The sequence below is a fragment of the Talpa occidentalis genome, unplaced genomic scaffold, assembly GCF_014898055.3.
Source record: "Talpa occidentalis isolate TD23 unplaced genomic scaffold, MPIMG_talOcc4v2.1 talOcc4.6, whole genome shotgun sequence".
NCBI classification, from domain to species: domain Eukaryota; kingdom Metazoa; phylum Chordata; class Mammalia; order Eulipotyphla; family Talpidae; genus Talpa; species Talpa occidentalis.
The window spans coordinates 123,552,023-123,612,970 of NW_023604972.1; the positions used below are offsets into that span (position 1 = coordinate 123,552,023).

At 41.0% G+C, this 60,948-nt stretch overlaps 1 long non-coding RNA gene across 4 annotated transcripts; it reads right to left on the reverse strand.

Moving 5' to 3' along the window:
* Positions 1-11,604: 11,604 nt before the first annotated feature.
* On the reverse strand, positions 11,605-60,193 carry LOC129144677 (uncharacterized). Of its 4 annotated transcripts, none has more exons than XR_008549093.1 (4): positions 59,907-60,193; positions 54,945-55,112; positions 38,388-38,473; positions 11,605-12,316 (listed from the first exon to the last, which is right to left on the reverse strand). It is a non-coding gene; the product is annotated as an uncharacterized LOC129144677 (long non-coding RNA). The 4 variants fall into 4 exon arrangements; XR_008549096.1 differs by lacking the exon at positions 11,605-12,316 and adding an exon at positions 21,296-21,477; XR_008549095.1 differs by lacking the exon at positions 11,605-12,316 and adding an exon at positions 37,192-37,438.
* Positions 60,194-60,948: the final 755 nt, after the last annotated feature.

Genomic DNA, 60,948 nt, shown 5'->3' on the forward strand with positions numbered 1-60,948 from the left:
ATTTTTTTTTTTCTTGTGAAATTATTATCTCTGAATTATTTATTTATTTATTTATTTATTTATTTTTTAATAATAAATTTTATTTTTATATTCCCCATACAATTGCAGCCCCCCATTCTGACCCCAATCCCTCCCCTCCCACCCCCGCCCCCCTAAAAGTGTCTCTGGTTCGTAGTTTTTTGTTGATTTTGATTTTCACTTTCTTATAGTTATTCGTTTTCCTGGTCCCTTATTTAAGTTTTCTAGATTCCTGCTATGAGTGAGACCATCCAGTATTTTTCTTTTTCTTTCTGGCTTATTTCGCTGAGCATGATCCCTTCTAGCTCCATCCATGTTGCTGGAAACTGCATGTGTTTATCTTTTTGAATGCTGAATAATATTCCATGGTATATATGTACCACATCTTCTTGATCCAGTCATCTATTTTTGGGCATTTGGGTTGTGAAACCAGATCTATTTAGGAGAGAGGGGTCCTTTCATGATTCCTCTGTAGTTTCCGGTGTTCTTCAAATATTCCACTCACAGAAAAGGGATTATAATGATGGTGTCCTTTGGAAGTGTAAACATCTGGGAGCGCCTTGTCCAAACAGACTCTTGTCACATCATCCTCTCCTCTAACACCTCTGTCTTTCTATTGCCTAGAATATAAAGCTCATGTTTTTTAGCTCAATATTCAAAGCTTCCATTCTAAACTTAAGTCTTCCTCTCCACCACATAAACTCTCTGTTCCAGCCAAGCTCATGCCGAGAGCTCTCATCCCCATTCATGCCTTTGTTCGTCAGCCCCGACATCTGAAATGCTCCCTTCCCTCCCCATCCACCTAATCTCTCCCTGGTCTCCTTCCACAGCCCATCAAGAATCATCTTCTTCATGAAGCTTCCCAGGTCAGCACAAGCCCGCTCTCCCTCCTCTGTGGTCTCATAGCACCAGCCACTCCGCATAGTACGTGAACCAGCTCACCTGGGAGCAGGCTAGTCATGCAGAAAGCCATGCAGTTGAAAGCTGCATTTTATCAAGTTGTCTGGGAGCTGCATGTGAGAAGCCCTGCTGCCTGCCAGCCCCCTCTTGACCCTTCCACTTCACCTTGCCTTTGTTGGCACCCCTTACTTTACTATATTGAATTGTTTGATTTGCAAATGTAATACTGCACTTTATATGTATTTTCAGTTCTTTGGCCTCTTTCAAAACAAATTTGCGTGTCAATTTACAAATATAACTTAAACATCTATATGCTAGAGAACCGACTCCTGAGAACTTAAAATCTGCCACCAATTTTCTCCTGCTGGATAACATGGATTTCAAAGCTGCTACCTAAAGAGAGAAGCAGATGGGCCTCTCCCCACTCCACCCCTTCTCTAGGCCATTAGCAGAGACACCTGGGCTGGGCACGGAGGCCACAGCAGGACCCTGAGAGTTTTAGGTGTGAGCACAAAGAGGTCAAAGGGGTCAAATCCTCAGTGAAGCTTGGACAAATAGCAATTCAACAGCTGAGTTCTGCGGCCTCAGAGGGTGGCCTCTGCCCCCCATATTTACTTCCTCTGAAGTATAGGAGTCACAGCCTTGGAGGAAGGAAGCAGGAGTGACAAGGAAAAGCTGATATTCCTTAATGCCTCAGAGAAAGTGGGTCATTTCAAAGATGCCAAAGATGTTCTTGAGATGGTGAGGCGTGGGGGGGGGGTGGTCGGGGGGTAATGATGTGAAGCAACATGGCTCAGGTAGCAACACTCATAATTAATGTCCCTTTGTTGTCTGCAGCTGTGTGTGTGTGTGCTGTGTGTGATTTTTTTCACACTGGATATGGAAACAATTTTGAACATTTGGAAAAGCTGCAGGAATGCTACCGTCGACTAACACGTAACCCCCATTTACTTTATCAGTAACATGTTTGTCTCTCTCCCTCCCTTTCTTTCTCCCTCCTCCTCGCTCTCCCTCTCTATGTATAGGTATGTATATGTATGGGTGTGTGTGAATATACATATATACACATGTTGTTATATTTGGATGCATTCGAGAATGATTTGCATACATATTCCGTTTTACCCTTAAATAATTCAGTTAGTATTTTTAAGAATATGAACATCTTACATAATGACAGTTGCGGTCGCTTTGCACTTCCTAATTTCAACAGTTTTTACCCTGACTGCACCCGTCTTGGCATTGTTTCACCATCAAGATGGCCACTTCCTCCTTGATGACTGTCTTTGGAGTTGTTCTCCTATTCTGACTCAAACGTTTTTCAGTTTGGTTTACTGTTGTGAGCAAAAACTCTTCAACGTACATCAAGTTTTTCATACAAGTTCTTATTCTGCCGGGTTTCCATTATCCCAGCTACCAGACGACTTCTAATAAGTGGTAGGACAGAGTGTGGAGGTGGTCGAACTAAAAGTTTTTACTTCATGGTCCCAGTTGAAGTATTTGGTCAAAATGCATTATCCTTAGAGAAAAATGAGATAATATATTTGAGAAAAAAGTCAGTCTTTTTTATTATGGGCTTTTGGTTGCAGTTTTAGATTATTGTCCCTTAAGAAGTACAAGAGATGAAGAACTGGGTCACCAATAGAAGTCGAGCTCTGCAATATGCAGGCAGCTAGATTGATTTCATAAATTAAAATGCTCAGCTTTCCATATTGAGAAAATAGATTTCTCATCTAGGTGTTTTTTTTTTTTTAATATAGTTCAACTGAGCCATAATATGCCCTTCCAAATGAGAAAATTTCTAGTACTCTGATCAAATTGTGCATATGACTAATAGGCTATCTCTTTAAAAATTAGTCTGAAGACAACTTCATGAAGTTCTTTAGCATTTGTGCCATTTTACAAACCCCAATTATATGAGTAAATCTCTGATTTACTTTTTTTGTGTATGTATCCCTATGAATAACAAAACAGGTTTTACCAAAATGTCTTCTACAGTAGATATATTAAAGTGGTCCCAGTTTGGTTTTCAGTATTTTGGAATGCTGAAATTAAATTCTAAACATGGATACATACATGTATGGAGACCTAGACCAAGATCAAATACCTGAGAAGCATGTAGTATATAAATGCACATAAAAGTTCATGAATTCTCAATGAATTGGGATTCTTCCCATCATCATTACCCATTTGACTGCTTCTAAGATGACTTTTGTTAAATTAAATTAGCCTTTATAAAGGTATAGCTAAGTATAAATATCTCTACTTTCTTCGACTTGATTATTTTTCACAGATTTCTACTTGTTGACTATATCAAGTTTCATGGCTCAAAATACATTATACAGTCTCATGATTCCCAAGTTTGTAGCACCAATCCTGTTTCCTGAACTCCTGAACCATATATATACAATGTTATTGACTTGTACACTTTGATGTCTAATATGCATCTCAAATTAATTGCTTCAAATGATGCTCCCAGTACTTCCCTCAAACTATCATCTCTTATAGTCTTCACATCTAATAAGTAGAAACTTGATTAATCCAGTAACATAAGCTAAAATCCTTTGTACTATCATGAACACCACTATTTCTCTTACCTCTTTTTTCAGATCCATCAGAAAATCCTGTCTCCTTTATCTACAAAATACATTTCAAATTTGACCATTTCTCACCACATCCCTGCTAACACTGACAAGGTACTATCATCTCACCTGTATTTTTGCAACAGTCACCTGACTTACCTCACTGATTCTTTTGTCAGCCTTCCAGTCTGTTCTCAAGAAAGATGTCAGATAATGCCCAGTACTCAAGTCAGGACTTCTTATTCTAGCTATGATAAGTAACTAGTTTTGAATTTATTCTCCTGCTCAAATAAAAAAAAGAAACTGAATAAAATATAGAAAATTATAGTTTGCAGTAAGTAATTTGGTAGAAATCAACACATGGCTACTAACCTTGAGAAAAAGGAACTGCTTAAAGTTTTTTCCCTGAGTGTACTTTTCAAATAATGGCAGTTTGGTGGACAGAAGAAACAAAGATGAAAGTTAAATATTGCTAAAATGCCTGAGATTTGGGAACTCAGGTAGTCAGTGTATCTGATATAACAAATTACAGAATGAGCCCCAAAGAGCAGCATGGAAATTCTCTTTGGGATCCTGGCCAAGTGTTGAACTGTGTATGTGCAGAGGAAGACTCCATGAGGCCTATCAGAGAATAGCTTCAGGATGTTTAGAATTGAACTAAAGTTTCCAAAGTCCTACAATGCATGGACAGTAGAATATGGCTCAGCCAGAGAGGAAAGCCCATGTTAAGATCCCAAAAAGATCACCAGCAAAACATAAGAACCATGTTATAGAAGTAAGCAAAACACTGAAATTGATCTGCCACAAAAAGCTTAAAAGCAAACTTTGGCAGGACTAACTTGATACGCCAGTAATTTTGAAAATTTTTGAACATTAGCCAAAACATCTGCAATGTCTAACATACAAGCAAAAGTGCCTAGATATGTAAAAAACTCAGGAGCTTCACTTTATTGTATGGAATTTATGCTTCGCTAAATCTGATTTTAAAAGGAAAAAAACACAAGCATAAAAAAAAATATATTTATCTTCCTTAAAAGAACAAATGCAAGAATATAATTGCTTTCTCAACTGAAACAATGGAAACCAGAAAACAATGGAATGACTTAAGCACTGGGTTTTTAATCTGAAAAGTAATAATAATAATAACACCAATATCACAGAATTGTGAGGATTAAATAATTTTTTAAAGCATTCAGTAGAGTGGTTGCATACAGTAAATGCTTAGTAAATGTTAACTGCTACGATGTAATCATTGTCATCTTCAAAGACCATTTGAGTTTCTTTCTCTTTTCCAGACCATTTAATTCCTTTGTCCTCCTTCTTTGAGGCTTGCATCCCATTTCTGTAAGCGTAAGGCAGCATGCAGCACACTCCGCATGCTGATAGGGTACCATCAGCACCACTGAAAATCTTCTTAGCTTTGATTTAGCCTTACTTTCTACAGCTGGTGTTATGAAATTATTTATAGTTTTATTCCTCAGGGCTCTTTTCCCATAATACCCCATCCATTGTGCATCCCCCACAGCACCTGCATCCTCCTGTCGCTGTCTAATTTCCTGTCCTTAAGGAGTTCACTAGGGGTGACAAAGAAACCAGTAATGTCAGTAGACATTTTAGTATTTTTCAAGCACCTGCAATGGGTGAATAATGGAGGATGCCACTGATTCAAGTTGGGATGGACAGCAGGTGTCCTCCCATGCAATCCTTGTGCCTTCTAACTGCCCCCACGACCTTAGAAAACTAACTCTCACTGGTCAGTCTTCCCACTCACTTGAAAAGTATCTTTTGTTCCCCATTCATTACCATCCCTGCCTTGATCCTCCACATTATCCCCTCTCTCCATTAAAATTTGTATTAGCTTAGAAGTAGGATTTCAATGAATTTCATTGAGTAAAGAAAGAGTAGATCAGGCCAGTTCACTCTAAAAGGAATAAATGATTGCTGCTTTAAAGTACTAGCTCTTTCAATTTTCACCTCTTTATATTAAAACCAGCCCCCTTAGTTTGGTGGTAAAATATGAAGAAAGAATATCAAGAAATGCCAGTGTCCTCCCCGGGGATTTACATTAAAATCTTGAGCTAGTTATCCCTAAGGGCTACATTCCCAAAGGTGGAATTTCAGTGTGACTGGCCATGTGTGTGTGCATCTGGAGTGGGGGAAGTGGGGGGGGGTTGCCTGGAGGTGAACAAATGCTCCTTACATAGCTCTTTGGGAAGTAAGAATTTTTTGCATATTAAGTGGTCTTAGAGTAGTCCTATCTATGAAGAGAAAATTTCAAACCTGATACACGTATTACGGAGGCATATAAATGGTCCTTTGCAAATGTATAAGTATCCTTTTTAGAGTCGGTAGCTTATATAGGGGAAAGACATAATTTGAAATGAAATGTAGAAGTATGGCATGATTATGAAGTTTCAGAGTAGATTCTCATGCTGTTGGCATCTGAGGAATAAAGCTTAATCCAAGATGAATCAGAGGTTAAAGAACACTACAAATACTTTTGCTGTCTAAAGCTAAATTGCTTTTGGGCATTCCTCCATCTATAAAGAGGTGGGAGACAAGATTAATGTTTGTTTGACATTCTAGCCATTAGGTATAAAGTTTAGTCTTCAGTGGGGAAAGGGAATCATTTGTAGTTTCTAAAAAAAATGGGAGACAAACAGCCTTCAGGTAAGGAAGGAAAAGTTTAGACTAGATATTAGGGAAAAGAATGTTCTTGTGAACAAGAGCCACAAATACCAGAGTAAGTTCCCAAATTAAATCAAAGGAGCTTCTGTACCAAAAAAAAAAAAAAAAAAAAAAAGAATGGTTTCATGAAGATGTTATAGAATGGCTTGGAAAATGTAGGGGAAGGCAAGGCCTTTTTCTGATTCTATGCCTAATAGTTCAGGGGACTGGACCACTCACTAGCAAGGTATATGCAGGCACATAAGCAAAAATGATAAGCCCTACAAGAATGACACTCTACTAATGAAAACTATGGAAACCAAAAAATTTCTTCCTTCATACTGATATTCAAAAGTCATTCAAAAATCCACTAAAGTAAAAATCAAAATCAACAAGCAACTATAAAACAGAGACATACTACGGGGCAGGAGTGGTCGGGGAGGGGGGATTAGGATCAAAGAAAGGGGGGTGGGAATTGTATGGGGACTATAACCAAGATGAAAATGCATACATTGTGCAAAAATGAAAAATGATGTAAAAAATATATAAAATAAAAAAAAATCCACTAAGATAAGCATGTCAGGTTAGAGAGGAAAGAGTCAATGGTGAGAATGGAAACCCCAGAACCTTGGAGAATTTTAAAGAGATAAGCACATACATTTTTAATTCCCTGAAGTCTGGGAGTAGAACAACATTTTATGAACTGGCAGATCACTTTCATAGGAAGGCCAAGACAGGTATTTTGTACATATATCATAAGTCAGCTTTTCCTGTGATAGGAAAATCTTCAAGAAAGACATCTGAAGTCCCAGTTTACCATTCATAAGTGAATAGTGTTTCCATTACCACATCTGTAATCACGTGTCATATTAAAATCAGCAGAACTTATTCCAAACTACTACACGTCTAACAAACCACACTAAACTATAAAACTCAGATTCCCCTTCCCAGGACAGAAAAATCTAGCTTCTGTATTTGAGCTTTAAAATTTGAGTACAAGAATTTCCTGCATGTTGGCCAATAACCAATTTTAGTTGATTCTAGAATGAAAAATTCAATCAGCCAGTTGTGTTGATATAGCTCCTAACATTTAATTTATTTGATGTTATTTACTGAATTATTACTATTGCTGTAGCGTTATGTTTACAGTTGTTTGCAAGGCCACAAATAAAAGGGTACATGATAGGGCAATGGTGAGGAATCTGTCCACTAATGGGCTGAATTGATTTGGTTCGTCTGACTGGCTCACCTTGTGACTGTTCTATCCCTCACATCTGTGTTTCTCGCCCATTCTCATTTCTGAGAGTAGAAAATGCTTGGAAATTTGAAAAAATATCAAAGTTCTAGTTATTATGGCTGTGTCATAACTCACTCTAAAATTTAGTGGCTTAAAGCAATAATGAATCATTTCTTTTCTCTCACAGTTTTTATAGCTCAGAAATTCAGAATCTTCTTAGTTGAGCAATTCTGGTTCAGATTCTCTCACAAAGTTTCTGTGATCTGAAAGCTTGCCTAGGATTGGAGGATCACTTTTACAATATTTTACTCAGTTTTCTGTTAAATCAGTTCCTTTTCATGTGGACCTCTCCTCAGAGCTCAGAGTCCCATGGAATGGGAAGCTAACTCATGAAAGCAAGGCTTCGTCTGGAATGCCTCTAATGAAGTAGCTTCAGAGTTAAACACCATTACTGTTGTACAGTAGTCACCCTTACCGGGGAGATACATTTCTAGACCCTTCTATCCCCTACAAATAATGCCAGCACTGTATATAGTGTCTTTTCCTATTCAATGATACTTATATGATAATTTAAATAAGATACAAAGTGGTTACAAGATGGGAGGAAGGTAGGGGCAGGGTGGAAGGAACAGGTCGAGGGGTCGGTTAGACAGTGGTGAAGCTGTATTCCTGAAATTTTGCACACAAATGTTGTAAACCAATGGTACATCCAATTTTTTTAATAATTAATAAGACACAGTAAAAGACTAATAACAACTTATAATAAAATAGAATAATCATAACAATATATATACCAAAATGATAATAATATGCTATAGTAAAAGTTAAATGAATATTTTGTCTCTTGCTTGCCTTCTCTCTTTCTCAAAATATCTTATTGTATGTAATATTTACAGAATGCAGTTGGCATTCATGAGTAACTGAACTTATGGATAAGGAGGGCCTACTGTGTCCCATTGGTCACGCCACTCAGTACTGATTCATGTGAAAGCATCACACAGGTAATATAACAGGAGACAAGGATTAACAAGGGTTAATCTCAATATCTGGCTGTTACACTCAGTGTAAGCAGTATACTGATAAGACATTTATGAATGCGTAGATTATTCATTGAATCCAATTTGTCTCAGCTGCCTGATCTTTTATAATGGATCTTTTATAAATATTATTTGCCATTTCACACCCAAACTGGGTAGTCTTTCTTCTCCATCTTTGGAATACCATGTCTTCTCTTCCGTAAAACCAGTATAATGTATCAGTCTCATGTTTAAGTTGCCTATTTTTACAGGCACTAGAGCTTCATTGGTGATTCTGGCCTCCATAGGATTCTGTACAACTCCTGAATTTATTCAAAATGTGATTTGTTAATGATTTAATGCCTACTGTATGCGAAGTATACAATGCTGAAAAGGCAAACAAGCAATGTCCTTAATCTCTTAAAACATAATCTAGTGGAGAAAAATAATAAAAGACAAATATTCTGCACCTGAAGCTTATGTAATATTATAAACACATGCTGCAAAATGAAAACCAGAAAAAAGAGGGACACACAATATGAAAGTATGAGATAATTTCAAATGTTACTTCAATAAAAATAAAATAAAATACAGTAAAAAAGGGAAAAGACTTCTCTGAGGAGATAATAGCACAATCCTGGATGACAAAAATGCAAACATTTGTGGGAAGAACATTCCAGACAGAAGGAACAGTCAATGCATTGGTCTCTGAGTTAAGAGTAAGCTTGATGTATAAGAGAAACAAAACAAGTTCCTAAGGTTATAACAGAGCAGGCAAGCATGAGAGAAGGGTGACAGGAGGTTATGTGAGTGGCCAGGAACTACATCCTGTACACCAGGATGAGGGGAGGGGTCTGGAGCTTATTATCCCAAAGGTGACTACAAGGCATCCTCTTTCCAAGGTCCTCTCTTTTGCAATAAATCCTTATTTTCTTTATTACTCCCTTCCTTGCTACAATGGAGTTTTTCTTCATCAAGCTCTGCTTCCCTTTCAGTCACACAGGAGATTTAGATTTCTCCATTCTCTCACAGCTATGTGGGGCTGCATGACTAGAACTAACCAATGGATAATGATTAGAAGTCACGTGTCACTTCTAGGTAGAAGCCTTTATTTGTCAATGAAAGACCTGCAATTCTCTCTGCTGTTGTAGCAACCCAAAAGGTGACATGCCTACATGATAAGATGGTGGCGCCTCTGCCAGAGTGAATCCTTGAGTGAATCTTTAATTCAGAGTTCCTTCTTACCCACATTGACATCAGTGGGTATATCTTATACCACAGAGTCTCAGAGGTTGTTACAGAACAGAGCCTACATTAGTCTGGTGAGTGTTCTGCAATACAAAATAAGTTCTAAACTAAGTTGTTGCCAGTCAGCCCAAATCATTCTTTTATAGCTGCTGCTGATTATTCCCTCATTATAAACTAAATCATTCTTTCTGATCTTCAGTTTCTCTGAACACATCCTTCTACTCTCCATTGCTACCCCCACCTTTACTCAGTAGGAGGCATAACACAAGGTATTGTCACACTTGTTAATAAATCATGAAATTAACATTTATAAAGCCCAGATTTTGTTGTAGTTGTTCAAAGAAGGGATTGTGGTTCATTATTTAAGTTTGGGGAGGAGCAGATATATCTTGTTCCCAAGCTTCTGCCATCCAGATGTTGGGAAGAATTTCAGAAGGGAGCATAGGGCATAAAGATGGCAAGTTCCACTTCTGTACTTGACACAGTACATAGCACCCAAGGGGAAATAAAGTTGCTTATCTTTCCTATTTTCCCTCTCAAAACCATCCATAAGAACCCACATTTCATTTTCGCTAACTCCCCAAAGGTTTGTTACATTCATTCCATTTGTTTAGAAAGTTCCTATCAGTAAAGAAAATCTTCTTCATCTAGTTACAGGGCAGCTTGATACTTCTGCCAGGGGCATATTGTAAATGGGAATTCCAAGAACACAAATAAGCTTAGAAAAACTTAATTTCTTTCAAATGTCCTTCTTGGCTCACATGCTTCATCAAGGGACTGCATTCTTTAAACTATTTCCAATTCCTCTGATCAAACAAACTGGACTAATATTACCTGGAGATTTTGGCTCCGTCCAAGAGATCTGCTTTAGTAAACCATCTGTTAAAGCTCCTGAATTCCTTCTATTTAGTGAGGCTCACACATCATATGGTATACATTTTCACCCTCTGAACCATGTCCTAGACATCTTATTGGAGCAGCTTGCCTCAATCACACATAATCTTTTCAAAGACAATTTCTTATTTTAAAAACTCAAAGAAAATCTCATTTTTTGATAGCAGTTTGCATCCATAAAGTACACATGATACAAGGGTGACTTCTTTTCTTCCCCATGCATCTTGGATTTCATGTCCTAGGACTAGAGGATATTGAGGAGATGGTGGGGGACCACAAAATATACCCATTAGTAAATGTCAGATAAAGCTAACCTAGAATCATTCAAAAATAAATCACAAGTGTCAAGTGCACAAGGGGCTTTTAATGTACCTGATTAGCCGTATGCTTGTGGGGAAAATATCTCAGAGTTCTAAAATGTCTTCTCTATTCATCAGAATGAACCATCAATCATCGCAGTTTGTGAGAGCAGTGGTAATGGAGCTAACACCAGAGTCCTAATCTCTGATTAAGCTCGGTAATTGTCCTGGATTTCATGACCAAAAACAGGAACACTGACCCCTCATCAATCATGTACAATATAATAGTTCTTTAGCACAATTTTTATGTACAACATAGGTGTTTTGCATGCTTGCTTTTAGCCCCAAAATGAGAGAATAAATGAAAAGGTGAAATAAACATATAATATTAACTTGCTAAACCTCTCAAAACCATCCCTATCTTTTTGAGAGCATTCTGGATAAAGCAGTTTTTGTTTCTCCCCATTTAGCATATAAGAAAAACTGAAGCTCAGAATTATAAAATGACCTGCTCAGCTGAGATCACGTAGATCTGAGATCACATCATTCCCTACCTGACCTTCCCCGCCCACCTCCCAGTTTGCTAATTCCGTTATGTCTTAAATCTCATCTTAAATGCAACATTTATTTGAAATCCCACTCATCTTAAAAAGTTAATTGACTTTATTCTGAATCCCCAAAGCCACCAATATATCTTACACAAGCATTTATTTCCACAATTGTTATATCCTTATGCCTAACAGAATGTTCACCATATTGGTACACATTTAGTAAGTATCCATTAAATTAAGGAGTAAATAATTGAGTGGCTGAATGGTTGAACTGATGTGTTTGTACCCATGACATAGAATGATTGCTTGTAAATATTTTAATTATAGCAGTAAAATTTTTCAACCACCATAAAAAAGGGGCAACCATATATAAACATTGTTATGGACTGACGGTGCCCCTCCCCAAAATTCACACACGGAAGCTCTAACCCCATTTTTTTTTTTTTACATTGTGTGACAAGCTATTCCAAAGTTTAATGACTTAAAACAACAGTCATTTTATCATCTCTCTTGAGATGGTTGGTTGATTGGACACAGCTGGGGACCTTCTACTCCATGTGATATTGACTGGGATTTTGACCATCTGAGGGCTCACAAGATTTGGAGTGTCCCAAATAGCCTACTCGGGTGGCTGGCAGTGGTGCTGGCTGTTGACTGGAAACACAGCAGAGACTGTTAGCCAGAGCATCCAGTTCTCCTCCATTGGCTTTTTCATGTGGCTGAAGCGTCTCACAGATGACAGTCAGTTTCCAAGAGGGAGTATCCCAAGAGTGAGCGTTCCAAAAGGAAGGAAGCAGAGATTTCCAGACATGATTCTCCATCCTTCTAAATGTTCAAAGCAGTTACAGTATCAGTGCAGACTGAAGGGAAGGAAATAAGCTCACTCTCCGGAGGTGAGAAGCAGTCTCTGTGCAACGCAGAAGGGTGAGATTGGTGAGGACCATTTGGAAACTATTCTAACCCCATTTTGAAGGCTTTGGAGATGGGGCCTTCTCAGAATAATTAGGAATTAGGTTTGGATGCCGTATGAGGGCATCCAAATTATGTTTATTTCACCTTTTCATTTATTCTCTCATTTTGGGGCCAAAAACAAGCATGCAAAACACCTATGTTGTACAGAAAAACTGTGCTGTCCCCTTGTGATGGGACCGGCATCCTTATAAGAAGAGATACCAGAAAGCTGTCTTTCATTTTCTCTCTGCCATGTGAGGGTGGGTGAAGCTTAGGAAGAGAGTTTTCACCACAAACTAATGATGCTGCCATTTTGATCTTGGGATCCCCTGTCTCCAGAATTATGAGAAATAAATGCTATTTGTGTCACTTAGTCTGTACTTTGTTTTCAACAGAAGCCTGAGAAGACTAATATAAATATTAACTCAAAATTTTTCAAAAGACTCACGATAAATTTTCCAACTATATAATTCATAGACGAGATCATAGACCATCCTGGCCTCGAGTTTTGCAGTGTTTTCTTACATAAGAAAACAAAGTACAAGGGGCGGGGGGAAACAGATAAATTGAACTTCACCCAAATTAAAAACTTTTGCCCATCAGTTGCCGGCAGGACCCATCTGCTGCTGCTGCTGCTGCTGCTGCTGCTGGTACCGGGTGTCATCGCCCACCCTAAGCACGATGCCCCCCAAAAAGGGAGGTGATGGAATTAAACCACCCCCCATCACTGGAAGATTTGGAACCTCATTGAAAATTGGCATTGTTGGATTGCCAAATGTTGGGAAGTCTACCTTCTTCAATGTATTAACCAATAGTCAGGCTTCAGCAGAAAACGTCCCGTTCTGCACTATTGATCCTAATGAGAGCAGAGTACCTGTGCCAGATGAAAGATTTGATTTTCTTTGTCAGTACCACAAACCAGCAAGCAAAATTCCTGCCTTTCTAAATGTAATGGATATTGCAGGCCTTGTCAAAGGCGCTCATAGTGGGCACGGCTTGGGAAATGCCTTTTTATCTCATATTAGTGCCTGTGATGGAATCTTTCATCTAACTCGTGGAGCACATCTCCATTCAGAGTAGCCATCTTTCAAGTATTTAATAGTCACATGTGGGGCCTCCCTGGTGGCGCAAGGGGTTGGGATGCAACCTACGAAGCTATCAGCAGCCACCCCAGCACGAGTTCGATCCCCAGCCAGGGAGCTACCTACATGGTGCAACAGACCTCTCCTGTCTGTCTGGCTGCTCCCCTCAGCAGTGTATTTCAGTCAGTCTGCCTGTTCTGCTCCCCGCTCTGTCTCTGGTGAATCCTCTCACCCTCCTGCGCATCTGACCTGTACCCCAGTTCTTTTATGTATAAATAAATAAATCTTTAAAAAAACTCTATCAAGAAAGTAAAAAAAAAAAACCCACAGAATGAGAAAAAATGTTTGCAAATCATGTATTTGACGATTCTAGTGTTCAGCATATATAAAGTATGCATTCCCTATTGGAATCTTACAGTTTTCCTGAATATATCATCCTACTACATCATCTGCAATATCTACTTTTAGCTTCTTTAAAATGGGAATGAGTGCAGATTTCTACTATATTTTATAGTCTTTTCCAATCCTTTGTAAGTTGTCCCGCCCACACTGATTTAACGGCATTTGTTGTACAAGTGTATCTTCATCAGGGTTTTTCAGAGTATCCCATTTAGTAATTTTCTTTCACCCTCTTCTTCATCAATTTATAAAATATTTAACTTGTGTGAGTTCAATTGACCTACACAGGCTGCTGGTGGGTATGAGTTCAGCTGGTGAGAGGAGCTACATGCACACAGGCACAGCCTGACAGGCATGAGCATCCCAAGCTATGGCATCAGGCACTGTGCTTTCCCCAGGGAATGCAGTGCGATGATACATGAAAGTGGTTGACGGGGCTTCTGTTACATTTTTATAAACATAAAAATATGTTTTTTAATTTCTGATGAATGTTTCAAGAAATTTCTGATTATATAACTTTTGCCAAATTAAGCATACTTCCTAATCATCGCGGGAGCAGCTTAAACTGACATGATTTGGCAAACTGGCATTAAATGATTCAGAATGTCTAGGACATGAGAAGTAGTCATGGGAAACAGAAGACTTTGGTACTAGTTTGGGGGTGTCTGAAGAACCAGCAGTATCAAGTTGGGGAGCATCAGAGGCAAATTTCAGCAGAGTAGGGGTCGGAGGTAGGTTTATGGCTCAGAGGCAGAAGGGCATATTTTGCAGCTTGAAAGAAGCAGCAGGGATCAATTTGGTGAGTCAAGTTGCCCAGGCTCAGTGGAGAACACTTGGTAATGCACTTCAGAGGCTGTTTTGAAAAGAGGAATTTTGCAGTCCAAGAAGAGACGATCTAAGTCCGGCAGTGGCCTTAGTAGTTTTGACTCCAGAGATGTTGCATCTGAACCTACGGTCCTCTCCCGGTTTAATTTGTCCCAACATAAGGGCTTCTTGGGCTGTCTTCTCTCAGATGGGAATTAGCAGGCCTCTTTCTCACTTGTGGCACAGAAAAAAAAATACAGGCATTCCCAACAGGAAAACCATGGGGTAACATGGGGACTCCGATAGTGTCACCCTCTGGTTTTCAGAGCTTCCCACAAAGGATTTCTAATTTTGTGGACAAACATCATCTCTCAGGCCTAAATATCTGGTGGTACAATATACATGATTTAGCATTTTATTATAAAAATTTATCTTCTCCCACTTCCAGAACATGTAGTACAGCAAAAATTTAGGGGTTTTCTTTCCCCCTTGAATCATCTGCTACAGAGATATCAAGTCTCAACTTACGTAATTAGAACAATCTAGGTACATGCAAATGGTCATAGCTTCAGAGGTCATCCTTTTTCCTTTTACAGATGAGAAAACTGAAATATTGAGGATCACACAACTGGAAAGTGGATTTCTTCCCTTTCCACTAAATGATACTTTGTCTACTCCCAGGGTCATTTTATTGCCAAGTCAAAAAAATACATCATCAAATTCCAAATGCAAGATCCATAGGTGAGCTTTAGGGCCTCCTTAATCTCCTTAAACTGCCAGAAATTATCAGCAAAATGTCATATATTTATGTGTATCTTTCCAAAAAAATATATTCTCGAAGGGGGTCCATTACCCTAGAGAGGATAAAACATACTGCAAACTACTTATGTTGTTGGGGGAAATGATCTAATTTTTCCAGTTGATCGTTTTTCTCTTCTCCTACTTCTTTTAATGTAAATTTTTACTTGAGTAATTTTACTCCACATCTTCCAAGAGCGGAGATGTGAATTGAACTATATATTTGGTCACATTTAGCATCCAGGGTCAGACAGCTTTTAATGTATTTAGGAAAGTATTTCCATGTTCATATAAAACACAAGGCATCATATATCTCGGGGGGAAATTATATCACCCTCTTGATCCCATTGTACAGAGACATTGTGTTAACAGTGAGTCCTATCTATGAGAAGCAGATGCTATTTAATTTCATTAGTGTCCAAAATGCAGATGACCACTAAATAACCAGAGATTTGTCACTTCGTACTCAGGGGGAGAAATTTTTTAGCAATCTCCTTAAGTAAGAAAGACCCCTAAACCATATTGACGAAGCAGTGTAATCTTATGAAAGACCTCGAGAATTGGGTCTGAAAACCTGGGCCCAGTCTCAGATCTGGCTGTGTAATTTTAGATGTGTTTCTTAGTTCTGAGTTTTGGTTTTTCTATCTGTATAATAAACATAAAATTACTATCTTTCTTCCTGATACACCATGTTGTTTTGATGATAGATATGTCTGTTATTGGTTGAATTGTACCTCCCCCCTCAAATTCGTCTGTTGAAACCCTACCGCCTCTGCCTCAAAATCTGAGTGTATTTGGAGACAGGGGATTTTAAAGAGTGGTTACATTAAAATAGAGTCATTAGCATGAGTCCTAATCCAAACTGACTGAGGTCCTTATAAGAAGAAATTGGAACATGCCAGAGATACAGAAAGGCATGTACACAGAGGAAAGACCATGTGAGGACACAGAGGCCATGTAGGAGGCAAAGGGAGGGGCTCGGGGGAGAGCAAACCTGAAAACATCCTGATCTGAGACTTCCAGTCTCCAGACTGGGAGAAAATTAATTTCTGTCTTTTAAGCCCCCATCTATAGTGTTTTCTTCTGGCAGCCCAAGTAGACTAATACAGTGCCAGAGCGCTCTGTTAAAACTGTTAACCACTAAGTACATAACAAGGAATTGCTTTTGAGAGCATGGTAGAGTTTACCTACTGTAAGGACAATGGAGTGGCCCAGGCTCTTTTTCACCTCCCATCACCTGCCTCTACTACCACTACCTGCAGCTTTGCTTTCCTTCCAGGTTTCATTGCCCACATGTGAAAACATGTTGTTGAGGAGGGTGCTTAAGAGCGTGAACCCGGGGCACGTGCACCTGTCATTGTGCACACCTGGGCCTAGAAGACAGGGAGCATGGGGTGTGCACATTTGAAAATGCAGACACCTGGGCTGAGAAGCAAGGGCTAAAAGAGGCTCCTCCACTCTCGCATTCATGCTGTCACTCTGAGGCTAGGGGGCTCAGTTGCTGCCTCTCTGCCTGGTGGTCTGACTGCATCTGTTCCCCTGTTTCAGCATTAAAGGCAGGTTAGAAATATTGAGGGCTCCAAAATTCTCTTTTTGTCTGCCCGAATCAACAATGAACCTACCCAACCTGGGATGGTTGCACAACATCTATAATTTGGAAAATGGTTTCAAGTTATTTTGATCACTCTTTTTACCTCCAATTGATTCTTTCCTGCTTCCAGAAAATAATTTGTTTTTATTCTTCTAAACCTAACACCCAGCTAAATATCAGAGTTAAAACTTTTTTTAATTATGTACACCAATCTTCAAGAGCAGGGAGGATAACCTTACCTTACCTTACCTTACAAGGGGGGCGAGGATAACCAAGTACCTTCATCATTGGGGTACTGCAAAGAAAAACTTGGGAAATAAAAGTACAATGCTGGTACAATGCCTGGTAGGTAACAAGTATTCAGTATAAAGGAACTCTATCATTAAAAAAGGGCCAACACTTGGGCCTGGTCTTGGTCTCATGCAAATTGTTCCTAAACCCAGGCTTCCAAAAATGCTTCAGGAATTGAAATTCTTAGATTTCTCCCAAATCCAAGTCCAGTAAAATTTCTCAATAGCGATAAACCTGATCTGATTTACAGTAAACTTGTTAGGAGCTTGGTGTGTTCTTCAGTGGGAATTCTTCAGTAGAAACCACAAGAACTTGGGGAGTTGAAGGGTGCAGACCTGCTCGCAGACTTTCACTTGGTACTGAATTCAGTCAAAACTAGGCTAAACTGTTGAGCTTACATAGTAATAACCCAACCCGGGGACCCCTTCCCTTGGAAGGAAAGCAGAAAGACAAAAGGAAGTCCAGAGAAGGCTAGCTGGCCCATCAGTTCCATCCGTGAGGCCATCACTGGTGTTAGTCAGTAGCCTGGGTCCAGGGTAAGCCCACCCCCACCCCAGACTTGGTCTGCTCCTAATTGTTTAAAAAAATCTAGCCTGGGTTTCCCTTTGACCCTGTCCTTGGCTATCTACGTGGATTGCTTCAGCTGTATTGAATCATTCCTTTCTACCTTTTTATCTTTGCTTTCCCAGCATTTCCACAGGCAGATGCCCAAACTCGAGACATTTCCCAACTTTCCATCTGCATTTCAGTGGAATACTCTTTCATGTCAAGCTTTGAAGGCTATGGTAAAGATTGCATTAGGGACAGTTACCTGCCAGCTATTAACCATTGCCTCTGGTCTGACCTGAATTCACAGAGGGCATGGTCACCCAACAACTTAATCAATGAGCCCCTTTGGCATTAGGGTGGCAGGGGCCAAGAGCTCCATCAAAGAAGTCTATGTGCTTTCAGCAACTCAGAAGATTCCAGTTGTTTTCAGCAGACCTGAGAGGTTAAAATAAACAAATATGAAAATGCCAGATTGCCTCTCATTTCTTCTCATACCTAGTGCCAATCAGAAGGGCCAGGGCCCGACAGGCTGCCCCCAAAAAGACTGCAGTGGTGCCCATTAGGCCAGGCCATACAATCAGGGCTATAACTGCTCTGAGAGCCTGCCTTGCTCTCCTCTCCCTACTCTCCTTTCTAAAGATGTATGAAATACCCACTGCTGTATAATATATACCAAATGACTGAAAGATCCTCCAACCCTCTCTCTCATGGCACAGATTTCACCCAGGGAAGACTGCAATTCACAGCCTTTGGGTCCACGAACACTTTCAGCAGTGTTTGAACATAAAGCCTTGTGCAGAAAAGCCCAGTAATGGTTTGTGTTTGCAACTGCCATTGATTGGGAGTTTCCTGTCCCAGGGTAGCACGGCCTTGGACATCAGTGAGATCTCCAGGATGGCATTACAGGGTAATCACACATCCTCCCTGTATGCACTCGGTCTTGTTGCCTTGCAGCTCTTTGTTAAAAGCTTATAAGTGTGTTTGCCAGACAGCTCCTGGAAAAGAGGCTGCACTCTGAGCAATTTTTCATGCTGAGGACCCTACTTTCTAGCGCAGATTCTTCCCAGCAGTTTGGGTCCATGGGAATGGAGCCAAGACTCTTTAACTGTTTCTTGGTTAAAGTTTTATTTTTTTTTTTAATAGAGGCATGTTTTTTATTTTATTTATTTATTTGTTTGTTTGTTTGTTTTGTTTATACAAGCACTGGGTACAGTCAGAAGCGCGGGAGGATGAGAGAATTCACCAGAGCCAGAGCGGGGAGCAGAGCAGGCAGAAGGACCGAAGTACACTGCTGAGGGGAGCAGCGGGCGGCAGGAGAGGTCTGCGCGCCATGCGGGACCCTCCTCCGGTGGCCGGGAAGCAGCCGGGCATCGAACTGGCGCCGCAGAAGCCGCGCGCAGTTTCGCAACCCAGCGCTCAACCGCTGCGCCACCAGGGAGGCCCTTGGTTAAAGTTTTATCTTTTTTTTTTTTTTTCTTTTATAGAGGCATGTTTTATTTATTTATTTGTTTGTTTGTTTGTTCGTTTGTTTCGTTTATACATGCACTGGGTACAGTCAGAAGCGCGGGAGGGTGAGAGAATTCACCAGAGCCAGAGCGGGGAGCAGAGCAGGCAGAAGGACCGAAGTACACTGCTGAGGGGAGCAGCGGGCGGCAGGAGAGGTCTGCGCGCCATGTGGGACCCTCCTCCGGTGGCCGGGGAGCAGCCGGGGATCGAACCGGCGCTGCAGAGGCTGCGGGCAGCTTCGCAACCCAGCGCTCAACCGCTGCGCCACCGGGGAGGCCCCGGTTAAAGTTTTAAATGCTAGCATTCAGACTGTAGACTCTGAATTCAAGGAACTGTGTGTTCCTCTTGCCTAGGATGAGAAGAAAAGTTGTATGAAACATTTGCAAATGCTGACCACAGCATTGATACTGAATTTGTCATGTGCATGCACTGGACTTGTTACATGAATGCATGTGTATATGCCCATGAAGGTGGGAGGTGGTTAAAGCAGGATAGCCCTGTAATTTAGGGAAAATAATGCAACTCAGCCTCTGCTGGTAATTCTCTCAAAAGTTATCAATAATTTCCTAATTGCCCAAACAATGGCCCCTTAGTCTCCTTAACTTCCCGGTGACATTTGATACCTTTGATAACCTGGCCCCTTTTGAAATTCATTTTTGCTTATAAAACTCTGTACCACCGTGATTCTATCAGGCCTCATTCTCTTTTGCTCTCTACAGAACTCCCTGGTCAGTAGAGAGTACAGCCATGTCTTCAGCCATCTTCTATTTCTATCAGCCATCTTCTATTTCTCTATCCTCTCTTGGGGTACACTGTTCCCTTGCATGATAGCAAAAGTTGCCCTTATGTTAACGATTACAAAGTATATATCTCTAGTTTGTCTCTGCTCTCAAATCTTACTTCCTTCTCAGCACAATCTAAATATCAAACTAGTACTTTAAACTCAGAATGTGCACAACAGAATTTAACATGTCCACCCAACTTCTCCTAACCCTAGCTTCCAGGCCTGCTCCTGCTCTTGACTTTGATGTTTCTTTGGATCACCTGCATCCACCTATCCACACAAGCTTAAAAACATAGAATCATCTTTGATTTTTTTGTCCTGTTACTCCCTCATATGGAACAGTTAATGAATCTGTCTTGTGTAATTTTTCTTTCTCCATTCCCTCTGCCACTGCAACAGTCAAGCTTTTAATATTCTCATCAAGAGTATTACTAGGCTCCCTAACAATTACAGAACTTTCTTTTTCCCCTGTTTTACATTCCATTAAATGCATTACACTCAGCTTAATCATCCCACACACACTGTTTTTATTGTATTACTCTTTACCCAAAAAAAATCAACAGCTCTACAGCCGATACAATCTAATTCAAACTCCTTAGCCTAAAATTAAGATCACATCAGGGTCTGGCCACTGGCCATCCTATATTCAGCCAAAAAAAACTTACCAATGTTCCCTGTAAATTTTTCCCATTAACATTTATGTCTTTGTTCATGCTGTTCCCACTGTCTGGAATCCCCTGTCCATCTTTTTGTATTCAGATTTACAGACTTTTTGAGACTTAACATAAAAACCTTCTCCTTGAGTACTTTTCAGACATCCTTCCTTCCCCAAACCCAGCACAGCACAGAGATTGTTCACCTGGATACTCAATGGTGTTAGGGAAAGTTTAGGAAAGATTCAAATGCACACAAAAATATAATCTTCCTATCTAGAATAAACATCCCTATAGATTAGAGTTCACATCTGTTGTGCAACCATCCCAGACAGGGCAGGTTCATGGCTGATTCAGGCAAACAGAAAAGGAATCTTGGAGCTGTAGGTATATCTGACATGCCTTTAATGCTGAAACGGGACTGGACACATAGGCAGACCGGCAGGCAGGAAGGCAGGCAGGCAGGCAGGCAGGCAAGCAAGCAAGCAGCAACCAAGCCTCCTAGACCCATGCTCATCACAGTCTCTGCCATCTCCATGAGCTCCTGCTTCTCAGCCCTGGTGATGCTTTGGGCTCATGCTCCCCAGCGCTTTTTGCAACAATATGATATCACATGCAGGTAATGAAACCTGGGAGGAAAAACAAAGTTGCAGGTGGCAGCTGCAAGGGGTGGGTTACAAAAAAAACCTGAGTTACTCCATGTTTCTTGCACTATTTTATTCATTATTTTACACTGAATGTTTGTAAACCTTAAAATTTCCACTTAAAACCCCTAAGCTCCCAGTGTGATAGTATTTGAAGATGAAGCCTTTGGGGTAATCAGGGTAACATGAGGTCATGAGGATGAGAGACTCATGATGGGATTAGTGCCCTTATAAGAGATATTAAAGAACTCTCTTGCCACCCATCCCCCTTTTGTTTACAGAAAGTAGAGGTCACAGAGCAAGAAAGCAGCCAGACAAAGGGCCCTCACCAGAATCCAGACAGAATGGCAATCCATTCTTGGATTTCCAACTTCCAGACTATGAGAAAACAATTATTTAAGACATCCTGTGTATACACTTCATTATGGTAGTCTAAGCAGACTAAGATACTCATTGTACATCCCCAGTGTCTGGCATGTCATATAAACTTCTAAATGTTTGTCCAGTGAGTGAATATATGTGTAGAATAAGTGTCCAAAATTGTCTTTGATCAAATAGAGTTAGTGGGGTCTCGGATGTCAAGGATCTGCAACTCACAATCCTCTATTCTCTACTGCCCCTGCCGTACCTGCCCTACCTTAACTTCAGCCCAACAGTACAAACTTATCCCTCCTGTAAGCCAAAGATGATAAACTGAAAACCCAGATGCTACCCACAAATTTGTTTTTGCCCAGCATCTTAGTGTTTTTCCAATTTTGACTTAGTTGTCTGTATTTAAAAATCAAGGGAATTCTTATGAAAATTGGATTTGAGACCCTCAGTGATAATTGGCTCCCATTTCTAAATAGGATCTGTGCGCGTCTGGTCACAGCCCAGGTGATTTATATTACTTAACTCTTGTATAATGATTTGAGTTTGAAAATTCTGTTCTACATCTTTTGCTGGTCTCAGTAGCTGTAAGTAAAATACTTATTTTCTATATTTTTGTGTTTTTTTTTATACCCAAAGGAATTCACCAACTAATTGCCTCTGAATACCCAGAGGCAATTCACCAATTGCTTCTCCATCCCCACCTCTTTGTACACCTGTAGCACAACAGAGTTAGCAAGTCTCCTGGAAATGAAGATATATCAACAATGTATTTTCTCACTTTCTCATTTATTCAGGTAACTACTCCAGAAAAGTAGTTAACAGTGTTAATTCTCACAATTGGTGATTGCCAGGCTGTTAGACAAAGCCAAGACTCATAAACTCAAGTTTTGTTCTTTATCAGTTTGCACTATCTTCTACAATTCAATCCAATCCAGCTTAATTCAGCAAATATTTATTCAGTACTAAATATGTTAAAGAAACTCATTGCACTCTATTCTGGTTTCAATAAACATTCTCATTCTGATAGTTAAGAATTCTCAATCTTTGACTGGATACCCTGTTCACACAGAAGACACTGGACATATGTTCTCTTCCTCACTTAACACATATTGAGCATCTACTTAGCGTAAGCACTGTGCTAGATCCTAGGCATAAAGTAGTAAATAAACCCAGTATTTCTTTGCTCTCATCAGGCTTAAAATATATTTGTCCTTAAATATAGATTCTATTTTTCTGTCAAATTGCAGGTTCCTGCATGGAAGAACTGAATCTTAACTCTCTTTGACTAATACAATGAACTGAATTATTCAGTAGCTGCTTAATATTTGTTATTGATCAAGTTCTTTTTAATCCCACATGGAAGCAATGACTGTCATTGCCTTCTCTGATGCCCCTCAAACCACTCTCTCACTCCCAGTAGCTTTTCCTAATCCTAAGGACAGAGGTTGGACCAGCTTCATGGGCATGTGAGCAGTGCCGCCACACAGGGCCCTGTGCTTGGTTGATGCTCTGCTTGAAATTCTTAATAACTTTTTTAGCAAGGAGTCCCACCTGTCTTGATAAAAGAGTTGAGGATGGCAGCCAATACAATATTAATGTCAACACTATGAGTTTGCCAATAGGCTCTTTTGGGGCATGTCTTTAGTTCTGTTCAAATGCAGAAAAACAATAGGGACATAATTTGAAAGTTCTCTCGATATGTGAAGTTGTTTCTATTCCATGATACCTAATAGAGGGTTATATTTTAAGACCCAATCGAATTAACAATGACTCTAAGATGATATCATATCTGTTCACCCAGATTGCTGGCCCTTTAGGCTCAATATGGTGATGTTTCCTAAAGCTGAGCCCCACACTAACAACTTCAGCATCACCTAGGAACTTGTTAGAAATGCAAATTCTTGACCCCACCCTTATACTTATTGAATCTGAAATTCTAAAGGCAGGACCCCAGATGTGTTTGAACAAGTCCTTCACATAATCGTGGTATATGTTGAAAATTTATAACCAGTTGAAAATTTATAAATGTTGAAAATTTATAATATGTTGAAAATTTATAACTAGTTTATAGCTTCGTCAGTCTCTTAAGAGCACACGCTGTTTTCTGCTACTGGTTCTTGGCCAGGTGTGGATTATTTAATATAGACCCATTGAAGGATGACTGGGAGATGGTCAGGCTTATAGAACTTTGCTTTAATGATTTTTTTGTATGATAGAGGGAAAAACAGCAGAACCCACTTTTTTCTTGGGCAATGAATTTGTTTATCCTACTGCTTTTAAGTCAGAGCCAATGTGTAGAAGGTATTGGTGCCTACAGCTTGACATTTGGTGTAACAGAGAAGCCGTCCTCTGAATTGCTTCCTTGCACATATACATTTTGGAGATAACACCATAGAGTCCTGTTGCTGTGACCTTAGATCATAAGACCCACTCCTACATTTTACACATGAAATAATCAGGTCCCAGCAAGAACTAGCTTGCCAGAGGTCACCCAATTTTCCAAAAGAAAAATAAAAATTCACTGAAAGGTACAAGTCAAAATCGCCTCACTGAAAGGTACAAGTGCCTCTTGACTGGGCACTTAGGGAAGCAGGTACCTTCTCCAAAAGCTCTTATTAATTGCATTGCCACTGAGAATTAATACCCTCCCTTCCTGCTTTTTGGTGGCATGATTTCATAACACATACAGATTTTTAAAGAGACAGACTTCATGTTCTCCTCCACTTTTGAGTGTTCAGCTTTTCCTTTGTAGTTGGACATTTCATCTCAGGAAGATGAGGTGGTAACCAGGCTGTGTAGCTGATGTGAGGAAGATGAGTCCTTGTAGGTGGCCACGCTCAGCTCCAAGCTGCTTTTCTCCACACCTGGTTCTCGTTTGTAACACTGAAAGCATTTCATGCTTATTAAGCATCATCTGGTCCCAATTTTTAAACCACAAGTTTGGCTTGGTTTGTTTTTAATAAGTGGTTACAACAGAGTCCACCTTTTCAGTGTGGTGATGTCTCTTAAACCCAGCTATTGGCATCTTGGAGATTTAGATTAATCTAGCTGTTATAGGAGGTTAAAATCCTGAAATTTCTTACTCTCTCCTGCCTGGATAAGATTTATTTTCAACACATGTATTTGAAGAAAATAATGCTCATGTTTAAAGAAAATTGTGTAGTGGTCATTATTTTGCATAGTAGTCGATATCTCCAATTTTTCTTTTTCTTAATTTTATATATTTTTTACATTATTCTTCTTTTTTTTTGCAATGTATGCTTTCTCATCTCAGTTATAGTCCCTGTGAAATTCCCATCACCAATTCACCCATGTACCATCACCATGGTCTCTTTTCTCCATTTTTCTTTTTCAACTTTTAAAGAATTCCCAGATTTTATGCAAAGTCATCCTTGCTCAATTTCTATTTCCTAGTATTTTGTAATTGGTGTCACTTAGATTTTTGACAGTCAATGGTTCTTTGTGAGGTAATCGTTCTTTTGTCTATTCAATGGGCCAGCATAAGAGAGAAGAATTTAGACATTCTTTTTTTAAGGAGAAAGAATTAGGAGCCTGCTCATTCCAAATTCTATGTAATTGTGAAGTCACAAGTTTTAAAAAGGATATGTAACTGATAGTTAAATTTTAACAGGATTTTTCAGTTTTCTTTTTATTGCATTTTTAATGCCCATTGCCTATTATTAAATGCCCTAACCATTCATGCATTGAACAGGATTTCTTAATTCTAGTATGTTCAATTTCTTGATGTTGGGTTAGTGTCACAGGTTTGGGCTAGCATGGCACCAATCTGCAGCCATTTCAAATCTCTTTTTTTGAATCAAAAGCCAACTTGGATTAGTGGAAATGCTGTTTCTGTTAAAATAAGTACAGTTAGGGCTCCCTGGTGGTGTGGGATTAAGTCTCAGAGCTATCATCGCTGTGTCCTCAGTTCTATCCCTGGCCAGGGAGCTGACCCACATGGTGCAGCAGACCTCTTCTTTCTTGCCCACTGCTTCCCTCAGCAGTGTATTTCAGTAAATCCACCTGTTCTGCTACCCCCTCTATCTCTGGTACCCCCTCTATCTCTCGCCCTCCCCCACCCCCAACCTCTGGCCTACACCCAAGTTCTTCTATGCCAAAAAAAAATAAGAAAAAATCTTTAAAAAAAAAGTACAATGGATGTTTTCAAGTTCTCCTACCTTCAGAAGAAATAGCCCTTTGTATGAATGACCACTAACCTGAGTCTAAATCTGTTTCTATATGATTTCAAAGCATAATCCCCTCCACAAGAATGTGTAAGAAACCCCAAGATATGCTTGTATGTTTCATAGATCTCTCCAATAATTACCTTTATTCTATCCTATTCTGATTTAATCACCTAATGCACCCTATTCTGATTTAATCATCATCAACTGTAAGTTAGAATAGGTCAGAATCCTTTTCTACCTCCTCAACATTACATCTTTGATGCCTAAAACAGTGCCTGGTACTGAGAGAGGCTAGATTAATCTAGGTAATGGCTTGAATGAGTAAATGAGTGACTAAATGAATGAATGAATACATTGGAAATCTATCTATTATGGTGATCCATCCTCAAGGTTCAAAACTTAAATTTTACTAAAAAATGAGGTAAAAGGTAAATTTTACTAAAAAATGAGGTAAAAGGTAAAAATGAAGTAAAAAATCACATGAATCCAATCTAAATGTCTGTGTTATTCTTAAGAGATATCTCTAAATTAATATTACCCCTCAGTAATGATAAGTTAATTGAAAGTAGTCACTGGACTATACGCTCTGTCATTGCAGTACTTATTGCAGATAGGGAACTTAAAATTGTTCTTATGAAGTAGCATTGGCTTATGAAATATATAGGTTTGCAAGTGAAGTGTTTGATAAGGTGTTAATATCCAAAATATAAAGAACTCATATTGCTCAATAGAAAAAAAGTCAAATTTTCAAATGAGCAAAGTATCAGAACAGATATTTTTCCAAAGGAGACGTGCAGAGAGACAATAACTATGTGAAAAGAGGCTCAATATAACTAATCATCAGGGAAGTGCGAATCCAGATGACAATGAGATATCACGTCACATGTGTTAGAATGACTATTATCAAGAAGATAAAAAATAGCAAGTGTTAGTAAGGATGTGAAGAGGGAACCCTGTACACTGTTGGTGGGAATGGAAATTAGGGCAGCCGTGAGGGAAAACAGTATGGAGGTTCCTCAAAATATCAAAAATAGAACTACCATATAAGCCACCAATTCCACTGCTGGGTATTTATCTGCAAGGAATGGAAACACCAACTCAAAAAGATGCATGTACCCTCTGTCTATCCTATACAATGTTGTAAATCATGTAATGTGGCACAGTGAAGTGGCTCCTCAGAAAGATGTGAAAAGCTCCTTACTATAGTATAGATAATGTAATAGAAATTATACAGTGTTGTAATTGTTACCTCAATTAAAAAAATTAATGGTTAAGATGATAAATTCCATGTTGTGTGGAATGAAATGAAAAATAGTTTTCATATTGTTGCCAAGCTAATAGGAAACTTTTGTTTCTTTTAGTTTTTTGATCACTAGTGAATCTAATCTTTTTATATGCTTATTGTCATGGCCCAGTAGCCTCCAGATTATATATTTTTCCTTAGTGTAAGTTTTTAAATGTATCCTGGAAGGGATATTACATGGTGAAATGTCCATGCAAACAGCATATGCTAGAGCCAATTCACGCAGGCTTAAGAGGCTGTTAAATCACTAATAACTTGAAATCAGTGAGCATGAGAGTATTTACACCATGAACATTGGCCAGTGCTACAGCAGCTTTCACTTTTCTTTCTTTTTTTCTTTTTACCTTTAGGAGAGCTCCTTTAGGAACACACCACTTACCTACAAATGGAAGTGATTATCGCAACTGTTGTCATTGCCATGCCCTCCTTGATATTCCCAGGACCTCAGGCATAGTCAATTGATCATATTTTAACATTCTATAATAGACTGTGAACTCCTTGGACATGGGATTGTGGCTTTTTCATGATGACATGTCTTCCTATGTCCTGCAGTCCCTAACATATAGACTAGCACTGAGTTGATATTTAATCCATATTTGTCTTTATGAGTTGGAGACAAGCATAGGGAGAAGAAAATTGAGGGAAAGGCTTAGGAAAGGCGTAATACATGAAACACTTTGAAAGAATATCCCAAATAACTGTCCTTAATAGGGAATATCCTATGAGACAGGCCTCCTTCTAGAGGCTAGTTTCTTATATAATCCTCACGATAACTTTTGAGATAGGTGTTATTATCCCCATTTCTCAATGAGAAGTCATTAAGTAATGGTTCCTCTAGCACACAGACTATGGTTCAAATCTGATCACTAGTGAATCTAATCTTTTTATATGCTTATTGTCATGGCCCAGTAGCCTCCAGATTATATATTTTTCCTTAGTGTAAGTTTTTTAAATGTATCCTGTGCTTAAGCATATGCCTGCACTGGGGAAAAGTAAACCACAATCCCTGGAGGTCTGCATCTTCTTCTTTTGATTGAGTGAAATAAGCCTGTTTAAAGTAAGAGAGAAGGTTGAGGACAGTAACAAACTCAAGAACCCAGCCCCCATGGAAAGGAGATAGCTTTATAACATGAGGAAATGTGGTCTCTTCAGCCTAAAACATCGGATATTTTTCATGAGAAACTGAGAATCTATAATTTTCCCTCCTGAATGTTGGTAATTTGTCCTAATTAAATTTTTTTAAAACTTGAGATAAAATATCTATAAACAGGCTATATCAGTTTGCAAATTTAAATATACTACCTTCCCCAAAAATAGGTTTTGAGCAGCCAGAAAGCAGCATGAGGGAATAAAGTGTCTGTGGAGAGGAAATGGATAAGTTGAAAGGCAAATCTAGTCCACTCCTCAGTTTTGTCCAGGGTGCAGCCTCAGAGAACAGGAGGGTCCAGCTATCACGTAGTGAAGCAAAGGCCCACAGAGAATGGTGGGGGCCCTACTGCTGGTGCACATTCCGACTTCTCCAGGCATCCCCCGGGAGGGCACATTCCTCGTGGTCAAGCAGCAGAGCTGTTGATTTAAAAGATTCTTAGAATATTCTGTTCAGTACCCCAGCAGGTTGTTCTTGCCTTAGAAACAATACTTCTAGGCCATGCCTTGGACCATGGGACTTCCATAAAAGTGAGTGGAAAGCCTGTCCTGATTCCAGGCCAGAGGCAGAGTTTCCAGGTGCCTGGCAAGTCATTCAGGCCCCCCAGGCCTTAATTTCTTTTTCCTTCTGGCCCTGCCGCCATGTCACAAAATAATTCTCCATCCTCCTGTATGTCAGTTTGGAGAGGTGTTGGATTCAGAGAACAGGGTCCTTGGGTTACCTCTGAGAAGGTTTCACCTGAGCTCTCCTTTCAGTGGCACACAGCGAGTTTCCCCATGAAGCAGAAACTTTTACTTATACCCAAAAGGGCAGGTTTATTATAACAAGGGAGAGGAAAGGAAAGGACATTTGCACAGACGCAGGCACTCAGAAAGAGCTGTGTGGAGAGGGCACAGCCTTGTTCTTCTATAATCTTTCTGTGGGGTGGGGGCCATTTCTTTGTGGAATTGTTAACTGTTGTTAATTACTTCTGGGTGTGACTGGGTAGATTTGAGAGGATGTTGATTCTCTACAATGGCCTTCCATCCCCACCTCTGGTCTGTGCCTCAGGGTACTTTCTATGCGGTCTGATACTTGCTACAGCAATTGGCGCCCAAGAATTTTCATCTCTGTAGATGGTTTAATGACTATGTCAGCGCTTCTCCCCAACTGCAGTGATGCCTGGAGGTCTAGTCCTGTGATGCCTCCATCCTAAATTTTCTATTCTTATTCTCCATCATTTCCCATAAATTCTAGCTTCTGTAAGAAATTAGAAAACGGACCATTGTCATCTAGTGAATGCACCTTCTCCTTCAGCAAAGTTCTTGAATGGTTGCAAAGCTGTTGATACTGGTCTCTTGAAAATGCAAATAGCTAACCAGCACTCCCTGGATGCAACTGGCTCCCTGGGATCAGTTAGGGAATTGGGATCAAGGAGCAGAGGAGAGAGGATGAGGACTGCAAAGTTTTCCACAGTTTCAAGTATAAGAAAAGAATCCCCTGATTCCGAGACGTGACTTTGAGTCCTGAAAGGAGGGGTCTGGCGTGGGCAAAGGTTTCTCTCAGTTACAGGCCAGTGACAGAAGCCCACCCGGACAGGCTGCAGGCGTATGTGTTTGGAAAAATCTTCTCTGCTATTTCTAATATTCCTTCTCCCTTTATTCCCTCCCCAAAGCCCACCTAAGAATCCCTTGAAACGAAAGGTGAAAAAGTCACCCAGGGTATCAGGCCGTAGAGGGGCCAAGTTGGACACAGGCTGCACTGGCACAGAGCAGTGGCTCCTCAGGAAGATGTAAAAGGCTCCTTACTGGTCCCTGCCACCTCACTGGGACTTGCGTGTGTTCTCATAGTCCCGGGAAATGACAAGGAGACAGGGCTCACTGAGCAAGTCTCCTGTTGCCCCACTGCAACACAAGGTTCCTCAGAGATGCCGCCCCAGGGCTGTAACCCTGATTTCTGAGGCCCCAGAGATATTGTGCTACTTTCTCAATGCAAAAGAACTGAGGCTGTGCTACATTCCTCTGCAGAACAGAGCCCACATAATACATTCCATTATGCATTTATTCCCTTCACTGTGGACATGTAACACAGGAATAGCCCCCGGGCCCTCCTATCCCACCTTCCAGTACATTCTAGACAGTAACAGCCCATGCTCTGCCCTCTCACCTCTATGTGGGCTCCCAGCCCACTGCCCCCCCCCAGCACTCCTATTTTTGGGTTCCCCTACTCTCTGTCTTAGTGCCATTCTCTCCTTTCATACTCACCCCAATTATATGAGACAATGACTGTCCTCACATTACAGATGGAAATTAAGGCTGAGAAGTGAAGGGAGTCATTTGTCCACAATTGCAATTGGTCCAGAACATAATCTAAGTCAGGCTAGACTCCAAAGCATGGTCCTTCCGCCGCTGCGTGCTGGATGAAGCCCACATGGCCCTCCCTTCCTGTGCACAGCACCCCCAGTCATCCAGCACCTTTGCTTTTTAACATGTGCTCACACTTTCTCTGATTTCTTTCTCTTTGCTCCCTCTTGCTCAGTTTCCTGATAAACATTCTTCTCGTATTTTCTATTGACTTATTCTGTTGGTGAGTTTGATATGTGAAAAGGCAGTGCTAGGCAGGTACCTACCAAGTCAAATGAAAGGCATGCCTTTACAAGTTAAAAATAGAATCACTATTCAAAACTTGAGAGGTACCCAGAACTCCTCCAGAATTTCTTCAGAAGTGGGCATCTTCTTTCTCCTTCACAAGTGAAGTATTGTTTTTCTTAATTATCAGCAGCAAAGATAGTTTTTTAAAAAGCATTTTCATTGAACTACATTATTTGCAATTTGGTTTCAGGGAATTTCAGGGAATCCAGCTACCAAATATATTATGGTAAGTTGAAAAAGTAATTTTCAAAACCCCATGTGTAGTTGGTGACACTGTCGTTTATAGAAGTGTGTTCTAATGTCTCCAGTCAAAACCAGAGCGAGCTTCTGTTTCAGCCTCCCCTCTCTCAGAAGCTGATACACCGAGGGTCATCGCTTTTTTTTTTTCTAAAGGATAATTATCTATATGTGTTTATCTTCTCATCCCTCCCAATTGCCTACCTGCTCGATCAGTAGCTGCAGAGTTCATGTTCCTTCCCCAGTTTCCTGCCCTCCCTCATCTTCTTCAGTCCCCCTCTGTCAGGGTGAGCAGACCACGCAGTGGGAGCTGGTATCACAGGCAGTCAGGAGAGAGATGAGGGGCAGGATTCCATTGCTGACACCTTGACTGTTATTCCTTACTTTGATGTCAGGAACACATACTTTGGTATCCTTAGAAACTGCATTTTGTTATAAACATATCTTTATAAATGTCTCATTTATATATGCACTGAACATCTATTTTGGGGGTGTCTTTTATGATGCCTCATAATGGTACATGCTCAAAAATAGAGTCCTGGCCTAGGATTTGTGAGACTAGATCTGGTTCTGTTTTGAGAGCATTTGTGAGACTTTGGGCAAAAAAAAACAATTCCATAATCCTGTCTGTGAATGTGGCAGGGTGGAACTGAGTTTCCTTCAGCCTCCGCCCCTATAAAGTAGCTTGTACATTATGTGGGGAGACTAAATGCACATACACAAAACAGAACAAGTGAGTGTGTAATCAAACTCTAGAAATTGTTTCAAAAGTTAGAGAATGAATGTCCCTGTGGACTAACATAGTTGGCGATGACTTCATGAGGGAGGGATTGAAGCACATGGGGTATAGTTGTCTCCTTGGGTTGCCATGACAAAATACCGTACACTGGGTGGCTTAAACAGGAATTTCTCGTCTCACATTTCTGGAAGCTAGAGGTCCAAGATCAAAATGTCAGTCAATGCGATTCCTGGAGCGAATTCTTTTCCTCACTTGTAGATGGGAGCCTTCTCACATCCTCCCACCCCCACATGTGTTAATTTATAGGTGAGAAATGCAGGACTCAGAATATTCTGAGTTATCCAAAGTCACTATGCTAAAGGATATAGAACTAAAATTATTTCTGCTTATAATCCATAGTATAACTTCTTTTTGCATTGGCTTAATGCTCTCTATATCTATAGCCTTAAAGATGGGCATTTTTGATCACTCTTTGAATAATTACAATCCAACTCTCCCTAGTTCTCTGTCTTAGTTTATTTTTCTCCCATGCAATTGCAAACATGTAACATGAAATAGAACTTACATATATGTCTTGTTTACCGTCTTTCTCCCACCACTAAAATATATAAGCAGCAATTTTTTTTTCTGTTTGTTCATTGTTATCTCTCTACTACCCAGAAGATTGCCTGGTATCTGATAGGTAATAGGTATGACAAGCATTCCGTAAATGTGCATTAAAAGAATGCATGTGAGCATTAAGAAGGAGGGAGAAGGGAGAGAAAGAAGGAGGGAGAAGGGATGGGAGAGAGGAGGAAAGGAAATGAAGAAATTGCTGCTATTTTAGGAGTGTGTCCTCCACAAAGCCCTGTGCTGCAAGACACAGGAAATTCAAACTCTCCACCTTTCTAGGCCTCATATATCCACACACATATACCCAAACAAAATAATAGAATGAAAATGAAAAGTAATAAGAAAGTGAATTAAACAAAATAATTTTTCATTTTTAACAACAAAATTCAACTTTTATATATTCATTTCCCATAAGTGATACTAAGTCTGGGCCTATTTTATTTGCTCCAAAAGAATTGAAATCCTGCTGATTGCTACTGGGCAGGAGTGAGAGAAATTTTGATATAAATTTTCTTATAAGAATTGAGCAAATGGAATTGAGTGACACCATTATTCCAAATCATGCTGATCCGGATCAGTCCCTTCAGTGACTCATGATTCTCAATCCCCTCAAAGAAGAAAATGTGCTACGTGCTTATGTAGGAACTGAAGAAGAATTGAAATTTCAGGGTACAAGTGTATGACTCAAAGCTTGCCTTTCTAACTCCCCAGTCATTATTAATCCCAATGCAGTGTAGGCAGCAGGCAAGGGAGTGAGTTCCTGCTACTGATCACTAAGACTGGGGCAGCATCGCTCCCTAGATCTGGAACGGGGCTGGACTGCATGACCCTTGGGAAAATAACAGAAAATTTTCATTTAAACTACGTAGGTCCCTGTATTTCAGCTCCAGTTCACAGGGCGTGTCTTACGGATCTTGCCCACTGGGTGGGCTGGGGGGCGGGGGGTGGCGCTCTTCCCCAGGGAAGACACAAATCACTTAAACTCTCGAGTCTTTCCACGGGCCCTGTCCTGGGTGCCTCCCTTTGTCACTCCAGACCTACTCCCCTCCTTCTCCACACTCTCCCTCTTCTTTGCTCTCTGTTCCTGGGAAACCAGTGGCCTGCGGCGGGGGTCATCGGGCTTCTGGCCTCTCCTCAGGCAAAAGGTCAGGAAGAGCAGAGACACTGGTGGAGAATAAGCCCGGGCCTTTATTTCCCGCTCCCTTCTCACCAGGTGTCCGTGAACAGGCTGTAAAAACCACCATTCCTTTTGCTGGCCCCCTTCCCTACCCCCTTCAGGCTCGGGGAGGCAAACATGACAATTATTCCCAAACACTAAACTACATGCTGGTTTCCTTGAAGTTGGCCTTCGCTGTATTAAACCCTCCTCACATCTCCTCATTGGCGTGAGTCCTCTGTTTCTTGCCAGAATCCAGCAAATGTAGATACTTCACAGGGAAGGAAAAGAGCAGGACTTCCACCCGGATCTGCAAACCCAAATCCAAACTCTTCCCCTGTTAACAGTCAGATGATAAAGTTGTTTGCCTTCTGGAAAAAAATCCAACTGCCTCCTTTATCTTTAACAACATCAAATGTCTCGCTTGGAATCCCACTCATGCTGGGCACCAACATTTACTAAGAACACACTCTGCCAGGCCCCTTGCTGGGTGCCGGAAAGACAAAGGTGAGTAAGATGCGTCTCAAGCTGCTCAGATCTGACGTGGAGAGGTGTCGCACTCTGGGGTCTCTGGAAGCCAGTTCTGAGATGGAGATAAGCACTCAGAAGATAGAAGAGGAAGCTCTTGAATCAACACCCGAGAAAAGGCAGGAAGGAAGCAGGATCAGGCCCAGGATAAGCTGAGCTGCAAGGATTCTCAACAGAAGCCTCACTGACCCTGCACAGAGGTCTGGGCTCAGGGGAGCTTTCAACTTGAACCCATTGCACTCAGGGCCGAGTCTTCTCACCTCTGTGTTGATTGGTCCTTGGAGGCTGACCATCCCAGAAAAGGGACGCGGCGCAGGCCGCCCTTGCCAACACAGGCAACCCCTGCTGGGAGCTGACAGCTTAGGGCTGTCTCCCCTGGAACTTCCAACATTGGAGGGAATATGTGCCTCATTCCTGAAGGGGGATCATTGTTCCTCATAGTAAAGAAAAGAGAAGAGACAAATAATAATACAAAAATGTCATTAAGTCAGCCCTGGAGATATGCACAGAGCATTATGAGTGCCAGAAAGCCAACCCAGTCCAGTGCTGGGAGTCTTGAGGAGACTTCCTCAACAAAATGCTGCTCCACTGGAATCCTCAAGGCTAAAGAAGACATTAGTCAGATAAGGAGGTGCATGGGGGACGTTACGAGCAGAGTCTGAATGGGGCAGTGTGGAGAGATGAGAAGTTAAGCTGGGAAAGAAAGCAAGGCCATGTCATGGAGACTTAGAATGACCGCCCCAGACCAGGCACCCACCATAGGCCAAGGGAGTCACTGCGGAGGCAAGAAAGTCTTCCCTAGGACCTCACCCTCCTGCAGAGGGTTGCAGTGGCCAGGAAGGCCCCGCTGAGAGGAGTTTCCTGCTCTGCTCAGCCTGGTCTGTTTAGGCTGTGAGCACAAGCAGCATTTTCCCTTTGTTCAGTTCCTCTTCTCTACTTTGAAGGATGTTCTTGTTGAGGAAGCACTGGCCCAACAGAGGACCGAAGACCAAAGAACCCCTCTCCAGGCACAGATCCAGTGTCAGCCTCAGGGGGTAAAAGCAGGATGGGGTACAAATACAGACTATGAATCTCAGAGGAATTGATCATTCTGGGGAACAACTGTTGTATCCTATTCAATACGGATATAAGTAGATCCCACCTTAGATGCCCAGGAAGAAGGTTCTTAATTCTCTCACCTTTGCTTTTTCACCACACTGGCCAAGCCCAACTAAGTTATACTTTTCTCCACATGATGCAAAAATGGGGTAAGACAAGGGCCTCCCCTGGTGGCGCAAGCAGTTGAGCACAGCGCTGTGAAGCTGTCCGCAGCCTCTGCAGCGTCGGTCCCACGAGGGTCCCACATGACGCAGCAGACCTCTCCTGTCTCACCCACTGAGCCCCTCAGCAGTGTATTTCAGTCCATCTCCCTGTTCTGCTCCCCACTCTGTCTCTGGCGAATCCTCTCACCCTCCCGCACATCTGGCCAGTATCCCGGTTCTTGTATAAATAAATAAATCTTTAAAAAATACCAAAAAAAAATGGGGTAAGACAATTAGACTGCCTCTGAGGACTCAGAAGGGTATCAAGATCCTACAGTAGCAACCGAGACACATGAAAAGGTGTTCACAGGCCAGGGTGAACCAGGTGCCACACTTCCTGAGCCATGACAAATTCAGCCACAGCAGAGCAGGAAAGAGCTGGACACGCATGTGCCGGACACAAACTTTGTTCATTGATAAGCATCCCTGTCATGTGCGGTTGGCCTTTGGGGGAGCATCACTCTGGACAACCACGTCTCCTTGAGTCCATTTAGACGAGTTTGGGAATTCTAAACTCAGTTGACGGTGGCCTTTAATCCCCCTTAATAGACTTGATTTTAGCTGAACTGTATAAAGTGGATTGTCAAAACATGACTTCTTTAGCCAGAGTAGACAAAGGCTTCAAGTTCAGTGTGCTTGACTTAGACCGTCAAAGCCCTAAATTATGACGCGGTGAGAAAGAAGAGGCTACACACCTGGGTCCTGCCATTTTCCTGAGACATGCCCTGGGTGCTTCAGAAATTTAAAGATAAAATTCCATGCAGAACATTCTGCTCTCTTCTAGGGAGTAAAATGAGAATACCAAGGGAAAAGGAAAGCAGCTTTGGCCAGGGAGGCGTGTCACGAGAGTCAGAGTTGAGAACAACCTTAATTTGTCTGAGCTGTTGCTATAGATTTAAAATATATAGCCACGCAGTGTTTTTGGCTGATTTCCCAGGGGTATATAGGCTCCAAATTCCTAGCTCATCTATCAAGAGCTGTAAGTTGTTTTAAAGTTGCTTAAGACACTTCGGGTGTTGCCAATACATTCTTCCTTCGGGAGCATTTTTCCTCTTGAATGTTTTCATCTTGGCTTGTTTGAGGCAAAGGCCTTAAAAACACATCAAGTGCTTTGCTCTGGGTATCACCACACCCTGACAGCTCCTCCTTACTCCACACCTCACAACATACAGGGACAAGTCTTTTTGTTCATTCTTTCATTCACTAAGCTTTTCAGGATCATGTTTGTTCCAGATCGTGAGCTTAGAGAAGTTAGGCCAGTGGGAGAGATCAGCAAGCCGACACAAAACCATAATCCAAGGTGATTATTGTTGAGAGATTTAGAACAAAGTGCTTTTGGAATATTTCTCAGCAATCTGTTCTCAACTAACTCAGGGGCTCATCCCGGAGATTTTGCCTTCTTTGGCTCTTCACCGTGCCCCAAATGTAAATACCACCGCTTGAGCTCAGCCCTCTCCACAAGCATTATTTCTTTTCCCTCTAAGGAAGAGACTGTGTTTTACATAAATCTATTGATTCTTGGTTCTAGTATACTTCCCCTATCATACGTTACTCTCTTCACCAAGGTACCATGCCACTCCAAACAATAGCTAAGAAGCACCTGGGCTTTAGTGCCTTGGACTTCAATCAAGAGGAAGAGAGACCTTCCTCTTGAAGAATTTGATGCAGAATATTGAAGATGTGAATTCAGTCATTGGCCTCATAAGCAGATGATTCTTCCAAAACAGGAAAGAGTGGCAGCTAAATGTTCTTTCAGTTAAGTCGTCTGAAAGCATAAACACAGGAATTCCACTTCCTTAATTAATTTATCACCAACACCTCTGACAGATAAAAGAGGTGAGCTCGCATTGATTTAGATGGGTTACTATTTTACTTGAGCTCTCTCACAACAAGGCATTATTTGGAATATGTTGGAAGAAAGAAAAAGTCAAGTCAGTTCTTTAGAACAATTCTGGAAAAATTGCCAATGGAACTGGCATTTCTTCATAAACAGTTGGCATCAAATGGCCCAGAGATTAATCGACTGGAAGCAGGAATGGCCTCATCAGCTTTCAGCTTGACGTCATGGAACAACTCTGGCTTGCTCTTCCTTGTGTCAAACAAAGGCACTCAAAGCTCGCTGTGAATCTGTATCCCTGTTCCTGTCACCAAGAGCCCTCATGCTTTTAATGTCAGCGCCTCTGTCCATGGACCCCAGCCCTGCCAAACCAGGAAGAAGAGAGCAAACAGACGCTTATCTGCAGGACCAGAGGGACAAACTGCTCCCTAGTCTGAACCTGGGCCTGCAGCTGAGCCAGGCACCACGAGGAGACTGCTTGGCAGGTGGCCATCTGCAGCCCTCAGTGGAGGCCCTGCACCCTGAAAGAATTCATTCACTCCACATGGGTGAGCAATTTCCTCCCAAGTGGCTACTCACCAATGGCAGACCCAATTACAGACAAGATTGATGGGTCTGCCTGGCGTACTGAATCTACCTTGGTGTTTTTTGTTTTTTTTTTAAATCCTTTGAAATAATCCTCACACACAAGAATTTTGGGACAAATTGGGACAAATCTCATCTCAAATAGTGGAATGATTCCTTTAAATGTAGGGGGAGGGAAGCAAAGGGGGAAATCGCAAGAAATATTGCAGGAAACACTAACTTCCACATCTCCCTCCTACACACACACACACACAATAATTCTCAGGGCCAAGAGTTGAAGACACTTTCTTACCAGTGTGGGAAAATCCATAAGCATTACCACGGGAATGCCACGGGCTCTGTGTGTTTTCTCTCCCTCCCTGGCTGGATTCCTGCAGCCTGGGTAAGAAATTAAGGGGATGAGTTTGCCTTTGTCCCATTTCATCTAAAATAACTTCTTGGGAAAGCTGTATCGAAACTCGAAGCCCACTGAATTTCACCTGCTAGCATTTTTCTTTTAGGATCATTTGCACAATTTGTGGGGCCCTGTGCAAAATGCCAAAGTGGGACCCTTGTCCACAAAAGCAGGGAAAATTGTTTTCCCTTTCTTTTGTGGGCCTTCTTTCAGCCTGTCAAGGTGATTTTTAATTTGCTATTTAATGTTGTACTCTCTTGGATGCAACAGAAAATTTTAGGTCTAATGGAGATCCTCCAAGGTATCCAGGGACTCACCCCAAAGGGTCAGAGGCATGCATTGGACCCCAACACTCCCTCCACGTACGCCCATCCTCTCACCAGGAGTAAAAGACAGCGCAGTAACTGGAGAGTCTCAGGTCATGGGCACCAGAGAATCAGCAGAGGTAGTAGAAGACAGAAGCACAAGTAAATCAAGGATCTATTGATTGTGCTTTTCCATTGTCCTAACAGACTTCACTGACAAAGCGCAAAGCCACAGATGCGATCATAAAGAATCTCAAAGTAGCCATTGCAGAGCATTAAACCCCAAGCACAGGGTCCCTTGCAGAGTGTGGGACCCTAGGCTGCAGCACTGGGCAGCCCCCGATGTGGTCAGTGTTGTGTTCTGCTACAGGAAATATAAATGTGAAGGCAAAAATGACAGGTGTCTCCCCAAACATTTTCATTTAAATAAACAAAGGATACACGCACTTTTGCATTTGCGTGTTTGTAACCAACTCTTCCCTGCATTGTTTTCTTAAACAAGTCACTCAGAGGCAGGATTACTGAGACAAAGGCGTAATCATTGCTGGGGCTCTTGATGTACGGGGACAGATTACTTGCCTGAAGGGTGTGGTGACTTCCAGGGCCACCAGCAAATCCCAGCAGGACAGGTTTATTGTATTGGCCTAAGCACAGGCAGCTACTGTCTGGTAGCAACATCTGCGTTCACTTAATATGAAAAAAAGGCCACCTAACATCACTTTTATTTGGTTTTAAATACTTAATGTACTTTTTTGTATACTTTTTTAAAATTTTGGAAAGCATCTTTTTCTTGAGAAAAGAAATCAAAGTGTGCTGTTTAGTAAGGTCAAGCAGCTGGCATTTTAAAGTACCATCTTTTATGTTGATCTTAATGGGCAGTTCTGTGTCCAGCAGGACGTAGGCAAGAAGGTCATCATTGGTCAAATATGGCCTTGGGATCACTAGTATTGTATGGACAAACACATCTGATCCCAAAGCATACATTATCAGGATTCATCGTAAGTTCCTTCATTGCTGGCTGCTTTGTACCATGGGTATTTGTATGTTTATTCCCCATCCTTCCACCCTCAGTAAATCATAAGCCCTTTTGCATGATCCCAGAATACTTACCACAGAGTTAGATACATCATCCTCACCAAACTTTCTAGAAGCATCAGGAAAATTCGAACAGCTCATATTTACTAAGTCCCTCATCCTATCCTCTATCCTCATATGTAGCTATTACTACTAGATGTATGTGTTTCAAATAGAATCATACATTAACCTTGATTTAACAGATAAAGAGATGAATCCAGAAACATTTGTTATGTATATATGTATATATATCCTGTTGACCCTTGAACAATAAGGGAGTCAGAGCTGCTGACCCTCATACAGTCAAAAATCTACCTATCCCTTTGACGTCCCCAAAACTTAACTACTAATAACTGCAAACCTCCCCAATAACATACAGTGAACGAGCACATATTTTGTATTTACTATTCATTACATGGAAGTGGGTAATCATAAAGGTTTTCATCCTCATCATCTTCACATTGAGTAGACTCAAGAGGAAGGGGTTGGGGGTTGATATTGCTATTTCAGATGGGGACAATGTGGAAAAACTTCTTTATGTAAATGTACCCATATAGTTCATACGCATGGTGTTGCAGGGTCAGCTATATATATAGTATGTATACAGCTAAGTATATGTTAATTATATATGTGTATATATGTATGTATCTATGTACATATACACGCATCTATGTACATATACACACATAAGAATGACATTTTGTAAAATGGTAATATCTGCTTTATTCAGAGAACACAGTAATTGCACCTTTACTATATTATCCCCTAATTAATATCTAAATTCAGGAAATGTAGGGTGTAATGGAACAATATTTTTTAACTGAACAAATAAAACTATGTATATGTTAAAAGTTTTCAATACAATATACAGTAAAAATTTACAAATGTGATGAATCTAACAAAAATGAAGCTGAACAGACATATATTCAAACATTTCAAAACTAAAGGCAATACACTTCCACTTTCCATGAACCAGAGTTGAAAGCCATAATAATAAAATACAGACAACTCAATATAAAACTCTACAAATGGAGATAAAAATGTATTTTTAAAGGAGAGTCACCAAACAATTCAGTTACTAGATACAAGTGTCCTGGCCAGTAAAAAATTTCAGGAAGAGATGGAGGTAATAGACATAGAGATAGAGGTGAGTAAAAGTATAAGTGAGTAGGGCCTCCCTGGTGGCGCAGCGGTTGAGCCTGGGTTGCGAAGCTGCCCGCGGCCTCTGCAGCGCCGGTTCGATCCCCGGCTGCTCCCCGGCCACCGGAGGAGGGTCCCACATGGCACGCAGACCTCTCCTGCCGCCCGCTGCTCCCCTCAGCAGTGTCCTTCGGTCCTTCTGCCTGCTCTGCTCCCCGCTCTGGCTCTGGTGAATTCTCTCACCCTCCCGCGCTTCTGACTGTACCCAGTGCGTGTATAAATAAACAAATAAATAAATAAATAAATCTTGAAAAAAAAAAAAAAGAACTGTTTAAAAAAATATAAGTGAGTAAAGGTATAGGTGTAGGTAAAGGTAACAATATGTTATGGATAATCTGATTATTACTGTTATGGATAATTGTCATCACTGTGTTCTCTGGGTAGGAGAGGCACTATGAGAAAATACTAACAGGAAAACTAAGCTTATCAAACATTTATCATATCATAGGCATTCTGAATTATTTTATTTAACTCTCATAAGAATCATAAGGAAATAGGGGCTTTCAATATCTGCTGTTATGCAAAGGAGGGAACTGAGATGCAGGAGGGTAAAGTAAGCTTACAAGCTGCGAACCAGGGAATAAGCCCAAAGGACAGAGTCCAGCTTTTACTTCTGTGAGGTCACTAGTAAATTCACTGTCCTTCAAGCTTGGGTCAGGCCATCAGCTGCTTCTTGCCTAAGAGACTGGCTTGTAGGTTTGCCAGATTTAGCAACTTAAAAAATAGGATCCCCAGTTAAAATTGAATTTCAGATATTGAATTTCAGATAAACCATGAGCAATATTTTTAGTATAAGTATGTCCCAATATTGCATGGGGCATATTTATATTAAAAAACTATTCATTGTCACCTGAAATTCAGTTTTCATGAGGAGTCCTATATTTTATCTGGAAGCCCTACCAGCTTGCCATCTCCCAGTACCTCTGGGTGACGGTCACAGTTTCTGAATGACAGCAATGTGGTGTTTTTGTGAAAGATAGAAGAATAATTCTAGATTGACATTGGCATCAGAGACAAGGACAGACCCTGTTTCCATAGACAAAATCTCTACTTAATGGCAGCCAAAATGAACATTCCTCTTCAGTTTGCAGGTTGGGCCAGGCAGCCCCATTGAACACTTCTCTTCTAGGCCCTGTAAACCTTCATCAATATTTACAGAATGAGGGCCTTCTGACCTTCAGGCTTCTCACCTTGTAAATAATGATAATATTTCACTGGGTTGTTTTGAAGGTCAACTGAGGTTGTATATGTAGGCATTTGCTGTAAGTGCTGTTTTAGGACTCATGTTTTTGAACATATGAAATTAAGAGGTTATGTCATTTTTTTCCCAAGAACCAAGAAAAAATGTTGTTAATCCAAGCCACTTTCAGTGAACATGAAAACCAGGAAGTCTAATGTTTAAACAGATTAAGATAAAAACTAATATACTTAAAAGTGTGTTTTTCTTAGAGATTTAAATTTTGGAATCAGCTGTAAAATATCACTTGGCATCTGTTCAGGCAACTATAGGTGAGTAAAAATGCCCTTTATATATGAAATATATATTTTTATTTCAGTTATTATGTACTGTCAACTATTTTAAATATATCAAAGGCAATATAAATAATAGTATTATTATCTTTTTTCTCACTTTAACTGAAAGGTTACCAAAAACAAAGGTTACCAAAATGTTGCCAAAAATTGTCTAGAACAAAAATTACATAAAAAATGCTAGTAGCCAAGAACAAGATGGAAAGAGGGAAAGTGAATACACACACACACACACACACACACACACACACAAGATGACAATAAAACTGATTTTTGAATGAATATTTTAATTTAGCAACATTTTTCAGATATTTTCTCAAGTTTTTGCTTGTTGGAAAAGTCATGGTTGTTGTTTTTTTTTTTCTAGAAATCTCCCCTGTCCTGCAATTGGGAATGTTAGACTCTTCCATTCTGAAGGAAGCATTTTTCTTGAAAAAATGAAAATATCTTTAAAGGAAAATTAATTGAACAGAAGTCTCCAATTTGGGGGTTGATTAATTGGCCAAAGCAATTTGTTCCCCCAAATTCCTTTGTACACTGCTAGCCCTCGTTCTGATCAGAATCAGAGTATTTGAAATAAAATGCTGCTGCTTCAAATTTCTGAAAGATTTAGAAGGCACACTAGGGAATTTAGAGAGAAATGATGGAAATGTAGGACAGATAGTTGAAGCTGGTGAACCTGACTGTAAACCTGTAGCTTCTGAAAATAGGCAGCTGAAGAGATGGGGGAACAAGGAAAAGAATATAGACCTTGCAAGGCAGAAAATTTGCATTCTTGTGCTGGCTCCACTGCTAACTTGCTGTGTGACCTTTGGCAAATCACTTACCCCCTCTGAACCTCCATTTCCATATCTTCCAAATGGGGAAATGAGACACTGTGGCAAAAATGTACTTTATTTAAAGTTAAGTGAGTTTATAAACAATGTTCCTACAATATTTCTAAGGAGTAGAATCTAACTAGTCCAGATACTCAGCAAAGAGTGGATTCAATGAGAGGTAATATGGGTAAAATTCAAGAACTTTACACATTGGAGTTCATTTGGATGCAGGAAGAAGTAACTGGGGATGAAAAAGTTAATGTAGTGTTCATAAAAAGAAGTGTAATTCCCCCAAACAGGTCTATTTTAACTGAGACATAGACCTGCAAATTATTGTAAATACTTCCACCATCTGTGCACTCATAACGAAGTCATCATACATGTAACTTGTCCTACGAAATCACTTCACACAATCATTGCAACTTCACTTGTGCTGCGCCGAAGTCGGTTATATGGAGACAGCCCAGGATGGGAATGATGACTCCAGAGACTATACAAGACAGGTCGTAGGTTTGGAGAAGTCCACAATTGAGTGAGTTAGACAAAGGTCTCCCCAGGGTCAACCAAACCAGAGAGATACATTCTGCCTGGGTGACATCATATTTTGCAAGAGTTCCAAATTGGAAACAGTTGGCAGACAGTAAGAGAGGAAATCAAGTCAAATCAAATCAAATTATGAGTCTCATCTCTTCCCACTGCTGGCTTGCAGGTAGGAGTGATGGATGAATGAGTGACCATGCACCACAGCCCCCAAATCCCAGTGGTTGCATATAAGGGGGTCTCAATGGTTTTCTTGGCATAGAGTGAAACTGAAGTGTTCTCAGACCCCACCCCAGGATGGGGATCATCCCCACCATGATGAAAATGTTCTCCAGAGATGTTCCAAAATCCTTGTTAATCTCCTCATTAAATTCATATCCCTCTCATATATAATTTCTTACATGAGTTACTCACTTTGCAAATCCTGCATAAATGGCCTGATAACCTCAATCAAGAATATATTGTTTTATTCCTGACCTCATAGGCCTGTGGCAAAACTGAAACGAGAAAATTCTCAATTAACATCCTAATTCATTAGTACAATGAAAACTCTAAAGGAAGATGTACAAAATTCTATACAGTGACTTTCAGACAAGTGGCTTTGATCACAAGGGAGTGTAACTTTCTATGTGACATAGTTCTACAAAGTTCAAATTTGTGTTTCTTACTTTCACAATAAGGAGAAGATCATTAGCATGAATATCCTCAGGATCCTAGGTTAAGGTATTCACAGGAAATGTTGAATTGAATATGAAGTCCAAGGAGAGAGTGGACTCTAGCTTCAAGGTGACTCTATGGGTTCAAAAAGATGATGCCAGCTCCTCTCCCCTCCACTACTTGGATTTGTTTTGTGCTGAATTGGCTTCATTCCCAGGCAGACCATCTCCACATGCCTCCCAGAAGTTTCAAGTTCACCTGGTTTCATGATGCTCACAGAGTCAGGAATAGGGAGCATTCCCCTTTATAGAGTTCATATTGCTCTCCCTTGCCTCCCCCTGCCCCAAAAGACTCTCAGCAGCCCTTCTAAGACCTCCAGGCCAATCACTGTGTCCGGGAAGTGAGGCACTTTGATTGGGCGGCCTGGGTTAAGGGGCTACCATGTAGCAGGGAAGATAAGATCCTCTTGATTGTCAGCCTGTCTAGAATACTTTAAAGGAGAAAGGGATGTTTCTTAAAAAGATACAGAACAGACAAAAGAAGAAAGGTAGGAGACTGAAAGAAGGGGGGCACGGCTGACAGAAGGGAGGAAAGTAGAAGATGACTGCTACCTCAGAGACTTAGCATAGATGGGAAATATTTATTGACCGCCCACTGCATGCATGGCACTGAAGGTCCTGAAAAATCCAGCATTTAACACTGAAAATTTTAACTATAAGGAGCATCAACAATCCATATGCCATTAAGTGATAACATATAATAAGTTCTAGGGTGATCATGTTTCCTTAGACAGTGACTCCCACACTTTAGGGTGTGTCAGAGTCACCTGGAGGACTTGTTAAACACAGATTGCTGACCCAGAAAGTCTGGAGTGGGGTCCAAAGAGTTACAGGTCTCGCAAGCGTTTGGGTGAAGCTGATATGGTGAGGACCATACTTTGAAAGCCAATGCAAATTAGATAATAAAAATAAAGTGGCTACCACTCATTTGATGTTTGGCTCATGAAGTAATCTCACTGGTGAACCAGGCAATTCACCTTCTGGAACTCAATTCATGAGTTAGGAGTACCCTAAAGTTTATTGCTCTTTTCTTCACAATTATCAAGCATTTGGTCTTTCACATTTTAACCAGGGTCCTCCCTGAGAACAGTGATATTTGATGCCAGGTGCTGGTTCTTCAACTGAATCTAAAGCCTGAAGCAAATGACCCATCTTGACCTTCCCCACTGCTGCTCCATCCTAAGAAAAACAATGTGAGGCCTGGCCAAGTCAAGGACACCAGCAGAAAGAAACCAGAAAAACAGGCAGAAAAGACACCAAGAGCTTTCAACTCCAAATGCTTTCATCTCTAAAACAGCATGTTCTTTCTCTTTGATTCACCCAGTGTTTCTGATGGAAGTGAAATATTTCTCCAGCACCTAAGAAAGATTTATGACTGAAAAAGAACAGATTTTACCTGGCAGCGGGTGCGTGCACGGTTTGTTCTCTCATAGCAAGCCCAATTGCTCTTTATTTTGCAGATGCTAATATTAGATCCAGTCAATCATTGCACATTCCTTTTATTAGGTGAGGAGTTACATTCTTGAAACCACTCTCAGGAAAACAATCCTCCACTTCCAGACCACCCTGAGTGGTAGACTTGGGGTTTCAGCAGTGGTAGCACTGCGGGGCCATGTGGGCAACCGGGATTCATCTGCTCTTCAGCCTCAACCCTTTGCAAGTGGTTCGGGAACTTCCTCCTTTCTTGTTCACTTGGCCCAAGGTTGTTCCTTCTGCAAACATCCAGAAGGTGTTAATACCACCAGAGTATCAGACTTTATTGCCTCTTTCCTTATGGGCAAATCAACCTGTAATAAGGGCATAGCTACTGGAATCGGATGTATTCAATATATTTTATTTGAAGGTCCTAATTCAGACACATTAGTTCCATCTGAAATGTCAAAATATGAAATTTCTTGACCATATTCAGTTCCATTAGTTTTCAGTGACATGGTCTTGAATCTAATAATCATTTATAAGTTGATGATTGACAAATGAGTAGGCAATTGGCCATAAAAGCATTGTGGTTAGGTTCTAAGCCAACGCCAGATACTTCTGAATTCACTGGGTGCCTCAAGTACAGTCCTACACTAGTAGTTCTGTGACACTGCAGCACCACTTTCAAGTTAAAATATCCCAGGGTCCAACTCAAGATCTCAGGGACTGCCGAGTCACACCTTCATTCTTCTCTGTTCCTGTTTGGTCATTAGAATTCCCAACAGAAAGCAGAAGGGACTTCTAAGGAGAAGTTTAAGGTGATGTAACAGCAGATGTCTAGGTTTTCAGTGAACAGGAGTAAGAAGCAGCAATGGGGAGTGGTGGAAATGGAGAGAGAGAAAACAGGAACAGAAAAAGGTGATCCTTCACCCCAGTAGTGATGTCCTCATGGAGGGAAGCCTCTGATAAGGCCTCCAATTCACAAGAAAAAAAGACTCCCAAGTCTTGACTTAGGAAGTGGTCCATGTGATGACCCCAGGGAGCAAGAAAACACATTGTCCACAAGATGCATAAGGAACCTGCTTCATCCCATTTATAACTGACACATCAATTTGAAACATAAATGCTTCCAGTGTACTTGAAAATCATTTATTCACTGAAGTCTTTTAGTGCCTAACTGTAGACTATTTCAGCCTTTCTCTGCCTACCTGTAGGTTCCATTACCAGACCTCACCCAGTGACTGTTTACTGATGCCTGTCCTGTGCCAGCACCAATTATTGTCTCCACTATTAGTTTGCACAACCTGCAAAGCATTTACTGTGTATCTGAAACTCACTTGTTTAATTCTTTCACCCATAATACAATCTGGGCCACCTCTTCTTCTCCCCATTTTCTCTTTCTCTCCTCTCTAAGATGCACTCAAGCTGACCAGCCCCCTGGGGAGCCTTGTACATACTGCTCACCCTAGAATTGCACTCCGGGTCACACCCCAAGCCCAGATAGCAAAGATGTCCCTGCTTCCTGGACAAGGAGCAGGTATCCGTGCTGGCTACAGCCTGACTGTGAAACAGGGTAAATTGAAGCCATCCTTATGTCAGTCTACATGCTATTTTCAGGCTCTAGTAAAATTTGCTTCTTTTCCTTTCTTTCTCTTCCTTCCACTCTCCCCTCACCCCCACATATCCTTTTCTTTCTCTTTTGTTCTTCCTTGCAACTTTTATCGGTGAAACTTGCATTCTGCTAAGCAGTATGAAGGATCAGGGAGATGTTACGTTTACACATGCCCGATCGAGACAGAGGAGAATGCACATATTCGGCTGCCAGTGATGAAAAGTGGAATCCAGAATTATGTTCCCAGAAGAATTCTACTTGCCTTACAGGCATCCACGAAAGGCTCCAGCCTCTTAGTCTTCGTTTACATTTCATAGCTTTTACTGAATTTTCTTCAACAGTCTCTCCACACATACTTCTCTGGTCCATAAACTATTTCCAGTGAAACTTGGATCATATTTGATATAATTCCAGAAACTTTGCGAGAGTCTAAGATAGACCATTCATTTCTAAGCAAGCCTCCCTGAAAGATGGCACTTGCCCTCCCTCCGTCAGCATTGTCAACGGCGTTTTCTCACTGCTGCTATGATTGTGATGATCTTTTTCTCCCTAAAATACTGGTTATTGTGGCTCCACTAGCCACTTTTAATTTCACTGCACTTTTAGTTTCATTGCATTTTTATTAGACAGTTATTTATTAAAATGTGAACAAGTCCACTTGAGTGACGTAAGGCCAAATGTGAGAGAAATGCTAACAACCTGTGGTAGTCTCAGCCTTCCCCCACCTAATCCTTTTGAGTAAAAAATCTTTCACGCTAAAATATAGGTGACGAGTAAGGCTTAACAGTGCCTTCTGCAAGTATTTTGTAATTTATAATAGTTGGAGCTGATGTAATATGGAATTTCAAGGAGAGTCTTAAGATTATGTTCCAAGGCAAGGCTCTTGAAATATTAAATACTATGTCACTAATGTAATCACTAGCTGCAGTGTGCCTGCGGGCTCTGAGAGGTGAGGGTAGGGGCTTGCTGGCCCACTCTATCCTGCAGTTTCACTTTTGAATAACCAGGATGTAATGAGGCAGCGTGACCCCCATAGGCCACCTCAGACAGGGCTTCTCGTGGAAGAGGCAGTAGCTCTGCCCTCCCCCTCCTAGCAACGGAGAACACATGGGGGCAGGCTCCTCCCCAAGCCACCTAGGAAATATAAAGTCTCTCCGTGGAGCCTAGCCAAAGAAAAGAACATTTTGTTAATCATTACTCATTATCAGTTTGGCCAAAGAATTGTCGGTTTATGGTTTTGGGTTGTTTCTTTCTTTTTTCTTTTTTTTTTTTCCTTGCATCTGGGTGGTACGGCTCAGGGAAAATTTCATCGCATAAACAGCCAGTTTACAATTCTGGGTGGTTTCCCTGGGGCAGAAACTCTCAAACTTGTCCTTCTGAATTGTCAGCTGAATCTTAGACTTGGCATTTCCAGTTACCCTCTTGCCTTGGTGGAGTGGAATTCTCCACACATCTCTCCAGGGCCCAAGAGATTTTTCAGGCAAAAAAAAAAGCTTCTCTAGACTAACATTTTCATGTACACTTACCCTAAAATGGAATAGTCATACAACAACCACTGTATGTTCTGATGGCTAAACTCAGGGCTCAGCTTGCCTTTGGAAACAGAGAACTGCTCTTGCAATCCCTACCAGAGGGTCTGGTTTTTCTTCTAGAATCATTACTCAAAGAATGACTTTGCTTATTTAATTTAAACAAGCCGTGTTGGCTCTTCTGCTGTGGACCAATGGAGAATTCCAGTAAGAAATCCATTATTATTTCTGGTATTGCAGATCGGCATTAGTGATGACTGTAATCCTCGAAGATGCTTAGCGACACTGAGTCAAGTTTTCATCTCCTATAAAAGTCCCTGGGGAAATCTCAAGCCAATATCAGTTGCTTAGGTAGCAGGAAACAATTGTTAGTATTTCATTTTGTGTTTCCTGATAAGACTTATAAACACTAAGAGACATCCGCTCCTCTGATATGAGACAGAGTAAAATCAAAATAATCTATTGAGAATGCATGAGAGGGCAAGCTGGACTAACCAAGACTGTCCTGATTCAAAAAAAAAAAACCAATTCATAGAGGCAACATCAAATGGTGCTTTTCTAGAAGCTAAATATGAGACAACATTTTTTGAACTTCTTTTTACTACAACCCACAGCAAAAAAAAAAAAAAAAGTCAAAGAGATCAAATATGTCATTTAAACACATGTGTATATTTACCTGAATTATGGTTGGTGAAGCATAACTTACCCTTCTACATGCTATGAACTCTGATATTTTCATCTCTTCCATTGCCTTCTATTTGATTATTAGCAAATTAGCCGTAAACCACAAAACTGATTTCTCAATCCATGATCCCTAGTATGAAATAAAATTTTAGAAAGTGAGGGTAGTAAAGAAGTTATTTCTTGTGGTTTTGCTTTGCATTTTCTTGACAATAAGTGATGACCATTTTATCATATACCTGTTGGCCATCTGTATGTCTTCTTTGGAGAACTGCCTATTTAGCTCTTCTGCCCATTTTTTGATTGGGTTATTTATTTTCTTTTTGCTGAGCTGTATGAGTTCTTTGTAGATCTTGGATATCAGTCCCTTGTCAGATGTATGGTGTGCGAATATTTTCTTTCATTCAGTAGGGTGTCTTTTCATTTTGGTTACAGTTTCTTTCTCTATACAGCTTTTTTGTTTGATGTAGTCCCAATTGTTTATATTCTCTTTTGTTTTCCTTACTGTTGGCAACATATCCACAAAGATATCACAGAAGATTATGTCATGAAGTGTTTTGCCGATGCTTTCTTTTATGTGTTTTATGGTTTCAGGTCTCATTTCCAAGTCTTTCATCCATTTGAGTTGATTTTTGTGTATGGTGTGAGATAATGATCTAGTTTCATTCTTTTGCATGCAGCTGTCCAATTTTCCCAACACCATTTATTGAGGAGGCTTTCCTTGCTCCAGTGTATGTTCTTGGCCCCTTTGTTATAAATTAACTGTCTATATAAATGTGGGTTTATCTCTGGGGTCTCAATTCTATTCCGTTGGTCTGTGAGTCTGTTTTTGTTCTAGTACCATGCTGTTTTAATTGCTATGGATTTACAGTATAGTTTGGGATCTGGCAGTATGATGCCACAATTTTTTCTCTTTTTTATTTAAGAATGACCCATATCAAAAGGACCAGAAACAGTAATTTCTGACAAAGATGTAGAGAATAAGAACCCTCTTATATTACTGGTAGGAATGTAGACTGGTCCACCCCCTATGGAAAACATTATGGAGGTTTCTCCAAAGATTAAAAATGAATGTACCGGGCCTCCCCTGGTGGTGCAGGTGGTTGAGCACCATGCTGTGAAGCTGTCTGCAGCCTCTGCAGTGCCGGTTCTATCCCAGCTGACAGGCGAGGGATAGAACATGGCATGGCAGACCTCTCCTGTCTTGCCCGCTGCTCCGTTCAGCAGTGCATTTCGTCAGTCTGCCTCTTCTGTTCCCCGCTCTGTCTCTGGTGAATTCTCTTACCCTCCCGCACATCTGGACTGTACCCCAGTTCTTGTATAAATAAATAAATAAATCTTTAAAAAAAAAAAGAATGTGCTATATGACCCAGCAATTCCACTCATAGGTATACACCCAAAGAAAGCAAAAACACTAATTCAAAGGGAAACCTGCGCTCCTATATTCATTATAGTACTATTTGCGATATTCAAACTATGGAAATTACCTAAGTGCCCAAAAACAGCTGAGTGGATCAAGAAGATGTGAGATACACACACACACACACACACACACACAATGGAATACTACTTAGCAATCAAAAAATATAAACTTATGCTGTTTGCAGAAACATGGATGGAGCTGGAAGGGATTATGCTAAGCAATATACATCAAAGGAGAAAGACACATACCAGATGTGTATTACTTATATGTGGAATATAGAAAAGCCAGACAGAGGGTCAAATAAAGCCAAACTCAAAGGAAACCCTTGAAAGCTGACTATATAACTGAGACATCCAGGGAGTGAGGGGGAGAGGAAAGGGTGAGCTAAAACTGGGGGGAAGCACAATGGACGCTAGTGGTAGACTATGAGTGTCTTGGTGGTGCAAGCACCATGGCAACAACACCTTGAGGGAGTGATCCTGTACGTCCAAAATACAAACAATAACCCTTAATTAAAATAAAAATATTAATTTAGTTAATTAACTACTTTAATAAATTTAATAATTTAAATAAAACTAAGTCAGTTCTTATAAATCCTTCTACTTCTATTGAAAATGCTCAAAATTTATCATTAAGGATGTCATTGCTTTTGGCTAAAAATGCCCTCTCTTATTGAAATGCAAATGCACCCTGAATGGGTAACCCGTTAAACCTTGTCCATCATTTACACTCTTATGGTACTGTGGATGTAAAATTGCATCACAGGAGAAAGGAGGTCAGGTTGGATAAGAAAGGGTGTGGTTGGGCCTCCCCTGGTGGCGCAGCGGTTGAGCGCTGGGCTGCGAGGCTGCCCCGCAGCCTCTACAGCACCAGTTTTTTCCCCAGCCGCCAGCAAGGGTCCCACACACACAAAAAAAAGAAAGAGTGTGGGAGTAAGAACATGAACACGAGGAAAGGGTGGGGGAAGGGCCTCCACTGAGCAGGGTAGGGCAGCTGGATGATCCTAGGCCCTTGCCCGCTCCCAGAGGGAGAAGCTAGGTTGAAGGCCTCCTCAGTACCCCCTGGGTTTCCTTGCTGCCCCCCTCCTCTCCCCACCTACTGAGGGGCAGAAGTCGGCAGTACAGTGCAGAGATGGAAAGGACAGAACCAGAGGACCCAGAGGAGGAATAGGACCCACCTCGCCCCACTCCGCTCCCCTCTGGCAATGTTCTTCCAGTTGCTCTCCACCTTGTTCACCTTTCCCAAAAAGAAGTTTCAATTCTGCCAACCATTCTCAGGCCCAAGTCCACCTCCTGCCAGTATTACTCCTCTGTGTTCTCAGCGTGCTCCCACATGCCTTCCTGGAGCACCGCATGCAGAGCATCATCCATCTTGGTTCCTAGGCTGTCACTCCTTGAGGGTCTTGTGGCCATGCCGACTACCTAGCACAGTGACCACACCCCTCGCTAACAAATGTCAATCTAGTGCTAGGACACTGGGCCAAGTGTTGGGAGCATGGTGATGAGCTGCTCGTGTGGAACTTCTTGTCTATTTGTTCATGTTGTCTATTTGCTAACGAATAAATATTTGCTGAATGAATGAAGGGATAAAAGAGAGAATAAATGAACCCTGTACTGCCATATCGTGTTATCTCCCTCCTTCATCACACACATACACACCCATCCGTCCTGGGACAGATTTAATTGTGAGGAAGTCCTTATGTTGAGCCCATCTGTTGACCTGAAGCTTCTCTGTATCAGTCCACAAAGAACAGAAGCAACTGAGCGCAGCTACCTTGTCCCCAGACCCTTCTCACCTCCGGCTAAACATCTTCAGTGCTTTCAGGGGTTCCTCATGTAGCCACATCAGCAACGACAAGGAACAGATGAGTGGCCCCATCAGCGTAGTTGCTTCCCTCACACACCTTCACTTTGGTCTAATGTCTACATGTGACCCCCTCAATGAAACCCCAGCTTCCTGGTGTGCTAACTGCTGCACCCTCAATTCCTCAGGTCCAGGGCCTCAGGTGCCTGCCCCATCAGTTTATCTGGAAAATATGTTCTCACTGAGTTAATATATTAGCAACGTTGACCACACACTTATACTGGACTTTTTGGGGTTACTTATCCAGAAACTTTAGGACTGCATCTTAAAATTTAGGACTGGCATCTTAACATTTAGGACTGGCCCTACAATTTCCCACCTGCCCAGCAGCACAGTTAAGTGGCTATTTTGAGAAGTGCCTTCTTTGACGTGATTCAGTCTCCCTGGCTACAGAAACCCAGGTTTCCTATCAGAATCCTTGCACAGAATTTTTCTGAACCTCTCTCAAGTCCAGTAGCAAAAATCAGAAGAGGTGAGGCTTTCCAGTCCATGCAGGAGAGCCGCAGTAAGAGAGGAAACCCCAAAGGAGAGAATGCCACCCAAAGAGAAGCCTAGACTCAAAAAGGAGAGCGCCCCGGGGCTCCTGTGTCCCTTGCCCCGTTTATCCCTGTAACCCAGAAGCCTCCTCCCTTCCCTCAGTCTGGTTGTTCTTGGATTCTGAGAGTCAATAAATTCCCTTTTTGCCCTTTTGCCTAATTCCAGTTGGATTTCTGTAAGTTGCAACCTGAAAATTCCTGACTAATACAATCCTTCATTTTTTTCTTCCTGAGTGCCGCTGTGCTCTTCCTAAACCAAATATTCGCATCCTGTACTTACATGTCTTTGAACTCAAAGGCAGGATCTTCCATTTACTGCTGTGGAACATCATCTTGTTTTATTTGATTCATAATTCTAGGGGAGCTGGTCACAGATTTGCATGTACTACTGTGTCAGCTGTGCTAAGAAAATGTGGTTTTTGTACATTTTTGGTAGCAGAGCTAGTCACACTCACAAGACCCTGCTGGGTGGCAAGAAAAAACAAATTTTCCATAATGGTGTCTTGTTCAAAATAGATTTTTAAGCTGGAAGCAACTAACTCAGTTCTTTTGAGTAGTTTTTAGTCCTTTGGGTCACCCAGCTCCTCATCTCCCAGACACTGACTGAATGAAGGATGGGACCATGAAGTTTCGTGACTAATGAAAAGGGACCCCAAATCCCAATGACATCCTTTGGAGAACCAGGTTCTCCCTGGTTGGTACCATTGAGACACGTGTCTAGTCTCATTCCTGAGGTTCAGAAGACACTATCTGAGCTGTGGGCCATCCCACTGGCATCTACAACTGGATCAGTGACCCTGGTCATTTGCCACTGATCACAAACTCTCTGCATGCTTTTGTCAAATAAAAACAAATCCAAACTTAGTAAAGAGACAGTCTACTCAAGGACTGTTGCCAAAGGGGAAAAGGGCTGTTGCGATAAGAGGAGAGACTGATCGTAATGGAGAGAACACCTGGCCATGGACCTGTGAGCATCTTGAGAGTTCAGCAAAGAGTTTTCTTTTCTAGAGATAAGGAAATGGAGCTAAAAGACCTGGGTGTAGAACTGGGATGAAAGGGTGATATGAGAGAATAATAGATTAGAGAATATTTACCCTGAGATCTGCCTCCTCTTAGCATGGGTGGTATGTGTCCCCAAGCTGAGTGGGTCAAAGTTCAGAGATCTTGGGAAAAGAAAGATCGTAATCCTACCGACACTTAATCAACAAGTACCTTGTTCCAGTTGATCAGTCAATACAAGCAGTTCAGCTAATCGTTTATGAGACAAAGAATATGACTTTGGAAGGCCTGTATTGGCCTTGTCATAGGTAAACAAGGTGGCATCTGAGAGGCTTAACTAGGTCACATGAGGGAGAGGGCTTCCTTGCCATGTGCCTTCTCCTGCAACACAAAAGGGTGGGAGATTTCTTAGTATTTCCTTGTTTTTTTAGATCACAGAGCCCAGGTAAGGCCCAAGAATGTCACTGTGAATCTCTGTTCTGTATTCCAGCCTTCTCAGCCTCTCCTGAGGCAGGTTGAGGATGTCTAAGTTTCTAGAACAACATGACATATCATAGGAGGCTCTAAGTGCCTCAAGTCATCTAATCAAGTCACCTCCCTGTGCTATGCCACATTGGGAATTATGGTTGCTCAATCCATTGTGAGACCAGTTCAAGAACTTTGCAGATTACCTGAGGTTACTCCTTAGGAAACTGGCCAATTGTTCTAGTATGATTGGATTTCCATTACCTCTTTGGGTATTTCAGCAGCGCTAGATTTTTGGCTTTGAACTTTAGAGACTAAAGAGCTCTAACTTCTCACCTCCACTTTTTCTGCTTTTCCTTCCCATAGCCCTCTGAGATTACAAGGGGTGAGCTTTCCTTCCTTCTTCAATGAAGCAGACATTTCTATGACATCATACTTAAATTCCCTTTCTTATTAAAACTCCATAATCAAAAATGTTACTGGGGGCTAAAGAAATTGAGAAAAGCCTCTTCTCTCTCAACAAAGCCAGTTTTCCAAAATATTGTCCATCTGTGAACTCAAAACTTTCATTTTTGGAATACAGAAGTTGAGCATTGTCTTTGTCCCTGTTTCTTGCTGCAAAAATCCTAATTTTGGGAAATTAGGCTGCAAATGGATGCCTCTGGCTGAATAAGAAAATATCACATACAAGGAAATTCAAATACAAAAATGATCTCTTTTTTTTTCTATTTTTATTTTTTGTTTTTTAAAAAAAAATTATTTTTTTATTTATACAAGAGCTGGGGTACAGGCCGGAGTCATGGGAGGGTGAGAGGATTCACCAGAGACAGAGCAGGGAGCAGAACAGGCAGATGGACTGAAGCAGCGGGCGAGACAGGAGAGAGGTCTGCCTCGCCGTGTGGGATTCTCCTTGGCCAGCCGGGAATTGAACCAGCGCTGCAGAGGCTGTGGACAGCTTCATAGCTTCACAGCGCTGCGCTCAACCTACTGCACCACCAGGGAGGCCCCCAAAAATCATCTTAATATAAATCCCATAAAAATATTATCCCTGTTACACTAACATGGATATAAAATCAAAACCTAATTGTGTCATCCACATTATTTACTAACACTCTGATCTCATTCACCCATAAGTCTGAAAAACTTCTCTTATATTTTCATGGAGTCATTGATAAAAGGGATACAGTTATTAAAAGAGATAAGGGAATAAACTCCAAGACATACCACTAGAAACCTGCTTACAAGTTGATGATCATCCACGGGAAAATATTGTATGCCTAGAATTTATTTCTGTCAGCCCAAGAAAGTCATTTTTCAGAGGTGTTGAAAACAGAACCTGAAATGATTCCAGTGATTCTCATCTTCTGGTATTGACAGCCTTGTATAATCTCGTCCCCTGAGCTATTTCTAACCAAGAAAATATGGCAAAAGTGATGCTAGTCTCTCCTTGATTATGTCAAGTTCTGTAAGACTCTTGAGACTTTCCCTGCTGACTTTGAAGACTTTGGGCATATTAAGAGGCCCACACAGGCCTCCCTGGTGGCGCAAGGGGTTAAGCATCAGCACTATGAAGCAATCCGCAACCTCTGCAACATGAGTTTGATCCCTGGCCAGGGAGGTGACCCACATGGCGCAGCAGACCTCTCCTGTCCTGCCCGCTGCTCCCCTCAGCAGCATATTTCAGTTGATCCACCTGTTCTCCCCACTCTGTCTCTGATGAATCCTCTCATCCCCCACACCTCTGGCCTCTACCCCAGTTCTTGTATGCATAAATAAATATCTTTAAAAAAAAAAAAAGAGGCCCACACAGGAAGGAGGGGACAATGGCCTCTAGTTGCTGAGGACAACCTCTGACCAGCCTTACATCTACAAGGGAAAAATATCTGCCAATAACCTGAGAAACCTCAGAAAAGGACACTTCTCCATTCAGGCCTCCAGAGAACCCACCCTGCTGGTACTTTGATTTTTGTAACCTGAGAGAGACTTCTGCTAAGCCCTGAGCAGGTTCCTGGCCCACAGAAATGGTATGAGATATATATAGATAGATAGATATAGATATGCCATATATGTGTATCTATATTCTTTATATATATATAAAACTCATACCATTTCTTTATATATATATATATATAAAGAAAATAGATACACATATATGGCATGTCTAAGTATATAGGAATGAGATCAAACTGTTCACACGTTGGTTCTGACTGCTGCCTAAAATTATATTGCCTCATCAGGCTGGTGGCTGAATTAGTACTCAGAAGACCTAAGACTTAAAGCAAATCCCATTAAATCATTATCAGTACTTCCCTTTCTTTGTCTGCACCTCATTTTTCTCATCTGTAAAATGAGGACAGCATAGTGTGTAACAGATCTTTCAGCTCAAAAGAGTTTATATCCTAGGATCAAAAAAAGAAAATACTCTTGAAATACATTTGAACCAAGGTGAAACAGAAAGCAAAGAAGTTTGGAAATAGTGGAACAGAAATTAACAAATTTTGAAGACTAATAGGAACTTCAGCTCTGAATAGAAAGTAACAAAAGCCTAGTATGATTAAATGACCCCATCCAGTGACAACTGTGGTGCCAGTAGGTACAGCCAATGAACAGTGGGGCTATTAGGGCTTCGTTCTGAAGACATCCATTGTTCTTCTTTTTAATCTTCTCCAGTAAAAAGAAAAAGAACTTCCTCTCAGCACGACTCTGAACTTACCTTGAAAATCTCCTTGTTCTCCACCCCCAATAACAGAAATTGCATGCTATTCGACCACTGTCGTGAGTTCTAGTGAGTTGAAAGACCAGAGTAACAAATTTGTATGAAATAGTTTTGTGGGTCTCCATTTTTCTAATGCTACATAAAGAAAGGCTTTCAATAGTGCTAGATTCTGGGAAGAACCATGGTATTTTCTAAGATTTCAAAGTCAATGGGGGATATAACTGAGAACATAAATTCTAAAACCATCATAGGTAGGAAAAAGAGAGGCAAGTGTTCTTTTCGGTGTGAGGAGGGAAAAAAAAAAAAAAAACGCCCTGCTCATTAGAGCCTTAGAATGAATCTACTCTTACAAGGCTAATCCATGAATAAACTAAGAAGTAGAACTTTGCTGAAAAATTCCTCATGGATTTACAAGTTGCTATAAGTCCCCAAGGAGCGGGGTTTGAGCTATAAAGTTCCCTGAGGTACACAGCTCTGTACAGTGTAGTAAGAATTTGGAAACTGACATCTTTCCACAACAAAGACACTACTGATATCAGAAACCAGACCGATCTGGCTTTCGGTGCCCTGTGTTAAATAGCACTTAGTGTGGGTTTAAGAGTAAGTTAATGGTCACTGGCTTCAGAAAGAGGGAATTCTGAGAGACTTTTGGATATGTGAAAGCAGAAGAGCCAACCTAGGTTTCTTAAAGATCTAAGGCTTGATACTAACTTTTTTCTCTTAAAATGATCATTGTAAATGGTCTAATAATATTCAAAAAGTTCAATTACTTAGAAGCATATCACCAAAGCCAGGAAACAAATGTGTGTGTGTGTGTGTATAGTAGTCTTGTCAGATGAAATAACAATATTGAAGAAACCAACAAATAGAATGTATCAAGAAAGGTAGTTTTCAGTAAATCTTCCAATCTGTGCTTTGTTCAATTGTCATATAATATAGGATCAAGTCTTTGTCAACTCTTACATTTTTGTAATGAATTCAGCTGAATGTTAAGTGTTCTATTTTGAGTAGATATCAGCTAGAGACACCACAAAACTGGACTTTAGTAAGACTAACCGATACGAATGATGACTGTCTTGCAGATTATACCAATCTCTGATGTTAGATTCATTTTTTTTAAAGATTTATTTATTTATTTATACAAACACTGGGTACAGTCAGAAGCGCGGGAGGGTGAGAGAATTCACCAGAGCCAGAGCAGGGAGCAGAGCAGGCAGAAGGACCGAAGTACACTGCTGAGGGGAGCAGCGGGCGGCAGGAGAGGTCTGCGCGCCATGTGGGACCCTCGACCGGCGGCCGGGGATCGAACCGGCGCTGCAGAGGCTGCGGGCAGCTTCACAACCCAGCGCTCAACCGCTGCGCCACCCGGGAGGCCCTGATGTTAGATTCATTTTTGAAGCCTGCTTTGGCCAAATGCAACATTCCCTTCTTCCTCAGCTGAGGGGGGATCCAATTTGGAAGTATTATAGTACGGAAGAAAATAGTCAACATTGGTAACATAAGAATATCTGGTCAGAGTAAATATTATTTCATCTTCTGTATGTTCTGATCATACCGAAATAATTAGATATCTGGAAGTCAGTGATTGGTAGAGATTCTACCACCTTATGCAGATGGCTGGATGCTCATTAAATACAGGACTTTAGAAAATGCACAGCAACCCTTACCTCTCTTCTTATGTCTTCTTTTTACTGAGCCTTTGAGCTCAATCAGACTTTATAGGTCATAAGCAAGAAGCCATTGAAGATAGGTAGGAGGGAGGGAGGGAGGGAGGGAGGAAAATAGATAGATAATTAGACAGACAGAAAGAAGACAGATAGATAGACAGACCAACCAGCCGGAGGATGGATTAAGGAAGTATTACGGGTGTATTTTGTGGTGGGTATGACGTAACATAAACCTGAAGAGACGTGAACCTATACCTCTGAATAACATGCATGCTGTAAACTCCTATTACCACATTAAAAAAATAATACAATTTTAAAAACACATACCACAAAAAGAATTCAATAGAAGAGAAGTTTCAGCAGTTTCACCCAGTGTTTTTCATTACTTGCCAAATACTTATTCACCAAAGAATGTGTTGATGTCCAACTATATTCAAGCACCTTGCCAGTTAAGGAGAGAAGTTTCTGACCTCTGAGAACACCTTGCATGGTGGGGGAAATGAGACAGTTACTCGCAACCACAATACAAGAAGTGGGAGGATTCTGAGACATCATCAAGTCCAGTCCTCTGTCTCATGGGTTCTTACATTGATAGCTGTGGACTAACTTCAGAATATTTAACCCCTCACAATGCTTCTCATTCTCTGTCTCCCTTGGATACTCACCCTATTCTAACTGTCCCTAGTAGATTCTGAGATTCCTTAAGTATTCAGGCAGACCCATCCCCTGGCAGTCATGATTTCAAAATAAATATTGATGTACTCCGTATATCAGTGACTCCTAAATGTAACTATCCACACAAGATCTCATTTCTAAGTTTCATAATTTCACCACCACTTGGCATCTCCCCTAGGAAAACTTAAACACAGGTTAAACTCAACATGCCCAAGATGTGCCTCATAATCTTCCCTCTCAAACCAGGTTCTTTTATACTTACACTCCGTATCCATTCTTAAGTCTCTCCATCCCCGTCTCCACACAATAAAACTAGACCACCTGTTTCCAACCACATCTTACCATGCCACACTTTGCTAAAGCCTTTCAGCAAACTATAAATGTCTATGTGATTTGGGACATTTAGGACTGAAAATAATAGAGAGCCAACCCCCTCTCAAGTAGCTTAAATAGTAATGACATCACTTAAGAAAAAAGTCCTTACAATGGTGGCTCCAGACGGGTTATCAGCATCTTCAGGGATCCAGTTTCCTTCCATCCATCCATCCTCGCCACCATTCATTTTTTTTAATATTTCTGGTTTATGTGCATCATAGTTTTAGTCATAAAGGAAAAATTTTCTTTCCATATTAATCCCTCTGATCTGTTATGCATGGGTTGTTTTTTTTTTTTAATAAACGAGCATTTTATTTTC